We start from the raw sequence: 72,089 nt of genomic DNA on the forward strand, positions 1-72,089 counted from the left end.
TCTTGCTCCATCTCCTAGACTGCAGTATAGTGGTATGGTCATGGCTCACTACAGCCGGGACCTCTCAGGTTCAAGCAGTCCTCTCACTTCAGCCTCCCAAGTAACTGGGACCACAGGCATGTGCCACCATGTCCGGCTAATTTTTGTATTTTTTGTAGAGACAGGGTTTCACCATGTTGCCTAGGCTGGTCTCGAAATCCTGGGCACAAGCAATCTGCCTGCCTCAGCCTCCCAAAGTGCTGAGATTACAGGCATGAGCCACCGCACCCAGCCACTTCTCTTAATTAATAAATTCCTTGCATGTTTAATTCCATCTTGGCTTCTGCTTCTTGGAGGACTCAGAAGAGTGCAGGAGTTTTGGAACAGCATCCGTTCTGAGGCCTCACTGGTCCTCCAGAAACTTTCAAGGGCTTCCAGACCTGTGGGCTTTGAGGGTCCAGGCCTAGGTTTCCAGAGGCTTCAGGCTGATAGAGCCTGGGTAAGACCAGAAGGAATAAGCAGAATCACATATTTAGGGACACATTTTCATGGTCTAAGCAAAAGTCAGAGGTATGAAAGCGTCTGCTTTTCCTTATTTACTCATGACAGTGTGTTAGGAATCATACCTCTTTTACAGATAAGGAAACCAAAGCTCAGAGAAGTTGAGTAACCTGCTCAAAACCACTCAAGTAATAAGTGCCAAGGCCAGGATATTTCTGTTTCAAGACTACTTTCTTTCCATTCTACTACAATAATCCTTATTCACTAGGAAGGCAGCATAACATGGTGGGTAAGAGCATGAAGTTTGGAACCTGATGGCCTCAGCCTTGTCATCTTTAAAGTAAGAATAATGGATGACGCACCAGACAAGGCCAAGGCGGTGGCTACTGCTTCCACATAGTTCAGTGCAGCAAGCATTTATTGGACACTTGCTGTGTGTGTCTGCTCCTGGGCTGGCCTCTGAGAATACAAAGATAAAAAGACAGACGTAGCCGTTACAGGGCTCATAGGCTAGTGAGGAAAGAGAGATGGCTGATACACCAACATGATGCGAGCATCAAGAAAAGTAACATACCATGCATGCTTGACACCCTAGCCCTATTAAACCTCTCCAGTTCCCAGTAGGTCACCCCTCATGTTGCAGTCAGTCATCACATGTACTTCTCTTTATGTCCTGAATCTTCTTTCTCTCCATCTTTGTCTGGCTAAACTTTTCATTAGGTCTCATCTTAAATGCACTTCCTCTGCGAACGTCCATGATCCTTGAAAGTAGGTATCTCTGCTGTCTGCTCTAGGAGCTTAAATTCAAAGTTCCATGGATGTGGGATTGTTTTATTCACCATATATTCCCAGATTCTAGCTCACTGCGGATTGAGTGCCATAGGTATAAGAAAGGGCTCAGTAAATAAGTGTGAATAAATGAAGGAGGAGCTAAAAAGAATTAAGGTTCTCTAGAGGGACAGAACTAATGGGATATATATATATATTTATTAAGGAGTATTAACTCACATAATCACAAGGTCCCAAAATAGGCTGAGCTGAGGAGAAAGCTGAAGAGCAAGGAAGCCAGTTCGAGTCCCAAAGCTGAAGAACTTGGAGTCTAATGTTTGAGGGCAGGAAGCATCCAGCATAGGAGAAAGATGTAGGCTGGGAGGCTAAGTCAGTCTTTTCACGTTCTTCTATCTGCTTTTATTCTGGCTGTGCTGGCAGCTGATTAGATTGTGCCCACCCAGATTGAGGGTGGGTCTGCCTTTCCCAGCCCACTGACTCCAATGTTATTCTCCTTTGGCACCACCCTCACAGACACACCCAAAATCAATACTTTGCTCCCTTCAGTCCAATCAAGTTGACAGTTAGTATTAACCCTCACACTTGGGTTGACTCGGGCCACACTGGTATCCCAAGAGATTAAATCTAGTAGGTAGGGGACTGCAGAAAGAAGTTCCAGAAAACACTAAATTTAAGCTGAAAGAGCAATGATATTTAAGTCTGTAAGTGATGAGTCCATTGGAACAGCAGCAGTACAGAGGATAGAGCCCAACTTCGGGGGTAGAGGGCAGTTAAGGGGAACAAGACGTGGTATCAGGAGCCCAGCCACGCCTGTGGAGGTTCAAGACAGGCATCGGTATCATGGGCAACTAGTCAAAGGATGTAGACTATGTAGGAACAGTTCACAGGTCTCAACTCGGTGCCAACCACATCCAGTTGTTAGGAATTGGTATACTGAGATAGACAGTCTCTGAGGCAGACATGCCTGCACAGGAAAGGGTCCTGAGATTTAATAGTGATGCTTAGCAGTGAGAACCAGAAGCCAAGTAAAGGGAATCTCCAAAGATGTTTGCTATTTCTGCTGGTTGGGAGTTGAGAAGACAAGATCTAGTTAGCTCCCTGCCCTGACAATCTCTGAACACAGGGCTGAGCAGATGGTAGCTCAGTTGGGGTTCGTTCTCACCCTCCATCCTTAGGAACAGGATGGGCCAAACACGCTTGCAGTGGGATGTGTCTGGGAAAACAAAGGACTGAAGATGACAGGAGGCCTGGTTGCCAGCCAGAACTTTTCTCCAAAGATGCTGGCTCTTGCCCCTCACACCCGATCTCACCTCCACTCCGTAAGACTCAGGGATGTAATGTCACCTGTCTGCTCCATCGGACGAGGTAGCTGAACTTCAGCTTCCTCATTAGTAAGGTAGTAATAGCAATACCTTGGCCACTGAACTGTTGTGAAGATCAAATTGGTGTTAGAATACTTGGCCCAATGCCTGCCATCCAGTAGGAGCTCTGTAAACGGCAGTTGAAAGGCAGTATCTAGCTGGTTTTAAAAACACCTTCCTTGTCTTTGGAATTGTCAGTCCTTTCATTCTGGGTCCCTCTTCCACTTCTTGGTGTACTCCCTTTGCTTATCTGCCATATGGCCTCTTCTTTCATGTTGCCAAAAGCTCCCTCTTCTCAGTCCCTGACCAGGTCTGCTATACCCACATCACTCCCTGTCCCCAAATCACCTCCTACCCTTCTCCCTCTTCAGAATTCTGAACACTTGCTGAATTTGATCTTAAGTGCTAGAACTCTAGGGTTTCACATCGAGTGCATTTTAAAGAGGCTACTTGTTAATTGAAACAAATGCCCGTTTAGTGGAATTGCAGGGCTGATGATCTCTGGCAGTAAAATAATATAGAGTGCGCCAACAAGGTCGGGCAGAGGAGTGTTCATGACCCTTTTAATTGCACTGAGCAGACTGCACCATGCTTCTCAACCCTGCTCATGCTGCTCAGTCATCCTGAGAACTCTTAAGAAAATACAGATTCCTTGGGTCCACCCCAGACTTTCTCACTCAGAATCTCTAGGGATGATGAGGAGGACAAAGACCCAGGTGACAACTTCACTTGCTTTAAAGGCTAAGCAGACGCAGGCTGCACAGCCTGGGATGAGAGGTGCTCTCCTTCCCTACCGAGTGCTGGGGTTGTACCCAGCAACTGGGTACCTCGACTTTGAGAGAATCCTTGTCAGCACAAGCCTGGTGTCCCGGAGAACACCTTTCTCTCCCAGCTCCTCCTAGATCTCCAGTGCCACTGCCCTGGTGATGAGGAAACGCCTTCTCCACTCCCACCGGCATCAGCACAGACTCCACTGCAGCGTCTGCTCCAACAAAACACATACAAGCAAGTCTTACTGGATGCATTACGCACTTAAATAAGTGTTCGCGTCCATTATTTTACTGAATCATCGCAATTAAACGAGATAATTGCTATTATTATCCTCATTTTACAGATAAGACACTGAAGCCCAAATTAATTAAGTAATATACCTAAAGGCACACAGCTAGTAAGTGGTAGGATGTGAACCTAGGGTGGTTCAAATCCAGATTCCTAATTCTTAACCCCAGTGCTTGGTTGCCTTTACATTCTTAGCCACAGGGCCGCCACAAATTACTGTGTCTTCTTTGTACCAGAGGCAACTGTTGTGTTGTGTTTTGGAATTCTACACATTCTGCCCTCTGAGGGCTGGAGACGGATCAGCAGCTTGTAATCCATCAACAGCTTGGAGACTCTTTCTCTAGCAATAAAATCATAGCTCCCACTCCCTGTAGGAAGCCTTCAAGACACAGCTCTCGGGTTCTGTCTTCCCTGGCTCTTGAAACAAAGCCATTGAAGTGGCTTCCTCCAGGCTCACAGCCAGGCAGCGGTCCACTTGCTTTCTTAATAGGATGGCTGGGGCCCTAATCCTCCAACACATCAATCAAATGGCAGTCAACTGGAACAGTTCATATAAGTAGACACTTTGTACTGTCCTTCCCTTGGTCTAGCCAAGTTTGAACTCCTAAAAAGATCTCAAAGAGGATGGTGCATATCAACTTACTCAGAATGGTGCTTCTCAACCCTGGAAGCATTTTCAAGTTAACTGGGAAGCTTTTTCGAAAATACCAATGCCTGGGTCCTACTACCCAAGCCTTCTGCCTTAATTAGACTGGAATGGAGCCAAGTATCCAATGATTCTGAGAGCCCAGCTTTAGGATGTTGCTGCGGGTCAGCTGCTAGGAATATCTTCTAAACTTTGCGAGATGGTTTTCTGTCTCCCTTGGGAAATTTAAGTGGCCTTTTCCCAATGAAAGGAAGTAATTGTTCATTTTAAAAGAAGATTCTTTCACTTTCCCTTCCACGTGTAAGACAGAGAACCCCTGTGGACTGGTGTCTCATGAGAATAGAAACACTCCAGCTGAAACCAGAACGGTCTGCCTTGGTGGTCATGGCTGAGAGACCTGTACTGAGGGTGTGAAGCGGAACCCCCTTTATTAGCCAGAAGAATGAGTATAGAAATGGTAGGCTCTGGGGGCTGGATTCTGGTAATTGGTCCTATTGGATGGACTGTCTTCAGATATCCCAGAAACAGAGCTGTCTCCAAAATCTTTAGGAAAAAAAAAAAAGTTGTCACTCTCCCCTGTAATTCATTCCTTGGTCTCACAATACTTGGAGTCCAACAATTTTTTTTTTCCCACACTTAATCCAAATACATCCTATTGCAATTAAACTTCAGTTGTCTTGCTTGTCCTTGTTTGAAACAAAGGACAGCTGTTCTCCCTTGCACAAAGCTCTTGAGGACTGAGCAGAGGATGGTGATAGAGGGTAAATACAGAGTTGTCTGACCTTGGTTTTGAGTAAACCCTCAGGTAAAATTTTTCTCTCCCTCCAGTATCCTGAGGAGCTAAACAAAAGGGCATCTGAGTTGAAGGTCCTAGATTTAATCCCTGGAATGAATAATGGAGACTTGGGGTTGTTATTGTTGTTCATCTCCAGTTTCTTCATTTATAAAGTTGAATAAAATTGTATTAAGGAAAGGCCACATCTAATGAACAAATCATCCTCATTTGCATTCATTTTCACTGCTCCTCCATCCACCTCCCACCACCAATAGCTGCATCTGAATTTCCTGAACCAAAAGGATGGAACGATGAAGCCAGTGTATGAGCTGACTATTTTCTGTAACCTACAGAAACTAGGACAATGTGAGCAGCACGAGGCTGTTGCATATAAGGTCTGGGGATTTTCTCCAAGGGACAAGTTTGCATTGTTTATGGGTTGATAAACTGAACAGAGGTAGTCATCTGAGAATCTTAGGGGACTTACCTCAAGTGTCATATTTCTGTTGGTGTGTGATTGTATAGTCTGTGTTAACTGCTTTGCAGTCATTCCCAGGACTTGGAAGGAAAAAAAAAAAAAATCCAACCTGCTTGGTGACTAATCATTTGAAGAGAAGTCTGCAATCTGTTAGGCAGAATGTCTCACTTCTTTCCCCCTCTGCCCTATTGCCATGCTATTGAGCTGTGTGTCTCTTTCCAGTTTTCCCCATTGGGCTAGCTCTGTTTTCGATGTTGTCTTCGGCAAATTACCAAAATAGAATTTATGATTCATTGACCCAAATTATGTTCCCACTGACAATATCTGCAGAAATTCTGTTCAACAATAGCTTGCTGACTTTACAGAAAACACAACACTCCCTGGAGTTCACCCGCCCCAGGAAGACCAACAAAAAAGCAAATTAAATCCTATCTCCTCGGAAGTCCTTGATGAAGAACATCCTGGTCTTGGCAATTCACTGCATATTTTCAAAAAGCGTTCAGAAAGCAAGATTGTTAGGGTTTTCTGTGAATTGCAGCTAAATCCCGAGGCATATATGAGAGACTGCTCTGTATGAACAGCAACCTTTTTTTCCCCCTAAACCACAGTGCTGACATTGAGATCCTAGGCTTACTTTGTGCTCTGACCACCTTAAGGCGTCACAAACATTTATCTCAGTGGGTAATTGTCAATCGAGACAAATGATGAGACAGTGTTCATCATTTTAGGAAGTTTATTTGCCAGAATTAAGGACTCACACTCGGGAGATGGTCTATGCCTTTTTCTGAAGGTAATTCTGAGGGCTTCAAATTTAAAGGGGAAAGGGTGGGATATTGAGAAATATATAATTTTCATGTAAGAGGTGGGTAGGGGGAAAATAGTCACTCATGCCTTTGGCTCAGTGAATCTGCATTTTTACATAAGATAACATAGATAATAAGGCAGAGGAAACGATCAGATCTGCCTTTGTGTCAGGTGGGCAGAGGGATGACTTGAGTTCTGTCCTCTGTGGCCCTGCACCTGTGAAGATAAGCCATCAATTTGCATCACCCTGGTGAATTTTAACAGAAATGCTTTGCGGTGAAGATCTTTGGGGCCACAAGGAATTTCCTTGTGGGCAAAATATGAAGGAGGTGTGTAGCTTTTCATCTTACAGTCATCTTATTTGGGAACCAAAATGGGAGGCAGGTTTGCATGACCCAGTTCTCCGCTTGAATTTTCCCTTTGGCTTAGTGAGTTTGCGGTCACAAGATTTATTCTCCTTTCACATCCTCCACCCCCAGCTTTTCTTTAAAATCTTTTGGAGAAAGCATTTTAGAAGGAAAATATGTCTTTGGTCTCAGATGGATTTTTCCTTTTTCTTTATTTTTTGAGCTGGTTCCTCATCACTAGGATGGTTTACTCCTAGAAATTCAGGTCCTATGTTGCTAGGAAGGCTCATTCCTGGGAAGTCGTGTCCCACAAAGATAAAAATAGGGGGAGGAAAGATGGAAATGGAAAGAAAAATATAGGGACCTAAGCCAGACATATAGCAACAAAGGGGAAGCAAACCTGGAAGCTGGTTCAGGCTATGCTACTGCCTCCTGAATTAGAGCAATTCTTTGAGCAATCAGGCCTTTTGGTTGCGTGTTGACTTGTTTGCACGCACATACCATAAAACCATTGTAAGTAAAAACAGGACAAAACATAAATTATTCTTATTATAGGCCATAGCTTCTGCCACCAAGTTCCCTAGGACCCAAAGCAGCTAACTTGTCAATCAATAAGTGAGGGTTTTGGATTTGACAGGTTGGTTATCTGGGTTTTTATATCAGTCATAAGTCGGGTTATGTTATTTGATTTGTCTGAAATATAAACACAACATTTGGTTTTTATGATGGTGCAGGTCCCACCTTGGGCTGCAGTGAGTATATCTAAGGCCATACAATTTTGCAGCACAACTTTCCTCATAAGGAATTCATAAGGAACTTTCCTCATAAGACCTCATTTTTTAGCAAAGAGATACTCATGCAGCTGTCATTTAGGGCCTTTTGGGTGTAACTTGTTAGGGCCTTGTATTAGTCCATTCTCAAACTGCCATAAAGAATTATCTGAGACTGGGTAATTTATGAAGAAAAGAGGTTTAATTGACTCACAGTTCTGCGGACTGTACAGGAAACGTGGCTGGGGAAGCCTCAGGAAACTTACAATCATGGCAGAAGGGCGAAGGGGAAGCAAGCACCTTCTTCACATGGTACCAGGAGAGAGACAGCAAAAAGGAGTGAAGCACTATCCATTTTCAAAACAACCAGATCTCATGAGAACTCATTCACTATCTCGAGAATAGCAAATGGGAAATCCTCCCCCATGATTCATTCACCTCCCACCTGGCCCCTCCTCCAACACGCAGGGATTACAATTCAACATGAGATTTGGGTTGGGACACAGAATCAAACCATATTAGGCCTCTATATGCCATATAACATCTTCAATACCTATTTGTGGTACAAAGATTGAAGCTAAGTGATCATACCATTGGAATACCGAATGTGTCCAGCAAGATTGTAAATGAAAAAGATTTGCTGGTTTTGGTAGGGTCTGAATTATTCATCCTTGTGTGCAAGTATAACCACCTAGGGAACATCATCATAACATCCTAGAGGTAACCACAGCCATGTTAGTGCCACATAGCTAATATGTCCCATTTGGAGGTAGCCAGTAAATACCTGGTTGCTGTACCCGATTGGTGGCATGCCAGTCTGTGTCTTGTCTTATAATAATGTGGTCACAACGTTCTCCAGGTATCCACCCCATATCTCTTCTACTGTTTGGCCATTGGTCCTTGCTGTGTTTTCCCTGTTCCCAGCATAAAGGAGCATTTTGGCTAAGCTGGCCTAATGAAGGGGTGAGCCAGATAAACCCAACCCAAATTTTCATTATCCCATTTTGAAAATGAGCCATTGTTTGGGGCATAGTTGTCACCTTCTCTTTTAGTTGGGGAGATGCTAAAGTGAGAGTTAGTGAGCTGATCCTTTCCATTAAAAAACATTTCCCTTGTCCCTTGCTCTTAAGAGTGTTTTTAATGGGTCAATTACATATATTGTCTTTTGTTATGCCAGCACTAGAGATAGCAGACTGTTTCTGTGATGCAATACATTTTTGATACTTTATCCAGTTCTGCCCTTGGAAGAGAGATACCCGCCATGGCAGGCTGCAGCCCCTGGAAAGAGGCATGAATCCGCATATCCAAGAGGCATCCTTTTGTAATCTGTCTGCATAATCCTGAGCCCATTGTAGAAACAGGTTTGTTTCATGGCTGACAGCGGGTGGCAGTGGCAAGAAGGCGTCGGGACATAGGAGAAATAAAAGCAAGGTTGTGAAATTGATTTTAACTACTAAAAGGACATTAAATCAGACAAGGAAAGTGCCCTGTTCTGTGTAAGACAGCAGTTGCCAGTATCTCTAGGACAATAGTTGTAATAGCTATTATAAAATAAAACATAGGTGTTCTTTTGTATACAGGCCTGGCCCTGTGTCTTGGGTTTAAGCAGTCCACAACAGCTGTCATCTGCTTCTAGTGCTGAGTCAAAGTTCAATGTTTAGTGAGTCGAAGGCAAAGATCCTTGGCAGGAGTCACTGTCCACTCAGGAGGTTGTGCCTTTTTTAAGATGAGAGATGTGAATCCATGAGTCTATACCCTCTAATTTTGTACCACATGGATTAGCCAATAAGTACCTGGTATGGCCGTTCTACTGGGGTTGAAGGGAGTTGTAGACAAAGTCTCCAGGCTGCAGATTATACCTGGAACCCTATCTTCAGGGAGTGCGCTGTGAAAGGAATTCTTTACTGAATCTTGTTTTTTTGTTTGTTTGTTTTTTTTGTTTTTGTTTTTTTGTTTTTTTTAAAAAAAGATGATAAATGAAGCACAAAAACTGCAGGAACCCTGCAGGATCCCCCTTCTCCACGTCTTTCAGATGACAGGCTGCCACCAAGGCTACCAGGGAATCAACAGTAAGTAGGGTCTTGGGAGTTAGACTCCCTACTGCCTTCTGTTGAGTGAGTGGCAGACAAGGAAGTGGGGGATGGTGGACTGGAACATGCAGAAGAATGAGGGAACAGATCTGGTTCAAGAAGTTCAGAGAGGTAAGGGTACAGTCGGGGTAGAGGGGGAGGTGGGGAGGGGATGCTCCAAGGCGAAAGGAAGGGATTTAGAGGATTTCTTTAAAAGAGGTAAAACGTTAGAGAGTCCTTAGGTAACGTTTCTGAGTTGTTTGTTGGCCTCCTGTGAGGAGGTGAGGTGATCTTCCCTGTTTTTGCTACTCTCCAGGTGCCACTGAAAGTAGCTCTCCCATTCTGGTTGTTTTTGTGCCTGCGTTTTCCATCCTAGTTCACAAGTATACTAATTTGTGCATCTCAAATGATCCTCATCTAGGCCATTGTAACTTGGAATCTGCTTTGGTTATAAGGGTCCACTTGGTTAAACATTTGCATGACAACTCACCATAAGTCTTTTGCATGTACCCGGCTGGAGTTTCTAAAGATGGAACTTGATGTTCCACAGTTGCTGGGGTTTTAGCCAATCTAGAGGCCTTGTTCCCCATAATTTAATTTCTTTTTCAGATTTACCAAGTCAGGGAGTATGTCAGACCCAGGGTGTTCTGCTTGCAGACCTAGCTTTTCAGGGCTGTTACTCCCTGAACCAGTTCGATCCACCTGTGTCATGGCTATGTGGCACAGTGTGTCAGGAGCTCAAGGTGCGGGAGGGGTCAGCTCCGTATATGCACCTGCCAGCTGAGATTAGACTCTAAGTGTGTTCTTCTGAGGGGGTAACCTACTCAGAGCCATGGCACGTCTTAGGGAGCGTTCCCCTCAGACACTTATATGATTCTCAGTTGCCTGAAAATGCCCTGAAAGGCTGAGGGGAGTGTGGTGCTCTTATTTCTTTGGAGTGGAAAATTCCACAGTCATAAGTGAGAGGGCTTAGAGTTGGTCAAATCTGATAAGAGAAGGATGAAAACATACAGAAAAACCCCCGAACAAGACAGAAACAAACAAACAAAACAGCTAAGCAAAACAACGATCACACAAATTATACATTTCTGAGTGCTCTAAATGTAAGGAGAAATTAAGACCAGCTGGTTGTTAACACTAACTTTAGTCATTAAAGAGAATTTGCAAACCAGAATCCCAACTCAGCTCCTTACCTACTGATGGGGCCTGAGCTGAAGACGGCTCTCTGCCAATGCAGAAGCAGACAAGCCCACCTTCCGTGATAGAAGCAAGTGGAAACTCCCAGCAAAAAGGAGTTTTTCTTAACAGCAAATTAACCTCAGACACCCAATTAAAAATGTTGGGAGGTCAGGAATCCCTGCAGGAAAGGGGCCCTAGACCTCGGCAAATTGTCCTATCGGTTTGAGCTGTAAAGAGCCCAAGCCAGTACCAAGTACTGATAGGAGGGCAGCCACAGGCCTGGGCCACCTTCACTCAGGATCCCTCCATTGTTACCAGATGCCAATTGAGAAATATGCCAAGACAAGTCTCAACTCATTTTAGGTTTATTTGCCAAAGTTAAGGACTCACACTCTGGAGACAGGTCTATGCCTTTCTCTGAAGGTAATTCTGAGGGCTTCAAAGTTAAAGGGGAAAGGGCGGGATATTGAGAAATACAGTTTTCATGTAAGAGGTGTGTAGGGGGAAAATAGTCATTCATGCCTTTGTCTGGCTCAGTGAATCTGCATTTTTACATAAGATGATATAGACAATAGGGCAGAGGAAACAATCAGATCTGCCTTTGTGTCAGGTGGGCAGAGGGATGACTTGAGTTCTGTCCTATGTGGCCCTGCACCTGTGAAGATAAGCCATCAATTTGCATTGCCCTGGTGAATTTTAACAGAAATGCTTTGGGGTAAAGAGTTTGGGGCCCACAAGGAATTTCCTTGTGGTCAAAATATGAGGGAGGGGTGTAGCTTTTCATTTTGTAACCATTGTATTTGGGAACCAAAATGGGAGGCAGGTTTGCATGACCCAGTTCCCAGCTTGACTTTTCCCTTTGGCTTAGTGAGTTTGAGGTCACAAGATTTATTTTCCTTTCACAATATGTATGGTGTACAATAACCAGGCTCTGTCTTGGATTTCTCTTGCCCATGATCTTAAAGAGGAAGCAAAGTAATCTGAAGAGCCAAGAAACCAAACGTATTTTACTTCCCTTGAGAGTTCAACATTTTTCTTAGTGATTTTCGCTTTTGTAAAGTTATCTTAGAATAAAAAAGTGAAATTTAAAAGCCTAGTTCGTCAGTTTTGGAGCTCAGAAAGTAATACACCAAAGACTGACACTTTTACATGCTGAGAGGCCTTTGAAGCTGCCTCAGAATCAAGGTTCCTCTAACCTGGTCTTATTGTCCACTGTTCCCCAAATCCTTCACCAGGTACAGGGAGAGACTCTCTCTCTCTTTGAACTTTCCTTATCCGAATAAGAAAGCAAGAATCTTTCCAGAAGAAATGCAATTTTCTTAAGATCATCTCTCTAGGAATCTCATCAAATGACCAGGAAAGATCAACCACCTAAGTAGAGAAGAGACTGGAGTCATCACTACACCCAGACAAACTTTTCGTAGAATTTTCAGAGAGCACCTCAAAGAGATTACCTGGGGGACTTTATCTGCATAATAAGACAACCTTTGTTTCTGTGTGGTTCTGCCCCTCACCTTCCCAAAGAGAATTGTTTACTAATAATTGTCTGCACTGGGCCTATTCATTCCCCCATTTTCTTCTCCCCTATGGAAGGGGGCATTTATGTCTCAACCATCTGGCCTCTCTTTGGGTTCAGATTTTGTATGACTCTCATGCATACATGTGCATATAATAAATTTGTTATGCTTTTCTCTTGTTGACCTGCTTTTTATTATAGGGATGTAGGCCATAACACTTTATGATGGGGAGGAAAGGGATCACCCCCTTTCTGCCCTACATCAGTTTACAATCTGTTTGGCAGAGGTAGAATTCCTCACAAAGCAAGATAGAAGCATAGATGATGAAGTAACCAGATGCCACCCTGCCTCCTCCAGCTAATGCAGCTACAAAAACTTAAAAGGGCTGGGCTCAATGGCCCTGTAATCCCAGCACTTTGGGAGACTGAGGCACAAGGATTGCTTGAGGCCAGGAGTTTGAGACCAGCCTGGGCAACGTAGGGAGATCCCACAATTACACACACACATACACAAAATAGCCAGATGTGGTGGTGCACACTTTTGGTCTCAGCTACTTGGGAGGCTTGCTTGATCCTGGGTGTTTGAGGCTGCAGGAAGCCGTGGTCATACCACTGTACTCCAGCCTGTGTGACAGAGTAAGACCTGTCTCATAAAAATAAAACATAAAAATAAAGAACCAGAAAAGAATGCATGGAAGTTATTTGAGTATGCTGAAAAGTAAATGATAGCAAGTGGATTGGGAAATAAGACCAAAATGTGAAATATCACAGAACCAGCAGGAAGTTGCTGCCCCCCACCGTTTTTCTCCTTGGTATCCTCTGGCCTGGATTGAAGGTTGCCTGAAAACTGTGAGAACCAGAAAGAGACAGAATTCCGGGAGAGGTCTGCTACTTCTGGCTAGAGGAAACAGAAATGGGACTCTTAACACTTAGGGGAAGTGGGGGCAGCAGTCCAATTTTCTTCTGCTTTTTCCTTCATTTTATTGTGCTCCAGTTCCCATACGATCCCAAGGTAGTTGTAGCAATGGCAGCGGTAGGGCCCATGTGGACTTAAAACTCTGAGGAAGAGGAACCTCCCTCTCTGATTGGGAGAAGCTCTGGTCCCAAGATCATGGATGTACCCCTGTTACTTTTCTTTCTCTCTGTCCTTCTGCCGCTTGGCCCCAGATGCAGGCACACTCATAGAAGTATGCAGTAGAGCAGGGCAACTAAGCCCCAGCTTTCTGACTGGAGGAGCAAAGAGTGGAACCACAGGGATCTGAAAAGTACTGGGGAGATTACAGAGAGGGAAGAATTTGAGAAAGTTGTTTCTGAATTTCTGAGCTCACCCAAAAGGTGCACATGGATGGATCTGACCCGAAACAAAATATCCTAGATGTTGAAAACTGAACTGTGGTCTCAATTCACTGCTCCATCCAGACTGGTCTCTGGGTGGTGTATATGTGGTGACAGATCTGAATAATACTTCAAAGGCTTTCAAAACTGAAGTGACATTGGAACCATATATAGAGAAGTGTGGTTGGAACATATGACTTGAACCCCACCAGGCTGACTGCCTATTAAACAAAAATATAAACACTTTCCATAAGGTTTAAATAAGACTTAGGCTCATAATATAATATTGAAAATGTCTAGAATGTCATCTAAAATTATTTGGCAAACAACAAACAAATCTTGCACAGGAAAAGATAATCAGCAAATGTCAACCATAAGACGACACCAATGTTGAAATAATCGAACACATTAAAGAAGATATAAAAATCCTCCAAGATGTAAGGTTGAACAATTTTGAACCAAATAGGAAAATATTAAGCCTTAGCAAAGAAATAGGATATATTTTTAAAAAATAACCAGATGCAAATTTTACAACTAAATAAAATAATAGTTTAAAACTTTGTAAAAACTTATTAGTTGGGCTTAATAACAGAATGGAGATGACAAAGGAAAGAATCAATAAACTTGAAAATAGATCAATAGAGGCCAGGCATGGTGGCTCATGCCTGTAATCCTAGCACTTTGGGAGACTGAGGTAGGTGGATTGCCTGAGCTCAGGAGTTCAAGGCCAGCCTGGTCAACACAGTGAAATTCTGTCTCTACTAAAATACAAAAAATTTGCCAGGTGTGGCAGCATGTGCCTGTAGTCACTTTGGGAGGCTGAGGCAGGAGAATCGCTTGAACCCAGGAGGTGGAGGTTGCAGTGCACCGAGATTGTGCCACTGCACTCCAGTCTGGGTGACAGAGCAAGACTCTGTCTCAAAAAAAAAAAAAAAAAAAAAAAAAAAAAAAAGATCAATATAAATTATTCAGTTATTCAATATTCAGTTATTCAATCTGAAGAACAAAGAGGGACAAGATGAGGAAAAAATTAACAGAGCCTCAGGAACATATAAGGCAATACCAAAAATCTAAAATTTATGTCACTGGAATCCTGGAAAAGAGTAGAAAGAATGAGGTATAGGAAAAAATGTTTGAAAAAATAATAGCTGAAATGTTCCTAAGTTTGGTAAAAAACATGAATGTATAGATTCAATAAGTTCAGCAAATCCCAGAGAGCATAAATTCAAAGAAATCCATACCAAGATATATTAAAATCAAATTGCTGAAAACTAAAAAAAAAAAAAAAAAAAAAAAAGAAAAACATCTTGGAAGGAGAGAGAGAGAGACAGAGAGAGAGAGAGAGCATCAGGAAATCAGGAAATAACAAAGCTAAGAGCAAAAATCAGCAAAATTGAAAACAGGAAATAGAGAAAATAAAAGCTATTTATTTTAAAAGAGCAATAAAACTGATAAACATCTAACAAGACTGATAAAGAAAAAACAAGGAAGTCTCAGGTTATTCATATCAGGGATTGAAGAGGAGACATCAGTACAGACCCAAACAAAGAGTAAACAGACAATCAGTAAGGGAAGACTATAAACAACACTGTGCACATATATCTAACAAACTGCCAAAGCTTACCCAAAATACCAAGACCAATCCAGGACAAGTGGTATAGTTTAGTTTCTTTAACATAGCAAGGTCCTGACAAAAAGGCAGGGAGAAGAGACTGTTCTAGATTCAAAGATACTTAAAAAGAACAATTGCCAACACAATGATTGAAACTTGATTGGATGCTGATTTAGGGGAAGAAAATCTGTCGTAAAATATTTTGAGGAAAATTTAGGGAGACACTTTGACCATGGACTAGATAGCATATGATATTACAGAATTATTGGTGCTGGGTGTGGTGGTTCACACATGTAATCCCAACACTTTGGGAGGCCAAGGCGGGAGGATTGTTTGAGGCCATGAGTTTGAGGTCAGCCTGAGCAACATCTCTACAAAAAATTTAAAGATTAGCCAGGCATGGATTAAGACGGAGGATAGAAGGCATGACTAGCTTGCAACTCCCACTCGGACAGACAGAGCAGTGTGTGGAGACTCACATCGTGAACTTCTGCTCCAAGAACTATCACAAAAACATACCAGGAAAGCCAAGAGAATTCACAGACCCTTCAAAGGAACCGGATCACCCCTGCAGGCTCCCTAAAACACCGAAAAACTGTGAGTCTGCTTGCTTTCTCAAAGGGGAGGCTCATGGTCTGGGGCAAGTTCTCAGCCCTGGTCACTGGCTGCCTGGAAATAGACTTGGTGCTGTTGGAGCGGCATAGTGGAAGTAAGACTGGCCTTTAGGACTGTGGACTGCATGGGAGTGGAGTGAGGCCTGTGACTGCCAGCTTTCCCCCACTTCCTCGGTGACCTGTATGATTCAGCAGAGGCAGCCATAATCCCCCTGAGAATATAACCCCACTAAACTGAGAGCCACATGCCCATTCCCCACAGCAGCCACAGCAAGCCCTGCCCAAGGAGAGGCTGAGCTCATACAGGCCTATCCCTGCCCCCACCTGGTGGTCTTTTTCTATCCACCCTGGTAGCCAAAGACAAAGGTGATAATCCCTTGGGAGCTCTATGGCCCTGCCCAGTGCCTGAGAGACCTGAATACTTAACCAGGTGTACCTAGGGCAAGTCTGCATCCTCCCTATAGGACTGCAGCTGATGGACTCTTGAAAGTGCCACCTCCTGGCTGGAGGCCAACCAACACAAAACCAGCACACTAAACAAAAACACAACCAAGGACCCTCACAGAGTCCACTTCCCTCCCTTGCTACCTCCAATATAGCAGGTGCTGGTATCCATGGCTGCAAGACCTGAAGACAGATCACAGCACAGGACTCTGCAGATACTCCCCAGTACCAGCCCAAAGCCAACAGCTAACTCTGCTGGGTGGCTAGAACCAGAAGAACAAAAACAGTCACTACAGTTCAGCTCTCAGGAAGCCTCATTCATAGGGGAAGGGAGGGAACACCACCTCAAGGGAGCACCCTGTGAGACAAAAAAAATCTGAACAGCAGCCTTTGAATCCCAGATCTTCCCCCTGACACAGTCTACCCAAATGAGAAGGAACCAGAAAAACAATTCTGGTAATATGACAAAACAAGGTTCTTTAACACCCCCAAAAGATCATACCAACTCACCAGCAATGGATCAAACCAAGACAAAATCTCTGAATTGCCAGAAAAAGAATTCAGAAGGTCGATTATGAAGCTAATCAAGGAGGCACCAGAGAAAGATGAAGTCCAACTTAAAGAAATCAAAAACATGATACAGGCTATGAAAGGAAAATTCTTCATTGAAATAGAGAGCATAAATAAAAAATAATCCCAACTTCCAGAAATCAAGGACACACTTAGAGAAATGCAAAATGCACTGCAAAGTCTCAGCAATAGAATCAAACAAGCAGAAGAAAGAACTTCAGAGCTCAAAGACAAAGCTTTCAAGTTAACCCAATCCATCAAAGACAAAGAAGAAACATTTTTAAAAATGAACAAAGCCTCCAAGAAGTTTGGCACCATGTTAAATGTACAAACTTAAGAATGATTGGTGTTTCAGAGGAAGAAGAGAAATCTAAAAGTTTGGAGAACACATTTGAGGGAATAATTTAGGAAAACTTCTCTGCCCTTGCTAAACATCTAGATATCCAAATAAAAGAAGCTCAAAGAGCACCTGGGAAACTCATTGCAAAAAGATTATTGTCTAGGCACATAGTCATCAGATTATCGAAAGTCAAGACAAAGGAAAGAATCTTAAGAGCTGTGAGGCAAAGGCATCAGGTAACCTATAAAGGAAAACCTATCAGATTAACAGCAGATTTCTTAGCAGAAACCCTACAAGCTAGAAGGGATTTGGGTCCTATTTTTAACCTCCTTAAACAGAACAATTATCAGCCAAGAATTTTGTATCCAGTGAAACTAAACTTCACAAATGAAGGAAAGAAAGTATTTTCCAGATAAACAAATGCTGAGAGAATTCGCCACTACTAAGCCAGCATTACAAGATCTGCTAAACAGAGCACTAAATCTTGAAACAAATCCTTGAAACACACCAAAATAGAACCTAATTAATGCATAAATCTCACCGGACCTATATAACAATAACACAATTTTTAAAAACCCACGGTATTCAGGCAACAAATAACATGAAGAATAGTACCTCACATCTCAATACTAACATTTAATGTAAATGGCCTAAATGCTCCACTTAAAAGATACAAAATGGCAGAATGGATAAGAATTCACTGACCAAGTTTCTGCTGTCTTCAGGAGACTGACCTAATATGTAAGGACTCACATAAATTTAGGGTAAAGAGGTGGAAAAAGATATTCCATGCAAATGGACACCAAAAGTGAGCAGGAGTAGCCATTCTTACATCAGACAAAACCCACTTGAAAGCAATAGCAGTTATAAAAGAGAAAGAGAGACATTATATAATGATAAAAGGACTAGTCCAACAGGAAAATATCATAATTCTAAATATATATGCCTCTAACACTGGAACTTCCAAATGTATAAGACAATTATTGCTAGACGTAAGAAATGAGAGAGATGGCAACACAATAATAGTGCAGTACTTTAATGCTCCACTGATAGCACTGGACAGGTCTTCAAGACAGAAAGTCAACAAAGAAACAGTGGACTAAATTACACCCTACAACAAATGGATGGGTATTTACAGAACATTCTACCCAACAACTGCAGAATATACATTCTTCTTTGTTTGTTTGTTTATGAGATGGAGTCTCACTCTGTCACCCACGGTGGAGTGCAGTGGCACAATCTCAGCTCACTACAACCTCTGCCTCCTGGGTTCAAGCAATTCTCCTGTCTCAGCCTCCCGAGTAGCTGGGACTACAGATGCCTGCCACCACACCCAGCTAATGTTTATATTTTTAGTAGAGATGGGGTTTCACCTTGTTGGTCAGGCTGGTCTCAAACTACTGACCTCAGGTCATCCAACCGCCTCAGACTCCAAATTGTGGGAATTACAGGTGTAAGCCACCATGCCTGGCCCAGAGTATGCATTCTATTCTTCAGCACATGAAACATTCTCCACGACAGACCATATAATAGACCACAAAACAAGTCTCAGTAAATTTAAGAAAATTGAAATTATATCAAGTACTCTCTCAGACCACAGTAGAATAAAATCGGATATCAACTCCAAAAGGAATCCTCAAAGCCATGCAAATACATGGAAATTAAGTAACTTGCTCCTGAATGATTGTTGGGTCAACAATGAAATCAAGATGGAAATTTAAAAATTCTTGAGCTGAATGATAATAGTGACACAAACTATCAAAACCTCTAGAATACAGCAAAAGTGTGCTAACAGGGAAGTTCATAGCATTAAACGTCTACATCAAAAAGTATGAAAGAGCACAAACAGACAATCTAAGGTCACACCTCATAAAACTGGAAAAAGAAGAATAATCCAAACCCAAACCCAGCAGAAGAAAAGAAATAACAAAGATCAGAACTAAATGAAATTGAAATAAAAAACAAATGCAAAAGATAAGTGAAACGAAAAGCTGGTTATTTGAAAAGACAAATAAAATTGACAGATCATTAGCAAGATTAACCAAGAAAAGAAAAGAGAAGATCCAGATAAGCTCAATTAGAAATGAAATGGGAGATATTACAACTAATACCACAGAAATACAAAAGATAATTCAAGGCTACTACGAACACCTTTATGTGCGTGAACTAGAAAACCTAGAGGAGATAGATAAATTCCTGGAAATATACAACCCTCTAGATTAAACCAGGATGATGCAAAATCTCTGAAGAGATCACTAACAAGCAGTGAGATTGAGAGAGTAATAAAAAAAAATTGACAACAACAAAAAAAGTCCAGAACGAGATGGATTCTCAGCTGAATTCTATCAGACATTCAAGGAAGAATTGGTACCAATCCTATTGACACTATTCCAAAAGGTAGAGAAAGAGGGAATCTTCCCTAAATCATTCTATGAAGCCAGTATCATCCTAATACCAAAACCAGGAAAGGACATAACAACAAAAAAAGAAAACTACAGACCAATATCCCTGATGAACATAAATGCAAAAATCCTCAACAAAATACTAGCAAACAAAATCCAACAGCATATCAAAAAGATAATCCACCATGATCAAGTGGGTTTCATATCAGGGATGCGGGAATGGTTTACCATAGGTAAGTCAATAAATGTGATACACCACATAAACAGAATTTTAAAAGTCACATGATCATCTTAATAGAAGCAGAAAAAGCATTTGACAAAATCTAACATCGTTTTATGATTAAAACCCTCAGCAAAAGTGGCATAGAAGGGACATACCTTAAAGTAATAAAAACCATCTATGACAAACCCATAGCCGACACTGTACTGAATGGGGAAAAGTTGAAAGTATTCCCTGTGAGAACTGAAACAAGAGAAAGGATACCCACTCTCACCACTTCTGTTCAATATAGTACTGAAAGTCCTAGCCAGAGCTGTCAGACAAGAGAAAGAAATCAAGGGCATCCAAATTGGTAAAGAAGAAGTCAAACTGTTGCTCTTTGCAGATGATATGATCGTATACCTAGAAAACCCTAAAGACTCATCCAAAAAGCTCCTAGAACTGGTAAATGAATTCAGCAAAGTTTCAGGATACAAAAATAATGCACATAAATCAGTAGCTCTGCTATACACTGTCAATTGAGAAAAATGATGAGACAAGGCTTACTCATTTTAGGAGGTTTATTTGCCAAAGTTAAGGACACGCACCTGGGAGACAAGTCTATGCCTTTCTCTGAAGAAGATTTTGAGGGCTCCAAATTTAAAGGAGGAAAGAGCAGTATATTGAGAAGTATGCAATTTTCATGTAAGAGGCGTGTAGGGAAAAATAGTCATTCATATCTTTGGCCCAGTGAATGTGCTTTTTTTTTTTTTTTGGTTTGTTTTTTTTTTTAACATAAGATGACATAGGCAAACAGGGCAGAGGAAAAATTCAGAGAATCTGCATTTTACATAAGATAATATACACAAAAATGCAGTAGGGGAACAATCAGATATGCATTTATGTCTGGTGGGCCAGAGGTGACTGCACTTGTAAAGACAAGCTATCCGTTTACATTGCCATGGTGAAATTTTAACAGAAACACATTAAAAAATCTTGCAGCTCACTAGGAATTTCTTTTTGGACAAAATACGGGGGAGGCATGTAGCTTTTCTTCTTGTAGCCATCTTATTTAGGAACCAAAATGGGGAGGCAGGTTTGCGTGACCCAGTTCCGAGTTTGACTTATCCCTTTCCGGCTTAATGAGTTTGGAGTCCCAAGATTTAATTTCCTTTCACAACACCAACAGCAACCAAACTTAGAATCAAATGAAGAACTCAATCCCTTTCACAATAGCTGCAACAAAATAAAATACTTAGGGAATGTATCTAACAAAGGACATGAAAGATCTCTACAAGGAAAACTACAAGATGCTACTGAAAGAAATCATAGATGACCCAAACAAATGGAAACACATCCCATGCTCATGGATGAGTAGAATCAGTATTGTGAAAATGACCATACTGCCAAAAGCAAACAAATACAGTGCAATTCTCATCAAAATATCACCATCATTATTCATAGAACTAGATAAAACAATCCTAAAGTTAATATGGAACCAAAAAGCTTGCATAGCTAAAGCAAGACAAAGCAAAAAGAACAAATCTGGAGGTATCACATTACCCAACTTCAACCTATACTATAAGGCTATCGACACCAAAACAGCATGGTAATGGTATAAAAATAGTCACATAGACTGCTGGAACAGAATAGAGAACCCAGAAATAAAGCCAAATACTTACAGCCAACTGATTTTCAACAAAGCAAACAAAAACATAAAAGTGGAGGAAAGACACCCTATTCAGCAAATGGTGCTGGGAAACTGGCAAGCCACGTGTAGAAGAATGAAACTGGATCCTTATCTCTCACCCTATACAAAAATCAACTCAAGATGGATCAAAGACTTAAATCTAAGACCTGAAACCATAAAGATTCTAGAAGATAACATTGGAAAAATTCTAGACATTGACTTGGGCAAAGACTTCATGACCAAGAATCCAAAAGCAAATGCAACAAAAACAAAGATAAATAGCTGGGATTTAAACTAAAAAGCTTCTGAACAGCAAAAGAAGTAATCAGCAGAGTTTACAGACAACCCATAGAGGGGAGAAAATTTTCACAATCTATACATCTGACAAAGGACTAATATCCAGAATCTACAAAAAACTCAAACAAATCAGCAAGAAAAAACAAAACAAAACAAAACAAAAAAAAACCAAACAATCCTGTCAACAATGGGCTAAGGGCATGAATAGACAATTCTGAAAAGAAGATATACAAATGGCCAAGAATCATATGGAAAAATGCTCAACATCATTAATTATCAGGAAATGGAAATCAAAACCACAATGCAATACCACCTCACTCCTGCAAGAACGGCCATTATAAAAAAAAAATGAAAAATAATAGATGTTGGCATGGATGCAGTGAACAGGGAACACTTTTACACTGTTGGTGGGAATGTGAACTAGTACACCCACTATGGAAAACGGTGTGGAGCTTCCTGAAAAAACTAAAAGTAGATCTACCATTTGATCCAGTAAACCCGCTACTAGGTATCTACTCAGAGGAAAAGAAGTTGTTATACAAAAAAGACACTTGGACATGCATGTTTGTAGGAGCACAATTTGCAATTGCAAAAGTATGGAACCAGCCCAAATACCCATCAATCAATGAGTGAATAAAGAAAATGTGATATGTATGTTTCCATTCATTCACTATTGTATAATTAAATCTAGAGAGGAGAGGATTTGTAACACAGTGATGAATTCCAAAACTTGGCCTTATAAGTGGATTGATGATAATGACCACTCTATTGTCTCCTGATTGGAGTCTTTGTCTTAGTGTGTCACCTTGAGACATTAAAAACAAACAAAATTCCATGAAGACCTTGGTTTTGGCATGTACCCCGCATTTTTGGAACTTTATGTTCTAAATGGCCTCTAGAGGAAGCCATATGGGATAGTGGAGAGATGGGAAGGGAGCAGAGTGATATGAATAAAAATATAATCAGCTGGCCAGGTGCAGTGGCTCATGCTTGCAATCCCAACACGCTGGGAGGCCAAGGCGGGAGGATTGCTTTAAGGCCAGGAGTTCAAGACCAGCAACATAGCGAGATCTCATCTCTTCAATATATTGCCTGAGCCCAAGAGGTCAAGGCTGTAGTGAGCCATGGCCATGCCACTGCACTCCAGCCTGGGCACAGAGCAAATCTCTGTCCCCTCCTCCACCTCCTACTCCCTCCCCAGCCCTTCAAAGCTCCCTTCCCTAGAGCAGGTACTACATTCTTCTCTCTCCCTATGTGAGGGATCTCTCTTCCCTCCAGGCTGCCTTTGTCTTTTCTCATTTCTCCTGCTCTTCCACATCTCCCAAAATCCTGTTCCCATTCGTTCCCAACTAAATAAGACAAAAGCTTGTTAGTCGGCTCGGGCCTGTGCTTGGGAGCCTTGGTTCACCTGGCCCCAGACTACATGGAGCTGTGGGGAACCGTGGCTTCCTGTAGCGTGGGGTTTAACCATATGTCATATATATGATGTGTATGTGTGTGTATGGAATACTACTCAGCCATAAAAAGGAATCAACCTGGAAGGAATTGGAGACTGTTATTCTAAGTGAAGTGACTCAGGAATGGAAAATCAAACATGATATGTTCTCACTCACATATGGGAGCTAACCAATGAGGACACAAAGGCGTAAGAATGATACATTGGACTTTGAGGACTCAGGGGAAAGGGTGAGGGGGGTGATGAGGGATAAAAGACTACACATGGGGTACAGTGTACACTGCTTGGTGATGGGTGTGCCAAAATCTCGGAAAGAATTTATTCATGTAACCAAACACCACCTGTTCCTCAAAAACCTATTGAAATAAAAAATTGAAAAAATAAACAAAACTAAAAATAAATTTTGTCAGTAAAAAAAAAAAAAAATTAGCCAGGTGTGGTGGTATGCACCTGTAGTCCCAGCTACTTGGAAAACTGAAGGCAGGAGGATTGCCTGAGCCCAAGAGGTCAAGGCTGTAGCGAACCATGGTCATGCCACTGCACTCCAGCCTGGGCATAGAGCAAAAAGAAGAATTACTGTTAATTTTTTGTTAGGCATGATAATGGCATTGGAGTAATGGAGAAAAAAATGTTATTGCTTATTTTGAAGATGCAGACTGAAGTGCTTAATGATAAAATGTTAGGATGATTGTAATTAAAAAATATATTAGCAAAAGTAAAGTGTTTGAATAGACACTTCTCCAAAGATATAAAATGGCCAACACACATATGAAAAGGCATTCGACTACTTGTTACAGAAATACACATCAAACCCACACAATACTATCTTATATCCATTAAGGTGGCCACTATTAAAAAAATCTTGAACTAAATAATAGAAAATAACAAGAAAAAAAAAAAACCCAGAAGATAACAAGGATTGAGGATGTGGAGAAATTCAAACCCTTGTGCACTGTTGGTGGGAATGTACAATAGTGTAGCCACTAGAGAAAATAATATGGAGGTTCCTGAAAACATTAATAATAGAATTACCATAGGATCCATCAAGCCTGCTTCTGGGTATCAAAGAATTGAGATCAGTATTTTAAAGAGGTATTTGCAAACCAATGTTCATAGCAGCAGTATTCACCATAGCCAAAACGTAGAAACAGCGAAAATGTCCATCAGTAGATTAACACACTGTGGTATCTATGTACAATGGAATATTATTTAGCCTTAAAAAGAAAGGAATTCTGTCACGTGCTACAATATGGAATGACCTGGAGGATATTACGCTAAGTGACATGAGCCAGTCACAAAACGTCAAATACCATATGATTACCTTATATGAGGTACCTAGAGTAGTCAAATTCAAAGGCAGAAATTAGAAGGGTGGCTGACATGAGCCTGTGGGAAGGGGAGAAAGGAAGTTGTTGGATGGGTGTGGAGTTTTAGTTTGGAAGATGAGAGCAATCTAGAGATCAGTTTCACAACAATTTAAGTATACATGACAACACTGAGCTGTACACTTAAAAATCGTTACGATGGTAGATTTCATATGCCTTTTTACTACAATTAAACATTTTAAATACTCAGCAAAAACAAAACAAAACAAAAAACCCACAGCAATTATGGGAAAATATTAGCGATATGGTTTGGCTCTGTGTCCCCACCCAAATGTCCTCTTGTAGCTCCCATAATTCCCACATGTGGTGGGAGGGACCCAGTGGGAGATGACTGAATTATGGGGGCAGCTCTTTCCTGTGCTGTTCTTGTGATAGTGAATGGATCTCACGAGATCTGACGCTTTAAAAACAGGAGTTTCTCTGCACAAACTCTCTCTGCCGCTGCCATCCACCTAAGATGTGACTTGCTCCTCCTTGCCTTCCATCATGATTGTGAGGCTTCCCCAGCCACGTGGAACTGTGAGTTCTCCATTAAACCTCTTTCCTTTGTAAATTGCCCAGTCTCGGTTATGTCTTTATTAGCAGTGTGAAAATGGACTAATACAATTAGCAATTGTTCCACCTACATGATGGATATAGGGGTGTTCATTATATCTGTCTTTCTATTTTCTTTGATTTTTACAACACTTTTTAGAGTTAAAAGGATAAGCATATAGTAATGTCTAATATATTCTGAATGGAACGATCTTCTTGGGCCAATTCTTCTCTTACCCTTCTTTTTACCTAGAGGTCTCATATTGAAAACGCATCTCTCACTCTCCCAGTGAAAACACAAATTCAACTCTGACAGCACTGATGACTGACAGAAATATTACAGCAGGTTTTGTATGGAGACAGAGAAAGCAATGATATCACACCAAAAACTCCCTAAAATCTATCTGTCCCTCCCTCCACCTCCTACTCCCTCCCCCTCCTACTCCCTCCCCAGCGCTTCAAAGCTCCCTTCCCTAGAGCAGATACTACATCCTTCTCTCTCCCCACGGAAGGATCTGTCTTCCCTCCAGGCTGCCTTTGTCTTTTCTCATTTCTCCCGCTCTTCCACATCTCCCAGAATCCTGTTCCCATTCATTTCCAACTCAATAAGACAAAAGCTTGTTAGTCTGCTTAGGCCTCTGCTTGGGACCCTTGGTTCACCTGGTCCCAGACTACATGGAGCTGTGGGGAACAGTGGCTCCCTATTATGTGGGGTTTAACCAAGGATTGATATTTACGGAAAGAGTGTTCACAGCAGTGTTCTTTTGTTCTCTCTGAAGTATTTATCTAACATTCCTTAATCCATGAAGACATTTTCATGTGAATCTTTTTTTTTTTTTTTTTTGAGGCAGAGTTTTGCTCTTGTCACCCAGACTGGAGTGCAGTGGCGCGATCTCGGCTCACTGCATCCTCTGCCTCCTGGGTTCAAGCGATTCTCCTGCCTCAGCCTCCAGAGTAGCTGGGATTACAGGTGCTCGCCATCACTCCCGGCTAATTTTTTTTTTTTTTTTTTTGTATTTTTAGTAGAGACGGGGTTTCACCATGTTGGGCAGGCTGGTCTCGAGCTCCCAACCTCAGGTGATCCACCTGCCTCATCCTCCCAAAGTGCTGGGATTACAGGCGTGAGCCACCGTGCCTGGCTCATATGAATCTTTTATCCATTTATTCCTCCACAGAAGTAGTGTGCTTTCAAAGCACAAAGGATTACTGCAAGTCGTTGTGGGCAGGTAGTTTAGTGTTGATTCAAGACACTAGAAAATACATGATATTAGCATGCCTCACATCATAGGAGAGGCTACCTTTTTATATGCAGATATCACTTACTTTCAGGGTGAGAGAACTGACCTATTGTCATTAATTTGCCATACATTTATTGACAACCAACTATATGCAGAACACTATTAGGACTTTGAGAAACTGCTTTTGACTTTTAAAAGGAGATTTATTTGCACAGCTACATCCCAAAATAGCAAAGTGTTATCGCCTGCTTCTCTAGAATCCCAGTTGGAGCTTGGAAATTAAACCTTCAGTGCATTTACATAGAAGTAGGAAAATTTCTCTTCCCTCTATGAAGGGGCAGGTTAGGTCTAGGAGAGGGTGGCCACCCTTGATGATCCACCTCCAGGGCCAACATCTCCATTTACAGTCTGGACGCAGGCCTACCTTAGCCTCAGCTCACTTTGATCAAGTGAAGAGAACTAGTTTCTCCCAGAGAAAGCAGAGCTCCTAAAATTGATTCTGAGCTTTAAGACCAGACAGTTCTCCCTGAATCTCCATACCTCCTGTCTCCCGCTACTACCCAATGGCCTAAGTCTGTACAAATTCCTTGAGAAAGCAGCGGCTCTTCCTTGGGCAGGGCCACCTCATACTAGCACCATGGCCCAGCCTTAGACCTAGTACCTGTCTTCACACCAGTTTTCTAGCCAGTTGAACCAATCCCAGTGTCTAATTTAACATCCTCCCTACCATCAATTGCTCCCCAAAAGGGCTTTTGTCTGTTATCATAAGGCCAAAGAAGGAGATTTAGGCTGGTTCTTTGGTCAGCACTGTCCCACCACATCCCTCATACATCAGTGTTTCAGAGTCTCATCCAGGGCTCCAGTCAGAAACCTGACTAACAAGAAGCTGGGAGGAGACACAGCCTCACATTTGAACCTTTTGAAGCCAGAGAGAATGCTAAGACTTTTCCATGCTTGAGCATCAGGCTGGTAGAGCTCAGAACATTTGGTGTCTTCCATATATAGAGTCTGTAAGGTCTGAGCTTCCTGGTTTCTAAATGCAGTCATGTTTATCTGCACTGTTACTTTGGTAGAGTTCCCAGTCCTGACGATGCTTCCGAGTCACCTAGCGAGCTTATTTTAGATTCCAGAGAGGCTGATTCCACGAGTCTGATAAGTTGGGGCCCTACAAAAGATCTGGGGTGATTTTGAGGCGGCAGGTGCACGAGCTGGCATTTGGAAACAATTGGTGTACACTGTGGTGCTGGATAAATGAAGAGCCCAGTGGCCTCCTAGGATCTTAGGTGGTGACTGTGTCATTTAGGCCAGTGTTCCCCACTTCTTTTTGGTGCCAGGGATCGGTTTTGTGGAAGACAATTTTTCCACGGATATGGGGTGGGGGAGGTGGGAGGGAATGGTTCTGGGATGAAACCGTTCCATCTTAGATCAGCAGGCATTAGAATCTCATAAGGAGTGCACAAAATCTCCCACACGCTCAGTTCACAATAGGGTTTGCGCTCCTATGAGAATCTGACAGGAGACGGAGCTCAGACTGTAATGCTTGCTGGCCCGCCGCGCACCTCCTGCTGTGTGGCCCGGTTCCTAACAGGCCATGGAAGGGTACTGGACAGTGGCTGGGGGTTGAGGACCTCTGATTTAGGCTATTCCGAGTTTTTCTAAGATTCCTAAGAATCCAGTTATCACGGCCACATCACAGTTTTTTCAGGAGGCCAGTTCTGCACATCTCCATTTCACCCTCTGGAACAGAAAGCACCACAGCAGCAAAGCAGAGCTAGCTGACATGGTGAAGCCCTAAGCATGAAAAGACACTTGACAAACTGCATTTCCCCTAAACAGTTCTCAACAGCCCTTTGAAAATGCAGCATAGCTTATTTTATATAATATAAAATCAGCCTCTAAATCATGGGCTCAAGGGATCCTTCAGCTTCAGCCTCCTGAATAGCTAGGACTACAGGTGCACACCATCATGCCCAGCTAACTTTTAAAAAAAGTTGTAGAGATGAGATCTCACTGTGTTGCTGGTCTTGAACTCCTGGCCTCAAGCAATCCTCCCGCCTTGGCCTCCCAATGTACTGGGATTACAGGCATGAGCCCCTGCACCTGGCCTGATGATTATATTTTTAATCATATCACTCTGCTCCCTTCCCATCTCTCCACTATCCCATATGTCTTCCTTCCTCTAGAGGCCCTTTAGAACATAAAGTTCCAAAAATGCGGGGTACATGCCAAAACCAAGGTCTTCATGGAATTTTCTGTTTGTTTTTAATATCACAAGGTGACAAACTAAGACGAAGACTCCAATCAGGAGACAATAGAGCAGTCATTGTCATCAATCCACTTATAAGGCCAAGTTTTGGAATTCGTCACTGTGTTACAAGCCCTCTTCTCTCTAGATTTAATTATACTATAGCAAAAGAATGGAAATAAATTAAATAACTATCAATGGGGTACTGATTAAATGAGTTATGATACTTCTATACAGTGGAAAAGTATGCAGACCTACAAAAGAATGAGAAAGTATTTATGCCTTGGTTTGGAAAGATCTTTATGGATAAGATGTTAATTGAAAAAATAAAAGCAAAACACAGAATCAAAGAGAGAACATATGTATGTATTTGTTTATAGCTAATTATATGTGCATTTCTGAAATACCCTTAACAATAACATTATTTGCCTCTGAAGAGAGCTAAGTGACTAAGGGAGAGGATACGAAGGAAGATTCACATGCAATCATTTAAACTTTAATGTATTACGTATTCAAAATATTAAATTAAAAATACATGTACACGTGAACAACTCAAGTATCTACATTGATTTTGGGAACAGAGGTAATATGAATGGAGCTAACTTAAAAGTATTTAAATTTAGTTTTAGTTTGGTTTTACTTTTTTTTCCAACAGATTTGCCTCTCTAATCATGTTTTGCTCACCCTAATTTTAGACCAAGTCTGAATTAAATGAACACACACCAGCTGGACAGTAGGAGGAAGCAGCTAAGAAGACAGTCTAGAAAAGAACATTTGCTTTGGGTGACTGATGTGCAAATAATGAAGAGTGGCCCTGGTTTGCAGCCCAGCAGCCTCCTGAAGGTGACAGCATTAAAGTTAAGACCCATTGCAACAGTGCCCTGGCATTTGCACAGAGTCGAAATCAATGTAAAACTATGGCAGTTGATTGCAAAACTGGTCCTGATTATTGTCGTCCTTGTAGCCTCCTTGTTACAATTCGGCTTGTAGCTCTTCTTATCAGGAGGTAGAGTCTACTTCGCTGCCTCTTGACTTGGGCTGGCCTTTTGGATTGCTGGGCCAATACAGTGAAGCAAAAGTAATGTGTGAGATGTGCCTGTCCAAGCCTAGGCATTAAACGGTCATGGAAACTTTACTCCCTTTCTTGAAATCTGCCTTGACCATGAGTCAAAACCTGGACTAGTCTGTCGGGATGAGAGACTACGTGGACCCAGGCTGGGGTCCTGGACATGTGAGACAGCCCAGACAAGATGTGCAAAGCTAAACTGAAGCTGACCTGCAAACTGAGCACAAAGATACAAGAGAGTCTATCTGGGATCAGAACTGCCCAGCTGACCCACACACTCATGAGTTAAATAAAAGCTTATTGTTTGAAGCCACTGGATTACATGGCCATTTTTCACATAGCATTACTGTGGAAGCAGATGACAGGTATGGAACTCTGTGGCTGTCCTAGCTTCTTTCCTTTCCACCTCTAGTACTATACTGTTACCTTCTCAATATCTGTAATATGTTTCTCTGATATACTGACTATGTTAAATTAAAGGGACATTAAAAACAGCAGGTGCGGCTGGGCGCAGTGGCTCATGCATGTAATCCCAGCACTTTGGGAGGCCAAGGCGGGTGGATCATGAGGTCGAGAGATCAAGACCATCCTGGCTAACATGGTGAAACCCCGACTGCACTAAAAATACAAAAATTAGCCGGGTGTGGTGGTGTGCGCCTGTAGTCCCAGCTACTCGGGAGGCTGAGGCAGGAGAATCACTTGAACCTAGGAGGCGGAGGCTGCAGTGAGTCAAGATCACACCACTGCACTCCAGCCTGGCCACAGAGCAAGACTCCATCTTAAAAAACAAAAACAAAAACCAGCAGGTGCGAGAAGATCACTCTGACCTTGCTTCTGTTTCTTAAAAGAAGGAGAGGAAATTCCCATGTGAAAGATGTCCTCCCTATAACAGAAGGAAAGTATCATTCTCATCATCAAGGACAAAAAGTGGAGGTGGAAGGGAATCTGTATAAACAAATCTTGTTAAACTAAACCTACATGCCTAGCCACTTCTCCAACCAACAACTACTCTAGCCCAAGCTCCTCTGCCTTGTCACATTTTCATAATCTGCTCTTTGTCTAGGTCAGCATGCAAATGTTCAACTCTGTGTCTTTGGCTCTTTGTTCCCTTATGAAGTCTCCTGTGCCATAGAAAACTCGTATTAAATAAATTTGTTTGCTTTTCTCCTGTTGATGTGTCTTATGTCAATTTAATTCTTAGGCCTAGCTGAAAAACCCTAAGAGGGTAGAGGTAAATTGTTGACTCCTCTATACAACTTCTCAGTCCCTGTCGTAAGCTCAGCTTGCTAAAGAGCACCCATCATGTGTCCGATCATTCATCCATGATTATACATCGTCCCTGACCACAAGGAATGGATAGTCATGTGGAGAGGCAGGTGGACAACTTACTACTGCAAGAATGGCCATAATCAAAAAATCAAAAAATAATAGATGTTGGCATGGATGCGATAAAAGGGAGCACTTCTACATTGCTGGTGGGAATGTAAACTAGTACAACCACTATGGAAAACAGTGTGGAAATTCCTTAAAGAGCTAAAAGTAGAACTACCATTTGATCCAGCAATCTCACTACTGGGTATCTACCCAGAGGTAAAGAAGTCATTATATGAGAGAGATACTTACTTGCACATGCATGTTTATGGCAGCACAATTCACAATTGCAAAAACGTGGAACCAACCCCAATGCCCACCAATCAACAAGTGGATAAAGAAACTCTGAGATAGATATATATATATATATAATTTATATATATTTTTATATATAATACATATATAATATATAAAAATATATGTATATAAATTAATGGCATTTGCAGTGACCTGAATGACATTGGAGACTATTATTCTAAATGAAGTAACTCAGGAATGGAAAACCAAACATCGTATGTTCTCATTCATAAGTGGGAGCTAAGCTATGAGGATGTCAAGGGATAAGACTGACATAATGGACTTTGAGGACTCAGGGTGAAACATTCCAGGTTGTCCCAATAATATAGTTTATAGTACAGTCTCTTATATCCTTGCTACTCAAAGTATGGCCAGCAGACCAGCAGCTAAGCTGCTGGGAGCTAAGTGGGAGCTAAGCTATGAGGATGTCAAGGGATAAGACTGACATAATGGACTTTGAGGACTCAGGGTGAAACATTCCAGGTTGTCCCAATAATATAGTTTATAGTACAGTCTCTTATATCCTTGCTACTCAAAGTATGGCCAGCAGACCAGCAGCTGCAACATCACCTGGGAGCTTGTTAGAAATGTCCATCCTTGAGTCCCACTCCAGCGTTTTAGTAAGATGCTGAGGTGGTTCAAATGCATATTAAAGTTTGAGACATGCTTAATTATGGCACCGGTATTAGTGGTGGGGGCTAACGACTTGCCTTATAACCTCATCAGAGTATACGAACCTTTTAATAGCAACTTTTGTAGAAAGTTCGCCTGCAGAAGGTATACGCTTATAGCAATTATACATCTAGACTACCAACTAATATAGCTATTTTTCTTGAAGACATGTCTTATTACCCTAATTAGATTATAATCACGGATTCTGTTTCCTTGATTCATTACTCTTGAACACCTAAGGGCAGAAAGAAAATGCTGAGATGACAGAGACAGAATCTGTCCTTTAGGAGCCACAATCTGATAAAAGGAGAGGAGAACTGTAACTCAGAGCTCTCAGCCTTGCTCTACTTCTTGCCAAAGAGTATCTTGGACAAGTTTCTCAATGTCACTGAGCCTCAGTTTTCTCATCTACAAAATGGGGTAACACCTTGGTTGTAGGTTCATTGTGAGGATTAGAGATAACACGTAAAAAGTGCTCGGCACGGCTCCTGGGAGAGCCAGCACTCCACAAGGGGTAGCTGTAATGGTAAATAATCACAAACATACTTTGGTATTGCAGGAGAGAATGAGGTTACTTTTAATTGAGGGAGTAAAAACAGGTCCTGTGAAAGAGCTAGACTAGCAATGGCAGTTTAGCATTAGACAGGCAGAAATTGCAGGGAAAGAGTTTTGTAAGTGAAGGAAATTAAATAAGTAAACACGTTCTCAGAGATGAGATCACATAAGGGCATATTTGGGAAACTAAAAACTCATCTGATTTTCTTCCTCTGATTTGTGAATTTATTGATAGGAATGCTCTTTTCAAAGGTAAAACAATTTGATCACTTAGAAAATATTTATGCATTTTATGCACTTAGCAAGTTGCCCTTACTGTAAAGATTCAAATGGCAGGAAATAAGATCTCCCAGCAAATCTGGGCCATATGTTGCTTCCCATTGTGGTTGTACATGCAGAGTCAGCCATTGTGTTGGTTGCCTGCTGCCCAGACATAGCGGGGTGAGCTCAGGACAGAGCCCTGCTTCAGCATGAATGCCTCTGCCTTCTCTTGCTAACACATTCCCTCCGCCGCTTAAGAATGCACAGAGCATTTGCCAGGTCGGGAATGCCTGGGTATGACAGCACCATTTGCAAAGTAAAGAGTCTATTTATGAAGATAATGGCAATATCCAGGCCAAGCCCACCGTGGGAGAACCTTGGCTCCTAATTAGCAAGAGCAGTGCATTTTAATGAGGACGCCTCGGCAGGCAGTTGGCTCCTGCCTTGACTGCCAACGAATCTGGGGCAGAGGGAGTGTTGGCAGAGAGAACACAGAGCAGGTGAGGAGAACAAAACAAAGAAATATGCTCATCTCTTGGAAACCGTAAGCCTCAGAATTATTCGATTTTCTCATTATCCTGGCTGTCATCCCATAGGCTATTTCTCTGAGAACAAATACTCTTGGAAGTGGTGGGTCTTGGGTGAGCTAAGGTAAGCAGAAGCATCAGTTTTAGCAATCCTGAAACTATTGCTAGCATGGGGAGCAGAGGCCTAAAGGGCATGGAGGCTCAGAAACAGGGGCATTTGAACTCTCTAGGAAGGCAATTAGACAATTGCTAAGAGGCCTGTAGAGAAATCGGAATCCCTTGCATTTTTCTGGATGGGCAAGAAAGAACAGCAATGGCTCCCACTTCCATCAGTCCTGTGGAGGTGAGGTGATACTATCAAAGGTAATTTAAGCTAGAACTTCAAAGTCTGTTGCTGGATGCTGATGGGTGACATAAAGAAAGCCGAACTCCTCAGCATCTATGTAGTTTCTGAATTCTGTCTCAGAAAAAGATCTTTTGACTGAAAATGATGAACAACCATTCACAGGTGGGAATAGATGTTCCAAGATGCATGAGTGAACTGTGAAACACCTTAATCCTTTAATGGCTTCAAGTTTTGAGTCCATGCAAATTACACCTCCAAATACCAAGACAATGTGTAACTAAGATGGTTGGACTCTAGTTGGTTATCTCTGATGCATCAGGAACAATAAAAGAAGTACTGGCAAACAATTGTTTCAGAAATAGAGAAGATTCCTGGGGCTACAAACCTGTTTTTGTTTTGGTTTGTTTTGTTTGTTTGTTTCCAGCAATGCACCCAAGCAAGATAAACCATGGGACGTTTTGTTGTTGTTGTTATTGTTGTTGTTTTCTGAGACAGAGTCTTGCTCTGTCGCCCAAGCTGGAGTGCAGTGGCGTGATCTCAGCTTACTGCTACCTCTGTCTCCCGGGTTCAAGCAATTCTCCTGCCTCAGCCTCCAGAGTAGCTAGGATTACAGGCATGCACCACCTGCCTGGCTAATTTTTGTATTTTTAGTAGAGAAAGGGTTTTGCCATGTTGGCCAGGCTGGTCTCGAACTCCTGACCTCGTGATCTAACCACCTCAGCCTCCCAAAGTACTGGTGGTATGAGCCACCGTGCCCAGCCCATGGGATTTTTAAAAAGAATGTGTGAGCCACTTAAAGTGAAAGAGGTGATCTTCAGGAATAGGCATGAGATCACCACACACACACACACACACAAAGTCATGGTAGAGACTGCTAATTATCCCTCAGTATCTATTCTCCGTCTTTTCCATAAAACAGAGAATGCAAAGGGGCCACCTGCATTCTTTGGCTTGTGGCCGCTCCTTCCATCTTCAAAGTCGGCAACATAGCATCTTCAGATTGCTTTCACTCTCTCCCCTCTGCTTCCTTCCTCTGTCTTCTCTCACCTGAATCTCCTGCCTCCCTCTTAGAAGGACCCTCCTGACTACATTGAGTCCATCAAGACAATCCAGGGTAACCTCTTCATCTGAAAATGTTTAATATAATTGCATCTACAAAGTCCCTTTGCCATGCAAAGTAATATATTTGCAGCTTCCAGGGATTAGGAAATGAGCATTTGGGGGTGGGGGGCACTTTTCGGCCTACTTCAGCTGCCAAGATAAAAACTCAATTTCCCAGCCTCACTTGTAGCTGCGTTTAGAACACATGACCAAGTCCTGGCAATGGATGTGAGCCAAAGGAAGTGTTGTCCTTCTGAGTCATGCTCGTAGATGAAAGTACCTGATCTTTGTTGAAACATGAATAAGTGAACCCTTTGGACTTGGCAGATGAGGCCAGTACCTGGGTGTGGCCCAGCAACAAGGGCCTACGCCCCTGCAGATTTCTTGGAGCAAGGCCGCCATAGCAGCTTGGACTTTTACATGATAAAAAGATAAACTTCTGTCTTGTTTAAGATATGCAGACAGAATTATATCCTACTTAATATATTACTCAGGGAAGACCAGGGAACTGTAATTGACAAAATGTTTTGGGACTTCAACAGTGTTTATTAAAATCTCTTATGGTATCCTTGTGCTCAAGATAGAGAAAGATGAGTTAAAGCCAAGAATAATTAGGTGGGTTTATAACTGCTTGAGTGACCATAAGGGTGCAGATTAATGGGTTGGTTTTAATCTCTACGGAGAGGTTTTAATGTTATGGCCTTGTTATAGTCCATGATCTGGACAGGTCAGATTACAGCTGAAATATTTAATTTTCTTCCAAGGGCCTCATCTGAAGAAGGCTGCAGACATAGATGAGCATGCCAGGGATAGCAAAGAAATGATGAGGGGACTGGAAGACATGTCATATAAAGACATGTCACTATAGATACGAGAATAAATTCAGATATTTAGAAAGCATGCATTAGGTGTAAGTTACAATGCTATGTGAGAAAGGGTAGACTATATGAGGACATATTTCCTTGCCCTCATAAGAGATAAGAAGCATTTATATCAATGTATGTGAATATACACAAGGTGACTCACCAGACTTAGCTTGCAGAGTAGTTGATTAAGGATCTATCTGTGGGCCAGGCATGGTGGAGCATGCCTGTAGTTCCAGCTACACGGGAGGATTGCTCCAGCCCAGGAGTTCAAGGCCAGCCTGGGCAACATAGCGAGATGCCTTATCTCTTTAAAAAAAAAAAAAAAAAAAAGGGAATCTGTTTGTGGGCATTTTCTTGTTTTGTTTCTATTTGGTTTATGTTGTGTTGCTCTAGAAAAAAAAGTTCTTTTGTCCATCCTTGGGGGATGATGACAATTTAGAAAGAGTTGGAAATATTGTTTTACTCTGGCAAGAGATCTGATTTTCTAGGAATTGTGGGGGCCAACAAGTTTTAGGGTGTTGCTAAGGGTTTACAAACTTTCTAGCCCACCATCAACCATCAAGCTCGTTTAGGGATCCATCAAGCCCTTTTATGGCTAAAAAAACAAAAAACAAGTGAATGAGAAGAATAAGGGCTTTTGAGAGTGCGGCCAAAAAAGGGAATGGGTAGGAAACCAAGAAGCAGATAGGAAAAAAGGACCCTGAGTCTGGGGGTGTCTATTCCTGAGAGATGGACTCTGGTTGAACCATAGCTCCATAAGTGCCAGGGGCAGCAGACCTCAAGAAGCAGCATGGTGCAGGGGTGATACATGAGTGTGCTGTGCCTGTCCAGAAACTGTGGGTTCCAGCACCTAGGGCTTTAGAGCCATTCACCAGGCATGAGTGGGCTGCTGGCCCTGTCTGTGCTTCAAGCACTCATCTCCCCTCTGGCCACAATGCCCGAGGACCTTCTTGCACACTTGTGGGCCACCATAACTGTTCTTGGCGCTGGCCTAGGATGTGTGTGTGTACTCCGAGCTAGGGATGAAAGGGAGTAAGCATCCCCTTTACCCAAATGATTATAGCTTAGGATAACATGGGCTTTCCAGCTGCAGGGGCATTTGCACTGGCCTTGAAAGCTGCCACAAGTTAGATAAGCTGACATGGTGTTCAAGTTTCCCTTTAGGGACAGGCTCTGGGGAAATGTCTGGTTTCTTTTTCTTTCCATGTCCAATTCTCAGGAAAGTTCAAAACAGTTTCCATTTTACATAGTGGTTGAACAGCAACTTCCTTTGTCCTGTAGTCCTTCCTGTATCTCCTCTGCGCGCAGAACCACCTGCATTTCTCTCCCGGGCTGAGAAGTCCTCGGGTCTTTTGCCTGCCTGCTGGCTGTTGTTTCTCCCTCCCATGATGGGGCTGGGCTGCAGCCTGCGTGAAAGATGGGTGTAAACGATGCTGTACACCCATCTGATTTCAGATAAATGCCACTTAGAGACCAGCGAAAAGTAGCTCACAGGTAGGAAGGCCTCTTGGTTCCCAGCTCATGGAGGCGTTCACTTGTTTAATCGATAGAACTCTGGGGACAGATGGAACATGATCTCTGATTGGCAATGGCTACTCAGAGGCCCCTGTCAGAAATCTGGGCTAAGTTTGCAAGTTGTAGAGGAGCGAGAGCACACCAAGAGTTAGAAAAATTATCACTTCTTCAGGAAAAAAAAAAAAAAGCTCAAGTGTTCTTGATGACATTTTTCCCTGTCTATAAGTTTTATACTGAATCCTGCTGGTGTTCCACATACACAACTTAATATCTCCCATTGATTGGATGCTTGCTGTGCTTCAAAGCTTTGCATACAACACATGAGGTGGACAGAATCTCTGTTTCACAGAGGGGAAACTGCAGCTCAGAGCCCTTCAGTGATCTGTGCAGTGTCATTTGGGTTAAGGTTGGAAGCTGGGATTTGAACCCAGATTTGTCTGGTTTCAAAGTGTGTGTTCTTTCCGCAGTGCTTCGCTAGTAACATGATAATAGCAGCAAAAAGAACGTGATCTAAAAAGGAGTTATTTTGAATTTTCCACATTATCCAATGCATTATTGTCCATATAACCATTTTTGCCCCCTTTCACCACTCCATACTGGAATGCCTGGGAGAGCTTTTACCCCAGGCAGCTGGCCCTGGCCCATTTACGTGCACACCTAGAGACCTGCAGAGATCCCAAGGGCACACATGTACCTTCCTGTGTCTAGTGCTTTGTGCAAAACCCCACCCCTCCCACACAAACTCTGGTAACCTTGGTTTGACAAAGAAGAGTCCATTTGGGGGGCAATTGTCCATTGTTCTTCTGAAGAATTACTCTCCTCCTCAGGGGCAGGAGGGCAAGTACAGATTGCTGGGAACACCTCAATCTTTTCCTGGCCATGTGGAGTATTTATATACCCAGCACAGGGCAACAAAGGAGTGAAGAGTCCCAGGTCTCATGTAAACTCCTATGTTCTTTTTCTCAAAATGGAGAATTGGGCTTACCATTCAATCCACTGTCTTGTACACATGACAGAAACCAAGTAAATATTTGCAGAATGAGGGAATATTAACTAGGCACCCATAGCACGTGGTGTAAGACAGCATTTAGGCCGTCTTACAACCTGAACCAAAATCCAAAGCACCAAAATAGGATAGGTAGCTAGAAAATTGGGTCATTGAGAGAGCTGGTTACTTTAGCTGTAGCATCGTTATAATACTGATGTAATTCTAACTTTCCTTGCTGCATTGGTTCACTTTGTTGCCAAATAGAGTCTGTATTGGGTGATTACTAAGGATTCTTTTGCCTAAATTTTATAATAAGTGGAGAAATAAATAGCGTAAATAAAAAGTGTAAATAAGAAAATAGAAATCAAAAGTGTAAATAAAAAATAGAAATAAAAAGTGTAAATAAGTGGAGAAATAAATGACAATTTTTTAGGAGAAGTAAATGACAAATTTTGTCACCAAGAAAAGTTTTTTTTTCTCCTGAACCAAAGCAATTTAGGGAATTCGATCTGAACTTCTCATTTGAATTCCTGATTTTTTTAAGGCAAACTGGAATAAATATGATTTTAAAACCCAGAACAAAAATTAAGTCATTTCACAAAATTAGAGCCTTATTATGAGTGACACATTAATAATGAAACAAGAGTGCTGAATAAATTGCATTAACTTTGTCACTTCATAACAATAGGACACCAAAGGGGTGATTAAATTTATCTCCCTGACACAAATGATAACTCCATCACCAAATGCAGTGTTAAATTGTATAGAAAATGCTTCTTCCCCCTTCCTGTATTAAGATGTTAGGTAATGACACATAAAACTGATTAATAGATTCCTAAACTAGGGCTTATTGAGCAGCTCAAATTAAACTGAATTTCTTTTTTAAATTAATGTTTATTTTTACAAAGTAATAAATGCACATAGCAAAAAGAGAAAAAAAAGTGAAATGGTAGCGAAAGGACAGACGGAAAATCAGCTGTCACCTGCCTGCATGCCTTCTGTCCCCATCCCACTCCCAGACCTCTTACTTTCCATTTTTAAGCTATTTCTTCTGGTATTTATTTCTGTACTTGTAAATAATTTGCTTATACAAATTATATCTTGGTTCATCCATTTTAGATATCTATTCATCTTTCTATTTTGGAAGATGAGAATTTCATGCTCTTATCTCTTCTCATTTCATCTTTTTATTATTCATCTCAGCTTTTGCTAATTTATACTCAGTACTTTACTATTATAGCTGTATAAATGACGTTCATTACTATTCATTAATAGTAGTATACTAGTGGTACACTATCAGTGAATAAAAGTAGGATACTTTTAATTAAGTAGTATAGCTAATAGTATTAGCAGTAGTAGTATTAAGTAGGATACTTTTAAGTAAGTAGTATAGCTAATAGTATTAGCAGTAGTAGTATTAAGTAGGATACTCTTAAGGAAACTAAAAAGAGTAGTACGCTTTATTGTTTCCTTTGTTGTACAACTTTTTGTCTTTTCTAGAGTTGATCATTATTTTGGTTCTTAAAAATGTTCTTACTTCTTTAAATATATGCTCAAAGTTATAAGTAATAGATTAGGTCATAAAACCCTATTGACATCCTGGAACCTTAAGTTAAAAGTAATAAGGTAAGAAGTAATACACCTGGACACAGTGGTGCACGCCTGTAGTTCCCGATACTCAAGAGGTGGAGATGAGAAGATTGCTTGAGCCCAATGGTATGAGACCGACCTGAGCAACATTAGCAAAACCCCATCTCCTAAAAAGTAGTAGGGATAACTGCACAGATGCTGGCTTTAACCTTATAAAATGAATTGCATAAATACCAGCTGGAGTTCTAACTTGAACTAGGTGTGAGAGAGACAGCTGTTCTTTCATTGATCTCAAACTCCACATGGGTGAATAGTATAATTCAAGCATTAACACAGAATATTAGGTTATTTTAATTTACGAACTCTCTCTGGACCAGAAAAGAAGATAGTCCTATTTTACTCATGTTGCCTAATGCACCATATTCTGGTTCCACTTTTTAAGAAAGATAGAACAAATCAGAGTTTAAAGAATACATCAGGCCAGGTGCAGTGAATCACATCTGTAATCCCAGCACTTTGGGAGGCCAAGGCAGGAGGATTGCTTGAGATCAGGAGTTCGAGACCAGCCTGGGCAACATGGCAAGACCCCATCTCTACAAAAAATACAGAAATTAGCTGGCGTGGTGGTGTGTGTGCCTGTAGTCCCAACTACTCAGGAGGCTGAGGTGGGAGGATGGCTTGAGCTTGGGAAGCAGAGGTTGCAATTAGCCGAGATCGTGCCACTGCATGGCCAACTTGGGCAAAAGAGTGAGAGCCAGTTTCAAAATATAAAAATAAAAGAAAATAACAAAAATAAAAATAAAATTTAAAAAATATATCAGCCTTTAATCCCAGCACTTTGGGAGGCCAAGGCGGGTGGACCCACGGGGTCAGGAGATTGAGATCATCCTGGCTAACATGGTGAAACCCCGTCCCAACTAAAAATACAAAAAAAAAAAAAAAAAAAAAAAATAGCCAGGCGTGGTGGCACTCACCTGTAATCCAAGCTACTCGGGAGGCTGAGGCAGGAGAATCGCTTGAACCTGGGAGGTGGAGGTTGCAGTGAGCCGAGATCGGGTCACTGCACTCCAGCCTGGGCAACAAAGGGAGACTTCATCTCAATAAATAAATAAATAAATAAATAAATAAATAAATAAATAAAATATCAGCCTGGATCATGAGAGTCTGAAAAACATGTCATATGATAAATAATTGAAGGAAATGGAAATGTCTAGCCTGGAAAAGTCTTAGGGGGAACTTAAAATTGTCTTCAAATATTTCAAGGGCTGTCCTGTAGAACATGAAATGGATTTATGCTGTTTGAAAGTGCTGATGTAGGGTCAATCACCGAGTGTCAGGGAGGCAGACAGTTCTTTGAACACAGAACTTTTTAACAACTGGATCCATAACAGTTGTGGTCAGCACTGCTCTTGTCTCTCCAGCGTCCATTCTCCCATTGATCTTTTGGTAGTAGAAGTTTAAGCTGGGCCCCTGGCTGTCCAACTAACAATTGTCTTTTCTGCTTCTCCTTATTATGGTTGTGGATTTGGGTTCAGGTCAATGAGATAAACACAGCAACGATGTATGCCACCTCTTGCTCAAGCAAGAGGGATCAGTCAAAAGCTGAAAGGGGTCTTTCCTTAAAAGGAATGGGGTGTGCCCTCTTCCTCTCTCTCTCCCTGGACTCTGGCCTTGAATGTTGTCATGATGGATCTTCTTCGATCATGGAGACAAACCAAGAAATTGCAGAGCAATGAAGTAGAAGGAGCCTGAGTTCCCAATACCATGGACCCATCTTCTCTTCTCAGCCTTGGAAACATTGCACTAAGAGAACATTTCTATCTGGTTAAACTTTCTACCAGGTTAAAATGCCCATCTTGTTAAGCCATGTTTGGATCTTTGTTAGACTTGTTTTCATCTACGTATTAAATAACAGAGACACCTCCAAATAGTGGTCTTCAGGAGGTCACCACTGAGCCCTCCCTGTCCCTTATGTTCAATCACTTGCTGCCTTAATGCTTCTCACCTGGCCACCTCTCTCCATTCTCACTGCCACTACCTTGGCTCAGGCTGCCATGCTTTCTTGCTTGGGTTGTTGCAGAAACTTTCTAAGTGGTACTCTGCCTGCAGTCTTGTCACACATTCTCTCCATCTCATCTACCACTTCCAAAAGAATATTTTGTAAACCCAAATCTTATCATGTACCGTCTCTTCTTAAAATCTTTCCATTACTTCCCATTACATTTAAGGTAATGAGTAAATTCTTAAGATGGTGTGGTAGACAAAATGATGCCCTCCCCACTAACCATGTCTACATCCTGATTCCAGGACCTGATAATATGTGACCTTACTTGACAAAAGGGACCTTGCAAATGTTGACTAAATTAAGGATCCAGAGATGGAAAGATTATCCTGGATCATCCTGATGGGCTCAATGTGATCACAAGGGTCCTTCATAAGAGGGGAGCAAGATGGTGGGAGTTGAAAAAAGAGATAAAGCAGAGTTTGGGGTTATGTGCTTTAAAGACGGAGAAGAGTGCCACAAGCCAAGGCATGCAGACAGCCTCTGAAACTTGAAAGAGGTAAGGAAAGGGCTTTTCCTCTGGAGCCTCTAAAACGAACATGGTCTTGGCAACATTTTCATTTTAGCCTCATAAGTCTCATTTTGGGCCTTTGATCTTCAGGACAATAAGATAACAAATTTGTATTATTTTAAGCCACTAAATTTGTGGTACTTTGTGACGGCAGCAATAGGAAACAAATATAGATGGCTTTCATCATCTTGCCTTTGTTCGTTTCTCTTGCCCCTTCTCTCCTCAATTCCTTGCTTCCACGCTCTGCATTCCAGCCCTTTTCAATGATGTGTAGTTCCCAGCAAGCAGGGACCTTTGTTTATACTTTTTCTCTGTGAAATTTTTCTCGTTTCCTTGCCTCCTTTGCTGTGACTAGTTTTTAAGCCAAGGCTTTTATCTGAGTTCCTCCAAGATGCCTTCACTGATCACTTAGTGGGTTTCATGCCCTTCCCTTGGACAGACTCCCTTGGCACTTGTACATGTCGCTATCACAGCACCTAGCTCACTGGATTCCTGAATTGCTTTGTTTACAGTTATTTCAGAGCCTAGCTATCTATGCCAATGAATATAGAATGATCATTCGTTGGAAGTAGTCAAGAAGAGGTTAAGATAACTAGTAGAGATACTATAAAATGGGCTTCCATAGTGGTTGGGGAAATACACCTTCCCATTTGAAATGCTTTCTATGGAACACTACGGCTGTAGTTTGGATGTTTGTCCCCTCCAACTCTCATGTTGAAATTTGACCCCTCGTGTTGGAGGTGGGGCCTAATGGGAGGTGTTTGGGTCACAGGGATGGACCTCTCATGAATAGATTAATGCCCACCCTTCCCAGGCAGGGGCAAGAGGTGGGAGAGGGGTGAGTGAGTGAGTTCTCATTCTATTAGTTCCCCAGATAACTAACTGTTGAAAAATATCTGGAACCTTTCCCCTCTCTCTCTTGCTTCCTCTTGCTCCATGAGTGGAAGCAACTTGAGACCCTCACCAGAAGCTGAGGAGATGCTGGCACAATGCTTCTTGTGTAGCCTGCAGAACGGTGAGCCAAATAAACCTCTTTACTTTATAAATTACCCAGTCTCAGGTATTCCTTTATAGCAACACAAATGGACTAAGACAACTACCCATTTCTTCCTCGCAGCCACCATGGCCTAGTCAACTCCTACTCATCCTCCAAGTGTTAAACATATAACATCTTTATTGAGACATAATTCACATGCCATCATAACTCACCCACAATTTAAAATTGTGCAATTACATGGTTTTGACTATATTCATAGAGTTGTGCAACCATCACCACAATAAATTTTAGATCATTTTTATCACTTCCAAAAGAAATCCTGTACCTATTAGCAGTCATTTCTCATATTTTCCCAAGTCCCCCAGCCCCATAAAACCACTAACCTTCCTTCTGTCTCTATAGATTTTTCTATATTGGACATTTCATATAAATGGAATCAGCCTGGTGCAGTGGCTCATGCCTGTAATCCCAGCACTTTGGCAGGTTGAGGGAGGAGGATTGTTGAGCCCAGGAGTCCAAGACCAGCCTGGGAAAGATGGCAAGACCCCCCTCTCTATGAAAAATTTAAAAATTAGCTGGGCTAGGTGGCATGTATCTATAGTCTCAGCTACTCAGGAGGCTGAGGCAGAAGGATTGCTTGAGCTCAGGAATTTGAGGTGGAAATGAGCTATGATTTTGCCACTGCACTCCAGTCTGGGCAACAAAACAAGACCCCAGCTTTACAATAAAATGAAAATAAAAGAAATCATATAATCTATGGTCTTTTGTGACTGGCTGCTTTCATTTAGTATAATGTGTTCAAGATTTAACAATGGTATAGTGTATATTAGTACTTCATTCCATTTTATGGCTGCATAATATTCCATTGTATGCCAGACTTTTAAATCCATTTATTAGTTGATAGACATTAAGGTTGTTTGCACTTTTTGGCCTTATGAATAATGCTGCTATAAGCATTTTATACATATTTTTGTGTGGATAGGTTTTCATACCTCTTGAGTATATGCCAAGGAGTAGGATTGCTGGGTCATATGGTGACTGTAGGTTTAACATTTTGTGGAATGTCCAGACTGTTTTCCAAACTTACTGCACCATTTTACCTTCCCACCAACAGGTCATAAGTGTTCCCATTTCTTCACATCCTCATCAACACTTATTGTTATCAGTCAATTTTATTTCAGCCATTCTAGCAGGTATGAAGTGGTATCTCATTGTGTGTGTGTGTTTTTCTATAATTCCCTGATGGGTAACAACATGAATATCTTTTCATGTGTTTATGTGTCATTTGTATATCCTTTTGTGGAGAAATATCTATCCAGATCCTTTGCCCATTTTGTAATCATGTTATTAATCTTTTTATTATTGATATGTACAATTTTAAAAATATATTCTACATACAAGTCCCTTATCAGATATGCCATTTGCAGGTGTTCTACCTATTTTGTGGGTTGCTTTTCACTTAGTTGATGCTATCCTTTGAAAAAATTTTTCATTTTGAGGAAGTCCAATTTATCTATTTTTTTTTCTTTGGTTGCTTGTGCATTTGATGTCATGTCTAAAAAAGGCTTTGCCTGATCCAAAGTCATAAAATTTATGCCTATATTTTTTTCTAAGAGATTTATAGTCTTATCTCTTACGATTAACTATATAATCCCTTTTCAGTTAACTTTTGTGTATGATGTGAGGTAGGGTGCCAACTTCATTCTTTTTTTTTTTCTATTTTTATTTCAATAGTTTTTGGGGGCACAGGTGGCTTTTTGTTACATGGATAAATTCTTCAGTGGTGATTTCTGAGATTTTAGTTGCATCCAGATTATCCTCCTCCCAACCACAGTTCCTTTCCCCAAATCCCCCAAAGTCCATTATATCATTCGTATGCCTTTTCATCCTTGTAGCTACAACTTCATTCTTTTACATGTGGTTATATAGCTTTCTTAGCACCATTTGTTGAAAAGATTATTCTTCCCTAGTTGAAATGTGTAAGGGTTTATTTAAGAACTCTCAATTCTGTTCCATTGAACTATATGACAACCCTTATTTCAGCACCACACTGTTTTGATTATTGTAGCTTTGTGATAAGTTTTTGAAATTGGAAAGTGTGAGTCCCCAACTTTGTTCTTTCTAAAGACCATATTGGCTATTATTACTCCCTTGCATTTCCACATGAATTTTAGGTTCAGCTTGTCAATTTCTGCAAATAAGCCAGCTGGGATTATGATAGGGAATTGTGTTGAATCTGTAGATCAATTAGGGGAATGTTTTCATTTTAATAAGATTAAGTCTTTCAATTCATAAAACAGAATGTTTTTTCATTTATTAAGGTCTTTAATTTTTCAATGATATTTTGTAATTTCAGTATACAAGTCTTCCATTTCTTCTGTTTACTTTTTGTCTGTTTTAAAATCTGAGAAAGGAGATCTAGTATATATTCATAGAATTTGTCATATTAGCCTTGTTTCCAATTTCTGGTTCTCTTTATTTGTTCCTGCAAATCTGGATACCATCTGCTGTCATTTCCTCACTCCAGTACAGCTTTGCTCCCACCTACCTCCTTTATGTTATTGTCAAATATATTACATTTCTATACACTATAAGCCCAAGACAATTATATACATATCACTTTGTACAACTGCTTTTTAAATCAGTTAAGAGCAGAAAGAAGACAGAGATAGTTATACTGTCTTTTAAAATTACATATCTTTACTCTTGCACTTGTATGTGTGTGTGTTGACTTGCATTATGGTTCGGGGTCACTTGCTTTCAGCCTAAAGAAGTTCCATTACTATTTCTTGAATCCAAAGGGAAAGGAAACCTGGAAAAAATAAGCGATTTCCTGCAATAGTGAACAGCAAAAAGAAAAATGGAGAAATGGTGTGAAATCAAACAGGACAATGACCAGCCACTTACTCGATAGTGCTTGTATGGTTACTTTAGAAATTTGAGTAGGCCTGATTTACTGATTTATTGAATTTCTACTACTTTCCAGACTTGTGTCTTGGTGTTTTTCAAAGGTAAATTTATTTAGCCTTTACAGGATGAAACTATTATATAATGCTTAAGAGCTTGGGATCGTCAGACAGATAGAGATGAATGCAAGCCTTAAATATTTCAACCACAGAATCTGTGACCTTGGGAAAATTACTTAACATCTCTAAGTCTCATTTACCCATAGGTAACAGGAAGGTAAATATAGTATATGTCTTAAAGGGTTATATGACAGTTATATGAGAAAAATTCATGTAAAATGTTGTCTCTTACACAAATGCTCAGTAAATGGCAGGCATAAAAAAATTCGTAATATTGGACTTCTGACTTTGACCATGATAAGATAACTGATAATAAACTTATGCTTAATATATAATTACAAAACTGAACAAAATAGATGAAACATCACTTTTCATGCCTTAGACAACAAATACAGGAGGGGTTTGATCCTTTCGAGAATAAAAACACACGAGGTTGGCTCTGCATTTAGCACAGCTTTCCACCGGTGTGTGCTTCCCAAACTAAGGCACAAGAAAGAGAAAAGAAAGATGCAGGAAACTGAGACTGAAGGCGGGGGACCCTAAGGTGACTAGGCTTTTCAGGGCAGAGCCCTGGAGGGTAGTAAGCCATGCAGAGAAGGAGCTCCAGAAATTGACCTAGGGAGCTTGAGTCTTTGACGAAAATACCAAATAAGAAATGTACAATGCAAAACTGATATAGACCTAACAGAAAACAGCCAAGGTGGCCCAGTAAGATCCTCAGAGATTCTGGAGATCACACCGTGTTGGGAGACATTGAAATTCTGACCAGCTAGAGACAGAGACCTTGTTGAACATCCTTGGCATTCACTTGTAATCACACGAAAGCCGCACCTACAGAGTGAGACTTTAGTAACTTGTAGTAATTTAGTAGTCCTTACCTTAGGGCAAGATTTAGCAATCTTGATATCATAATTTAGATTAGTAATAGTAATAGTAAAAAAGAATCTTGCCCTAAGGTAAGGACTACCCTAGACTCATTCTAAGAAAACCTAAAAGTAAGTCTCAACAAGACAAGGTGACTTCAACAGATGAATACCTGGCAGTACGTATTTCAAGCATATTTACAACATGAGAGCAAAATCTAACTTCTAAAAAATGTAGCATTCACAGTGCCCAACAGACCATCAAAAGCTGCTAGATATATGAAAAGAAGAAAAACACAAATCGTAGTTGTAAGGGGGGAAAACGTTTATAGAAAGAGACTCAGATGTTGGAATTAGCAAAGGCTTTAAAAGTTATTATGAATATGTTAGACATTGTAGATGAAAACAATAAAATAATGAGTATGATAGACCACAATATGGTTTCTCAAAAGATATGTGCTTTCTAATCCTGAAACCTGTGAATGATACTTTACATGGCAAAACCTTTGTGGATTTGATTAAGGGTCTTGAGAAGGGAAGATTATCTCGGACTGAGTGGGCCCCAAATGCAGTCAGATGTATCCATAAGAGAGGCAGGTTACATGCACACAAGTCCACATGAAGACAGAGCAGAGAGAGATTTAAAGATGCTGGCCTTGGCTGGGTGTGGTAGCTCATGCCTGTAATCCTAGCACTTTGGGAGGCTGACGTGGGCAGATCGCTTGAACTCAAGAGTTCAAGACCAGCCTGGGCAACATAGCAAAACCCTGTTTCTCCAACAGATAAAAAAAAATTAGGCCAGCTGCGGTAATCCCAGCACTTTGGGAGGCTGAGTAGGGTGGATCACTTGAGGTCAGGAGTTCCAGATCAGCCTGGCCAACATGGTGAAACACTGTCTCTACTAAAAATACAAAAATTAGCCAGGCATGATGGCGGGTGCCTGTAATCCCAGCTACTCAGGAGGCTGTGGCACAAGAATCGCTTGAACCTGGGAGGCGGAGGTTGCAGTGAGCAGAGATTGCACCACTGCCCTCCAGCCTGGGTGATACAGCCAGACTGACCCTCAAAAAAAAAAAAAAAAAAGAAAAAGAAAATTAACTGGGCACAGTGGTGCACATCTGTATTCTTAGCTACTTGTGAGGCTGAGGCAGGAAGATCACTTGAACTTGGGAGGCTGAGGCTGCAGTGAGCCAAGATTACACCACTGGACTCCAATTTGGGTGACAAAGTGATACCCTGTCTCAAAAAAATGAAATAAAGTAACGATGCTGGCCTTGAAGATTGGAGTGATGCAGCCACAAGCCAAGAAATTCTGGCAGGCATCAGAAGCTAAAAGAGGCATGGAACAGATTCTCCCCTAGAGCCTCTGAAGCAAGCACAACCCTGCTGACACCTTGATTTCAGCCCAGTGATACTGATTTCAAACATCCAACATCCAGAACAAGGAAAGAATAATTTTCTGTTGTTTTTAGCCTCCCAATTTGTGTTATAGCAGTTTCAGGAAACAAATACAAAAAGGAAACAAAAAGGGAAGCTCAGATTTTAAAACAGACAAAAAATAATACAAAAAGAGAACAGAAAGAGAAGTGAGAACAATTTTTTTTTTTAAAGAAACACAAAAAGGAAATAATAGCCAGCATCATAGGACTGGACTGGATGCTTGTTGAAGGACTGGAAGCTTCCCCCTAAGATTGGAATCAAAGCACGGATGTCTGTCCTTATGTTTCTACTATTACCAGCAAATGAAATAAGACAAAGTAAAGAACAAAATGGCTAACAGATTAGAAAGGAAGACGTAAAAGTACTTTATTCGTAGACAACATGAGAGTGTATTTAGAGAATGATATCTCAAAATTCTACCCAAAAAACCCAAACTTACTAGAAATTAATCAATTTAGCAAAGGATAGGGGAGAAAAAAAAGCTTCTGCTTTGCCTTTGGAAGGTTTGCTGAAAAGTCAAGTCATAAAAGGCACAGAAATAGGAGAAAAGGCATACAAATAAATCTTTTTGACCATAGTTTCATGTGACACAAGAGCCTTCAGAATGGACCCAATCCCTCAATGGGGTGCAAAAGCCTATATACCGTCTTGAGGTTACAGAAAGAATTTAGGCTCAGAGTATAGCCCAAAACAGGTTATGGTAGTAAATCAGGTTATGGTGGCAAGACAGGTCCTGGGAGAGAAAGAAGAGGAGACCTGGCCAGCAAAGGTGGTCTTGTTATGTAGATGAAACTTCACAGGTAGCAATCTTCAGAGAGAATGCATGGTCAATGCTTCTTTTCAGGCCTTTACAGGTATCAGACTCTTAGTCTTTCCTAGATTCAGGCAAGGGAAGTTCTGGCTGCATCAATGCAGGTTCTCTGCAGATGCAAATCTCACCCCAAAAGACAGCTTTGCAGGGCCACTTCTGTTTGCTGGCTCTCTGACAGCCGTCTCAAAATATGTCAAAGAAATATATGTGGAGATAAAATATTTTTATTTCCTCTAGTTCCTACTTTGAAACTTAAAAAATCTTTACATATTAAGAGCCAAAGCTGATAGCTTTGGAGAGTTTTGGGTTAGAGGTTGTTAGATGGAGATAGACAAAAGAGTGAAAAGGCAAATTGGGATAAGCAGAAAAGAACAAATTTAAATATAACGTCCCATTTCTTCTTTAGTTGGTCTCTCAGTCCTGAGAATAGATCAGTTCAGTTAAACAGCTGTGCCCCATTCCAGGAGGTGGCATTGCAGATGGGTTAGGCCTCTGTATCTGATCCAGGCAAGCAGATCTTTAATGAAAGACGTTTGTATGGAAACAGAAGAAAAACAAAAGGCAGTGTCTGGAGTAGCCTATAGCCTAGTTTTTCTGGTCTCTGAAGCATCTTCAGATTGCTATGATAATCAGACAAATTTTTTTGAATTGTAGTTTGAATCAGGTATTCAAGTGAACTTTCTGAGTGGTGCATACCTCAGCGGGCATGAAGTCTGTTTATATATAAGTTGATGTTATTTCTCCCAAAGTTTATTAAAGTTGTCTAGCTTCGATTTTAAGAACTTTAAGAAAAACACAGTTTTAATTTTTAAATTGAAAATAATATCCGAAGCTGCCCAACCAACTGAACAGATGCCCTCTTGGCCAGGGGGATCCCAAAGAAACCTGTAAAACTAAATTTCAGGCCCTGATGGGAAGGGAGGTCAGACATGCCTCATTATGCCCCTTCCCTTTTTGAGTTTAGGCAAGACTGACCAGCATTAACATTAAAATAGAGATCACAGGACTGACAAAATAGACTCTTTGTGGCAAGAAGATAACCAAATTCCAACCTGACTCAAACATAGCATCAATTGACAGCCGATCCTGAAAGAAATCAAAATATTTTACCCCAAAATATATTTCTTTGACATAGTTTTAAATGACCCTGCAAAGCCAGCTTTTGTGGGGGAAATTTACATCTGTAGAGAATCTCTGTTAATAGTCAGGACTTTCCTGGACCTAGAAAAGATTAATTAACTTTCTGATACCTTTTAAGTTCTCAAAAGAGAGATTTATCATCTATTCTCGCTAAAGACTGTTATATGGAGACTTCATCTATATAACAAAACCTTGGCTTCCACAACCCTCCTTATCTGAACTCAAGCATGTCTTTCAAGTGACTTCGAATCTTTAGACAAAGCTGAACTCTTTCAACAAATTGCCAATCAGAAAATCTTTGAATCCACCTGTGACCTGTAAGCACTTGCTTTGAGATGTTCCACCTTACCAGGACACCTCCAATGTACACCTTATATATACTGACTTATGTCTTTGCCTGTAACTTCTGTCTCCCTAAAATGTATAAAACAAAACTATAACCTGACAGTCTTGGGCACACTTTCTCAGAATTTCTTGAGACTGTTCTCTGAGTTGTGGCCACTCATATTGGGTGAGGATAAGCCTCTTTAAATATTTTATAAAGTTTTGTTGTTGTTGTTGTTTCTTGTCAGCGCATTTCTAGTAATTCCAAGTCAGAAAAAAATGAAATAAAAATTTGAAAAAGTTAGTTTGGAGACTTGTAGCCAGGAAAGAATTCAGGATCCAGTACAAATTGCAGGCAAATGATAAAAACTCAAAAACAATGAACAAGGCTAGAATCTAATAATAGACGTTCTACAGTTTTCCTTTGAAACATAATTTTCTCTCTCCATTTCCCTAAATTTCTTTCTTTCTTTTTTTTCTTTTTTTTTTTTTTTTGAGACGGAGTTTCACTCTTGTTGCCCAGGCTGGAGTGCAATGGTGCAATCTCAGCTCACTGCAACCTCCACCTCCCAGGTTTAAATGATTCTCCTGCCTCAGCCTCCCAAGTAGTTGGGATTACAGGCACATGCCAACATGCCCAGCTAATTTTTGTATTTTTAGTAGTGATGGGGTTTCACCATGTTGACCAGGCTGGTCTTGAACTCCTCACCTCAGGTGATCCGCCCACCTTGGCCTCCCAAAGTGCTGGGATTACAGGTGTGAGCCATCACACCTGGCCCAGTCCCCCAATTTCTACCAAAGGCAAATCATAGCAGGACCAATTTATTTGTAAAAATAAGTTTTTATCTTATTATACTTGGCCTGTTTATTTGCATAAAGTGCAGCAAGAATAGTGATTGACCATATAGGCTTTTCTCAAATTGGCTTTGCAGAAACATTTTCATAAGAAATCTCAGATTAGACTTTTAAAAGCCTTGAGGCTAAAAAACCAAGGCAAGGATTTGTCATTTGTCATTGACTGTCTGCAATACCTGTATGAATTGGGTGAATTCTTCTCTTCTTGAGGTTCCAAAATAACTTGAGGTTCCTGGGCCTGTCAGAAAGTAACACTCTTCACTTACCACAGGTCAGGAACCTTGTAAAGAAATTGTGTACCAAGGAGTTTTTTGTTAGCTCTATAAAGTCAACTTCAATTCCTCAAAGCAATCTGGTCATATTTGAAAATATGCCATTCCAGTCAAATCCTCCAAAAGGATACAGATTCATATTGAACGTATACGAATAGCTATCTTGTCCTAAATTAAGAATAATCACAAAAGTTTCCAAATGCTGGAGATATCAGGTAGCAAGATAGATAAATGCTTCAAATTTTGCTCACAATGTATACTTTACCCAATTAGTTGTAAGCTATAAATAGCTCAAAAGAAAAGGGTTTTTTTTTTGTTTGTTTTTTGTTTTGTTTTGACTCTGGAAAAGAAAACATAAAACAAATTAGCTATGTATCCAACAAAAAGTTCATGAAAAAGTCTTTTTAGTCCTCTCTTAGTTCAGCCCCATGTAATTAGCTCTTGTTCTGCTTGATGTTGGGTTAGCAATCCTCATGAGCACATCAGCTTTTAACTAGAATCCTGGAAGGTTTTTTTTTACCTAGTCCAATGGTATGATATCCAAAGTTAGAAACCTGTATTCAGGAGACCTTCCCTGAATTTCCTTATAGAGAAAGCAAATTGTGGACTGTAGTTGATTATAAACTGCTTTTTTAAAGAAGAATCAAAGTAAAAGAATAACTGTCTATGAATGACAAAAGTCTTAGCTGGCCATAAATACAGATACAATTGACAAGAACATTTTGTTGTTTTATGGCATGCAACAATTGAACATAATAATTACAATTATTACTGATAATTGATACCAAGACACATCAGAATTTTAGGAAATCATACAATTTTGAAATACATATTAACATATTTATACAAACATAACCCCCCAAAAGTTAAGCACCATTTCTCATTTAACAATGCTTTTCATACAATTTTAACAGACCAAATAAGCCTAATATGTCTCTCTTGGACGTCTAGGAGCCCTAACATTCAAAAAGTTAGTTTGATGTCAAAAAGAATGAATTTAGAATTTGAAATTTTGATTTTGGAAAGTTTGCCAGATATAAAAGGTTTAAAATACTTGCTCAAAATAGGATCACAGCTCACTGTGAAATAATATTGATTCATTTAGCCAAAGTGATGATTCAAAGACTTCAAAAAGCAAAAACCTTTATTCTTTGATGGGAAAGAATACAGTTTTCAAAACAATCATAAGACCTAATAGACACCATCAGGCAAACAAAATCTCTCTCTCCCTCTCTTCCCCTTACTCCACTTTTTTTTTTTCAGTTTACTCAAAAGTACAACAAAAAATATTTTACTATCTCTTAATACTACACAAAAATCTTGTTCAAAAGAGAAAACCTAATTCTACCTTTGTATCAGTGTATTATTAATGCTACAGCTAATTTTAATAAAACTTTATAGGTTGGGCACAGTGGCTCATGCCTGTAATCCCAGGACTTTGGGATGTGAGGCAAGAGGATTGCTTGAGCCCAGGAGTTTGAGGCAAACCTAGGGAAAACTCTCCCTTTACCCTCAGAAGTTTCACTGAAAAATCAACTCATAAAAGGCTAGTATTGCAGTAGGAAAAAAGGCATGCAGATGTATTTGATCACAGTTTTATGTGACATAGGAGCCTTCAGAATGAAGACCTCATCCTCCAATGGAGTGCAGAAGCTTCTAGAAGCTTCTATACTATCTTGAGGTTACAGAGAGAATGCAGCTCAGAGCATGACCCAAAGCAGGTTATGATGGTAAATTAGGTGATGGTGGCCAGGCACGGTGGCTCACGCCTGTAATCCCAGCAGTTTGGGAGAAGTGGGTGGATCACCTGAGATCAGGAGTTCAAGACCTGCCTGGCCAACATGGCAAAACCTCGTCTCTACTAAAAATACAAAAATTAGCCGGGCATGGTGGTACGTGACTATAATCCCAGCTACTAGGGGAACTGAGGCAGGAGGATCACTTGAACCTGGGAGGCAGAGGTTGCAGTGAGTCAAGATTGTGCCACTGCACTCCAGCCTGGGCAACAAAGCGAGACTCCGTCTTGGAAAAAAAAAAAAAAAAAAAAATTTAGGTGATGGTGGCAAGAGAGGTCCTGGGAAGGAAAGAAGAAAAGGCCTGGCCAGCAAAGGTTGTCTTGTATGTAGATGAAACCTCACAGGTAGCAGCCTTCAGAGAGAATAGATGGTCCATGCTTCTTTTCAGACCTTTAAAGATGTCAGCCTCTCAGTGAATCTTTCCTAGATCTGGGCAAAGGAAAGCCTGACTGTATCAATGCAGATTCTTCATAGATGCAAATCTCCCCCAAAAGACAGCTTTACAGGGCCATTTCTGTTTGCTGGCCTTCTGACAGCCATCTCAAAATATGTCAAAGAAATATATTTGGGGGTAAAGTATTTTTATTTCTTTCAAAGTTTGTAGGATAGAATTTTAACATAAAAATCAATTATATTTCTATGTATTTATAATGAAAAATTGAAAATGATTTTTAAAGTAATATATGTAACACTGCAAAAAAAACCCATGGGGATGAATTTAGTGAATGATGAGCAAGACCTCCACACTGAGGAATTAAGAAAGGCCTGACTAAATGGAGGGACAGACAAGAAGAGCTGAAAATGTTCCACTTTGAGGACGCTGTAGGAAAATGGCATTGATGTATATTGTTCTTGGTTACTTTTTCTAAATAAACAAATGTTCTAACAATTACATAATTATATGATAATAATAGCTACCACTTTTAATGCTGGATGTGACAAATTAACTTCCTATAAGGGCAGCTCTGAACGTGGCATTTCTCTGCTCAAAAAATCCTTTTTATTCATGGGGTCAAGGACTAACTATTATGGCATTCACAAGCCTCCACTCTTGGCTCCAAACTCCCTTGCCATATTCACCTCCCACATTTTGCCTCATATACACCTTGTACTCTAGCCACCCTGGATTCCTTGCCATTTCCCAGTTTAAGATTTTGACCTTAATGCCTTGGCTCATGATATTCCCTGCCTTTAGCCGACTCTTCCCCTTCCCTAACCAGTCATCCTTGACTGGGGCCTGGCTGCCAGTGCCTTACAGAACTTCTCACACTGTGGGGCACTTAACATATTTCCAGTGTGGTAAATAGTTGCTAAACGAATAAGAGAAGTGTGGTTCATCGACCCCCATCCCAGAGGAAAGGGTAAATGGATGTGTGTGATTCTGAATAAAGACAAATGGGGATAAAATGTATGTTTAAAAAGTGCAGGCAGCTCAGTGTGGTAGCTCACGCCTGTAGTCCCAGCCCTTTGGGAGGCTGAATCAGGCGGATCACTTGAGATCAGGAGTTTGAGACCAGTCTGACCAACAGGGTGAAACTCTCTCTTTATTAAAACTATAAAAATTAGCCAGGTGTGGTGGTGGGCGCCTGTAATCCCAGCTACTTGGGAGTCTGAGGCAGAAGAATCACTTGAACCTGGGAGGCGGAGGTTGCAGTGAGCCGAGATATCGCCACCGTACTCCAGCCTAGGTGACAGAGCAAGACCCTATCTCAAAAAAAGAAAGAAGAAGAAAAAGAAGTGCAGCAAATCTCCTTATTTGGTAGGCCTCTTTGAAACAGATTGTGATAATGAGTCAAAGCCACAATCATCCCAGAATCCCCCCCAGTTCTGGGGGATTCAGAGATATTTAGTAATTGTGCATTTATTTGTTTTTTTTTTCTGTTACTTACTCATAGAATTACAACAGTTTTTAAATATATAGATGATCAGCAAAGCTTTTAATTGATTTATTGATTGAAGTATCCTCTATTATAGTCAAAGGAGAGTTTTGAAATCATCTAGACCAGGAGCCTCAAATCAGTTGTTTTAAATTGGTGCAGTTGATACAGGGTGTTGTCATATACCTGAGATGGGTTAGGGATGGAGCTCGGCTTCAGGTCACCTCCACTACGGCATTCTTTCATGCATTCCACCATATTAGTCAGTGTTCTCCAGAGGGGCAGAACCAATAGGATACGTGAATCTATATAAGGGGGAGTTTATTAGGGAGAATTGGCTCACACAATTACAAGGTGAAAACCCATGATAGGCCGTTTGCGAGCTGGGGAAGAGAGAAGCTGGTAGTGGCTCAGTCTGAGTCCGAAAGCCTCAAACCCAGGAAGCCAACAATGTAGCCTTCAGTCTGTGGTCAAAGGCCAAGAGACCCCGGAAAGCCACTGGTGCAAGTCCCAGAGTCCAAAGGCTGAAGAACCTGGAGTCTGATGTCCAAGGGCAGGAGGAGTGGAAGGCAGCATCCAGCATGGGAGAAAGAAGGACGCCAGAAGACTCAGCAAGCAAGGTTATCCCACCTTCCTTTTTTTTTGTTTATCTTTTTTATTTTATTTTTATTGTTTTTTTTGTTTTTGTTTTTGTTTTTTTTTGAGACAGGGTCTTGCTCTGTCACCCAGGCTGGTGTGCAGTGGCACGATCTTGGTGCAGTGGCATTTATAAGCCTTGCATGTAGAACACCAGAGGTTGCATCTTCTCACCTCCCCATCTTTTCAGATTACTTCTCAGTTTTTACTAGGAAAGCCTGGAGACTTCCGAGATAGTCCAAGTTCCCCATTTTACACATAAGAATACCAAGATCTAGAGATGCAAGGTCCTCCAGCAACCACTTAAATTATTTAGGTATCTTTTTCCGGGTATCTTACACTTCTATTATACCAAATAAAAATTATAACAGGCAACATTGCAAGTGATAAAACCCATTTGGGACTTGCTTAAACAAATAACAGAATATCTTTACCTGAGAGCAAAAAGCCCTCTCCCCTTCAGTTCCAGTTGGAAAGGGGCTCTGATTAGTCAAATTGGGTCATTGCCAATTCCTGGGCAGGGAAGTCATAGTTGGGTAAGAAGAGGAAAGAGTCACCCAGATCACATGGACAGAGGAGGGAGCAGAGTATCACTAGGAGAGAGGTGAAGGTTGTGGGCATGGGCAAACAAACATAAAGGTGCCCTTCAGAGAGTGAGCCACAAAGTCAAAGACAAACACTAAATATTTTATGTAGTGATTGCGTATTTATTTCTTTAGATGGGGTCTCGCTATGTTGCCCAGGTTGGTCTCAAATTCCTGGCCTCAAGCAATCTTCCCACTTCAGCTTCCCAAAGTGCTGAGATATCACAGCCATGAGCCACTGTGCTTGGGCTTCTAAGGATTATTATTATTTATTTATTTATTTATTTTTTTGAGACGGAGACTCGCTCTGTTGCCCAGGGTGGAGTGCAGTGGCGCAATCTCGGCTCATTGCAAGCTCCGCCTCCCGGGTTCACGCCATTCTCCTGCCTCAGCCTCCTGAGTAGCTGGGACTACAGGCGCCTGCCACCACGCCCAGCTAATTTCCTTTTTTTGTATTTTTAGTAGAGACGGGGTTTCACTGTGTTAGCCAGGATGGTCTCGATCTCCTGACCTTGTGATCTGCCTGCCTTGGCCTCCCAAAGTGCTGGGATTACAGGCGTGAGCCACCACGCCCTGCCCTAAGGATGATTACTTAAAAAAAAAAGTGTAGAGAGCACTCCAATATTCTAAGAATAGAGTTGTGAAGACAGCAGCAAAGCTAGAAAAAAGTTTTAAATGGCTAATGAGTAATATATATAATATATAATTTTTTTAAAATTTTTTGAGATGTAGTCTTGCTCTGTTGCCCAGGCTGGAGTGCCAAGGCGTGATCTTGGCTCACTGCAACCTCTGCCTCCTGGGTTCGAGCGATTCTCGTGCCTCAGCCTCCCAAATAGCTGGAATTACAGGCATGTGCCACTACGCCTGGCTAATTTTTGTATTTTTGGTAGAGACAGGGTTTCACCATATCGGCCAGGCTGGTCTCGAACTCCTGACCTCAGGTGATCTGCCCGCCTCGGCCTCCCAAAGTGCTGAGATTACAGGCATGAGTCACCGCGCCCAGCCTGATAGTTTTTTTTAAGGGAGATTAAAAAGTAATGAAGAAACAAGAAAATGTTGAGTGCATTTATTTTTTACTTTGTATCTACTAAGAATGCAATTTAATATTTTGTGATGGAAAATAATTATATAAATACATTTTAAATGTTATAAAATCTGTACTAATAGTGAGTTGATATCTATTTGAAAAAGTGCTTTGAAAATTGAAACAGAATCAACTTATGATTACATGACAATGGAAAACTATTGAGGCACTGAACACCCGGATGAAGGGTTCTCCTGTGCTGGGGGCTGTGGTCCTACTGCCTGGGCAGCCACTCTAAGGAAGAGGCACACAAGAGCTCATGCTGTGGGCGGACATGCTGGCTACATTTCTCATACACTGTTTTCTTGAGCACTGGGGAAACCCAGAGGAGGACACTTCATTTGTCCAATTAAAGATGGGATTTCATTGAGTGCTGCCTCAGAGCCCACAGACCACAGGCCCAGATGCATTCACAGCTGCCCAGAGCCAACAAGGTGGCTAGAATGTCAGCAAGAGGGGACCGGGTGGTTCTAGTTTCCTTGTGGTTGGAGTCTGTTGAATTAACAGCCCAAATCTGACCACATAGGTTTGGAACAGTGTGCAAGGGAGCAACTGAGAGGAAGTTAGCCAATGTTGGATCCGGGCCAATCGACTTCTAAGAAAATGTGCCAGCAAGGGACAGGGCCCTTGCCTAGAAGAGCTGGGCTCCTCTGGCTATTTCTCATGGAGGCATAATTCAGCAGTGAAATCAATGCTCCCACAGGCCCCACACAAACGCTTCCTGCCCCTCCAAGCCTACAGAGCAGTTGCTTTGCCTGAGGCCTCTCGAGTTGAAGGAAGATCAATAAGACTGCCTGATAGATAATTGTGACTTGGGGCTCTTTGGACAGCTTGTCATGTTCTCTCCCAGGGCTTTGGCTTTGTTTATACAAAACGGGAAAAGGTTGTTAAACACTGAAACTTTTGATATTTTACTTTCCAAGAGGAACCACTATGAGCATTTAAAAACTCAGTCAGCAAATATGTATCAAGCAGCTTCTACCTGCAAAATACTGTGCTAAACTGTTGTAGCTTCACAGGCGTGCTGTACTTAAGGTGCACACATGAGATTAACTATTTACAAACAATACACCTACGTTTATGTATCAAATGAATATCGCATCTTTAGAACAATTATTTCAGAAGATAATATTCTTTTTTTTTTTTCTCTAAGACAGAGTCTTGCTCTGTCACCCAGGTTGTAATGCAGTGGCGCCATCTCAGCTCACTGCAACCTCCTCCTCCCGGGTTCAAGCGATTCTCCCAGCTGGGATTACAGGTGCGCACCACCATGCCCAGCTAATTTTTGTATTTTTAGTAGAGATGGGGTTTCACCATGTTGGTCAAGCTGGTCTCAAACTCCTGACCTCATGATCCTCCCACCTCGGCCTCCCAAAGTGCTGGGATTACAGGTGTGAGCCACCACGCCCAGCCTTCAGGAGGTCATATTCTTAATCCAATGGTGTTATCTGCGTAGAAAGTATTTTTAGGGCATCTTTTCTTTGGGCATCACCTCAGAGCCTATGGTTCATTCTTTTGAATATGTTCAATGTCGCGAAGCCACTGAGAGTAGAGGCAAGATAAAATTGAGGAATACATTTTCTGATTTAAAAAAAGAAGTCTATACAAAAACATATGTGAATATTCAGAGTAGTTTTATTCATAATAACCATGAACTGGAAACAATCCCGATGTCCATGGCTATGCAAAATGTGGTAATATCCATACAATGGAATATTATTCAGCCCTAAAAAGAAATGAAGTACTCATACATGCTACTGAGGTAGATGGACTTGTTTTCCAATCAGACCCTTCTGATCAAAACAAGATGTAGCAGAGGAACTGGAGGAAACCAGCAGATGGTGATGAAAGCAACCTCTAGTTGTCCTCACCGCTAATTAGCATAAAGACATTCCCACTAGCGCCATAACAGTTTACAAATGCCATGGTAACGAGTGGGAAGTTGCTTTACATGGTTCCAGGAATTCCCCCGCCCCTTTTCTAGAAAATTCTGAATAATCCCATAATTAGCACTTAGTTAGGAGTAGGCAAAAATATAGCTGGCCAGCAGTCCGTGATGGCTGTGGCAGCTGCTGCTCCTGCTTGGGACTGCAGTTGCTGCTGCTGCTCGAGGCTGCTCTGCTTATGAGACAGCGCCGCTCTGCCCACGGAGTGGCCACCTTGCTGTACACTGCTGCTCTGGACCACTCTGTCTATGGGTTAGCCCTGCTCTATGGAGCAGCCATTGTGATGTACACTGTTGCTCTAATAAACTTGTTTTCTTTCACTGTCAGCTGATTCTTGAATTCTTTTCTGAATGAAACCAAGAACCCACCAAGCTAAGCTCCAATTTTGGGGTGCATCTGCATCACTACAACCTTGAAAACATTATGCTAAGCAAAATAAGCAAGTCACAAAAGATCATCTATGATAGGATTCCACTTATACAAGGTATCCAGAAAAGGCAAATCTATGTAGACAGAGTAGACTAGTGGTTGCCTGGGGCTAGGGATGGGAATAGGTGATGGAGGTGCTCTAAAATTGGATTGTGGTGATGGTTGCATAATTGTGACTTGACTAAAAATCATCTAATTGTACACTTAAAGTGAGTGCATTTTATTAAATGTAAATTATACCTCAGTAAAGTTTTTTTGAAAAACGAAATATGGCTGCCCACGGTGGCTCACTCGTGTAATTCCAGCATTTTGGGAGGTCAAGGCGGGCAGATCACTTGAGATCAGGAGTTTGAGATCAGCTTGGCCAACATAGTGAAACCCAGTCTCTACTAAAAATACAAAAATTGGCCGGGCGGGGTGGCTCAAGCCTGTAATCCCAGCCCTTTGGGAGGCTGAGACGGGTGGATCACGAGGTCAGGAGATCGAGACCATCCTGGCTAACACAGTGAAACCCCGTCTCTACTAAAAAATACAGAAAAACTAGCCAGGCGAGGTGGCAGGTGCCTGTAGTCCCAGCTACTCGGGAGGCTGAGGCAGGAGAATGGCGTGAACCTGGGAGGCGGAGCTTGCAGTGAGCTGAGATCCGGCCACTGCACTCCAGCCTGGGCGACAGAGCGAGACTCTGTCTCAAAACAAAAACAAAAACAAAAACAAAAATTAGCCAGGCATGGTGGTGCATGCCTGTAATCCTAGCTACTTGGGAGACTGAGGCAGGCGAATCACTTGAACCCAGGAGGTGGAGGTTGCAGTGAGCCCACATCGCACCACTGCACTCCAGCCTGGGCAGTAAGGCAAGACTCTATCTCAAAAAAAAAAAAAAAAAAAAAAGGAATGTGATGACTATAAAGTATAAAAAATTGATTTGGGAGTGACTTATGAACCAATTCTAAAGGTAAATTTAGTAAATGGAAAGGGTTAGAAAATTCTTCCCTCTCAAAGTTCTAAAAATCAGTTGAGCAATAGCAGCATCCTGAGAATGAATGTGCATTGCCTCTCAGGGTGACTGATGGCCAATTCTCATTTACACACAGTCTGATGGGCACTACTCCAGGAGTGCTGTAACTGTTACAGAGCTATTGCCTTTCCCGAAGCTTACAGTCCACTGGGGAGATAAGAAACATATAAAGATATTGACATCTGTCGATAAACAAAGTAAAATAAATTAGCTCCGGTCAGATTGGCTTTTAAAACGCTTTTTGCTCCTTTTATAGTGTGAGTTGATGGCACCGTAAGAGATAGTGAGGCTTTCTTTTTCAGAGTCAGTTTGCAAGATCCCTACATAAAGGATTTTAAAAGACCAGTTACGAGGAGAGAAAATCCCCAGATGAGGGACATATTGTTCTTCCTCCCTCCCAACTTCCTCGCTCCCTCAAATACTGCTGTGGTAATGGGAACCTTCCACTTGAGTCCTTTCACCCCCAAGTCCAAGAGAAATAACATCATGATTGATACTGCATTTTCAAAGTCACTGATACATCAAAATAACTCCCTAGCTATTGTCCAAATGACTGACTGCATTTTAGATTTCAGCTGACACAGGTTGGAAATCCCTCTCTTTGGCTTCAGTCCCCATTTCTCTGTAGAGCTGACGTTGGCCGCTTGAGGTTTTTCTTCAGCGATGCACCAATGACATCTCTCTCCTGCTACCTCTGTTTCTTGTCTTGGATTTTCTTCTCTAAAATCCAGAACGATTTTCCTCTTGCACTCTGCAGGATAAACCCATGCAATGTGGCTATGACATCAAGCGCCATGCCAGGATGTGGAAGTGGGATTAGGAACATACAGGTGAAGCTTTGTATGATTTTGAAAGGTTTAGCACAGCAGAAAACTGGCCTTGTTACTCAGATAAATGCTAGTTGACCTATCAAATGCAGGATTAAGTTATTAAAATCTGCTCCCAAAGGCAATATGGAAAGATGGAGGGACTCAGGCTGTAGTTATAGTTCTCCTGAGGAATGGACAGATGTGTGCAGATACGTGCTGCAAAACCAGATTGCCTTTCCCTGCCATTGAGGGGCCTCTTAAGGGATGTCCGATGAATATTAAGAGAGAGCTCAATAAATACGCATTGTGAAAAAGACAGAGTTACTTAACACATTATAGCCAGCTGAAGCCTAATATTGAATTCAAACTCCAAGTTACCAGTCACTAAAGAGGGGAGTCCAGAGTACAACAGTTGGAAAACTAAGCCAAAGACTTAGGAAGGTGCTACTGAATGTTCTCACTGTTATTGTGATCCATGGCTGAGCACCTGGCAATTCCAGGGTATGCAAATAGGTCTGCAAAGAGGGGAGGCTTCGTGCTTAGTTTCTAGAACTTACCTGGGAAGCAATTGTGAATTAATCAGTCATTATAACCCATGAGCATACAATATTTCATGGCATTGTGTTGAACTGTTTTGTGACTGTATCAGCTTTGGGATGTAAATATTTAAAGAACACCAACTGTATCCACTTCATCTCAATTGCCAGTATTTAGTGTAGATTCTACAAGGATGCTTACACAAAATTACCTGATTTTGCTGACTTTATACAGGTCAGTAAGCTCAACTGAAAAGTTAGAAAAAACACAACCTCTTACTTCAATAAAATAAATTATACTAGCCAACAGTGCTTCACAGATTTGTCATATGAGTTAGCAGTAAAAAATCTCTCTCCCTGATGATTAAGCCACGGACTCAAATCCCCATGTCGGTCACCTCTTTTCTAATTATCATTAAGCATGACTTAGCTGGATGAACCACAGCTCAGGAGGAAGCATTAAAGCTCAGACATTGACCATGACAACTAGAGTGGAAATGTCTCTGAAATTGGGCAGTGGCCTGAATACATTGTAGGTCTTCTTTGAGAATTATCAGAGACAAGAGGAATTGAAGCAGCACCCAAAAGGAAATGAAGGGTTAGCCTGCAGCCTACTAAGGATGGTAGCAAGGAAAAATGACACTCAAGAAAAGCAAATGGTTCTACCAACAACCAGCCAATATCAATTTTCCAGGTCTCAGAGGCTCAGAGAAAGATGGACCGAGACTGTATGAGCAAAGAAACCGTATCTTAGGCATGGCAAAGAGAAAATTAGGTAAAGATCAAAGGGAAGGAAGAGATTTTTGACTCAGAGAGAGGGAGAGAGAGGGGAGAGAGAAGTTTTGGTGGGTGTCTTATGTCTGTATATGTCCATGGTACCTAGCATATGGCTAAAAATGTAGTCAACGGTCAAGACATACTGTTTGGTTTAATGGATGGATAGGATTTTTGGTAGTTGAGAAACTTTGAAATAATGATGGATGCTTTCCCATTTTTCCTAAATTGTGTCCCCGATAGCAGAATTTACCACCTGCAGATACTATATTTCAAGCTGCTTAGTGGTGAAATGGCTTAGGTAAGAGATACTTGATATTTTTTGGCTTAGGCAGTTTTTGTTAATATGTACATACACTTATGTCATTATTTTATTCTTGATCTTTTTTTTTTTCTAACAAAGTAGTGTGGGTTACATGCTATTAATCTTGATTTAAACAAGTCATTAGTTTCCAAAGTTTTTTTAATGGTGCTGAAATATACATAATATAAAATTTACCATCTTAACGCCATTTAAGTGTAGAGTTCAGCAGTGTTAAGTATATTCACATTGTGCAAACAGTCTCCAAAATGTTTTCATCTTGCAAAACTGAAACTATACCCACTAAACAACAACTCTATTCCTTCTGCCTCCAGCTTCTGGCAACCATCATACTACTTTCTGTCTCTGGATTTAGTTACTTTAGATATCTCATATAAGTGAAATAATATGGTATTTGTTCTTTTGTGACTGGCTTATTTCACTTAGCACAATGTCCTCAAGATTCATTCACGCTGCAGCATGTGACAGGATTTCCTTTCTTTTTTTAGAGACAGGGTCTTGCTCGGTTGCTCAGGCTGGGTGCAGTGGCATGATCACAGGTCACTGCAGCTTCCAACTCTTGGGCTCAACTCTTGGACAGCTGAGTGGCTTCCACCTATTAGCTATTTTGAATAATGCTACTATGAACATGGGGGAACTAATCTCTCTTCAAGACTATGCTTTCAATTCTTTTGGAATATATACTCGGAAGTGGGATTGCTGGATTATATGGTAATCTGATTTTTAGTTTTTTGAAGAACCTCCGTATTGTTTTCCATTACTGCTGCACCATTTTACATTCCCACCAAGATTGCACAAAGGTTCCAGTTTTTCCACATCTTCACCAACACTTATTTTCTATTTTTCTTGACAGTAGACATCCTAATAGTGTGTGATATTGATCTATTTCTTATGCTTCACTGCAAACTAGCCAAGGTCAAAACCTCTCTTCATTTAATAGGAACAAGGGATACTTTTAGTTAATTTATTATCTATAGAAACAATGCTAATGACTTGTTTGCTGTTAATAAATACATGGGTAAATCTCTGTTCGGGGCTGTCAGCTCTGAAGGCTGTGAGACCCCTGATTTCCCACTTCACACCCCTATACTTCTGTGTGTGTGTCTTTAATTCCTCTAGTGCCATTGGGTTAGGGTCTCCCCGACCGAGCTTGCCTCGGCAGATAAAGCACACATTCCCTTTTGTTCTCAATCTTGCTTTTCTCTCAGTTCATCCCCAGAATTCCCCCCTGGATAGGAGAAACTGGCCACTGAAAGACACACAAACCTGTTCTGCAAAAAGTTACACACCCCTGCCCCCAATGGGTCTCCTCCTGAGAACTTTCATCTGAGTCAATGGCACCATCATCTGGAAGTGTGGAGTCACCTCTTCTCTCTCCTCCTGATGCCCTACTCGCAGCGCATCAGCAAGTCCTACAGTGTCAACCTCCAGAACATACATGACTGTCCCTTTTTCCAGACTATTCTCTCAGCCACTATTCCCTCTCATTTAGTCTCTTAATTGGTCTCCTCTCTTCTATTCTTGACCCACTCCTACCCAGTTTGCACACAGTTGCCAGAGAGGGATTTTAATATTTGTCCCCGCCAAATCTCATGTTGAGATGTAATCCCCAATGTTGGAGGTGGGGCCTGGCAGCAGGTGTTTGGGTCATAGGGGCGGATCCCTCTGGCTTGGTGCTGTCCTCACTACAATGAGTGAGTTCTTGTGAGATTTGGTTGTTTAAAAGTGTGTGGCGTCTGGGCACGGTGGCTCATGCCTGTAATCCCAGCACTTTGGGAGGCTGAGGCAGGAAGATGACTTGAGACCAGGAGTTCAGGACCAGACTGTGCAACATGGCAAGACCTTGTCTCTACCAAAAAAATCAAGAAAATTAGCTGGGCACGGTGGCATCCACCTGTAATTCTAGCTACTCGGGAGGCTGAACGGGGGGAGTTGCTTGAGCGCGGGAGGTCAAGGCTACAGTAAGCCAAGACCATGGCACTGCACTTCAGCCTGGGTGACAGAGGGAGACCCTGTCTCAAAAACAAACAAACAAACAAAAAATGTATGTGGCATCTTGTCCATACCTTCTCTCTTGCTCTCATTCTTACTGTATGACATGCCTGCTACCGCTTCACCTTCCACCGTGATTGGAAGCTTCCTGAAGCCCTTGCTAGAAGCAGATGCTGGCACCATGTTTCTTGTACTGTCTGCAGAACTGTGAGTCAATTAAGTCTCTTTTCTTTATAAATTTCCAAGCCTCAGATACTTCTTTATAGCAACACAAGAATGGCCTAATACAACTACCCTGCCTAAAAGCACTTCAATGTCTACCCAAATTTCCTATTATAGGTCCCAGAATTCTGTGGGCTGCAGTTCTGTTCACCTCTTCAAATTCATCCTTTGTCACTATATTAGGCCATTTAATTGGTCAAGAGGCTTACTTGGCTCAAGGTTCTGTAGGCTGTACAGGAAGCACGGTGCTGGCATCTGCTCAGCTTCTAGGGAGGCCTCAGGAAGCTTCCAATCACAGCAGAAGGCAAAGGGGGAGCAGGCAGGTCACATGACAAAAGCAGGAACAAGTGAGAGAGAAGAGAGACAGAGACAATTGGAGGGGGCGAGGTGTCACACACTTTTTTTTTTTTTTTTTTTGAGATGGAGTCTTGCTCTGTCACCAAGCTGGAGTGCAGTGGCACAATCTCGGCTCACTGAAACCTCCTGAACCACCTCCTGGGTTCAAGAGATTCTCCTGCCTTAGCCTCCCGAGTAGCTGGGACTACAGGCATGTGCCACCATGCCCAACTAATTTTTGTATTTTAGTAGAGACAGGGTTTCACCGTGTTGGCCAGGATGGTCTCAATGTCTTGCCCTTGTGATCCACCTGCCTCAGACTCCCAAAGTGCTGCGACTACAGGCGTGAGCCACCAAGCCCAGCCACACACACTTTTAAACAATCAAATCTCCTGTGAACTCAGAGCCAGAGTTCACTCATCACCAAGAGGATGGCCCAAGCCATTCATGCAGGATCTGCCCTCAGGATCCAAACACCTCCCAGCAGGCCCCACCTCCCACAGTGGAGATTACATCTCAACAGGAGATCTGGGTGAGGACAAACATTCAAACTATATCAGTCACTTTTTCCAGCTTCCTTTGCTCCAGCCTTACTGGGTTTTGTTTAACTTCTTAGGCGCTTAATTCCTTCTGGCCTGAACCTTTTCTACTTGCTTCCTCTTGCCCATTTGTGTGGCTGGTTCCTAAAGAGCGTTCTTTAGATGTCAGCCCACATGTCACCTTCTTAGAGAGGCCTTGTGCATTCCCATCTGTCCAAAGGAGGTTGCTCATGTTTTTCCTTCTTCGTGTGGGTGTGTGTACCAAAATCTCTTTAATTCCCTGTCATTAGACATTTTTTTTTGTTTTACTAATATTCAGACATTGTAAACAATGCTTTAAGCAATATCTTTGTACCTCTATCTCTGATAAAATGATTTCCTTAGGAGAAAGTACTAGAAATGGAATTGCAAGGTATAAGAGATTATCAACATTGTTAAGGCTTTACGATGTCTTCGAGTAGGATCTGTAACATCTTGTATCCCTACAAATTCCCCTAAGTTTCCGTGTTCCTGGCAGGGACAAGCTGGCCAGGAGGTGGCCTTGCCTGGTCTGTGGCCTTCAGGCGATTCAGGGCCCGCTGCAGGACCTGGAATTCAAACATTCTCTTGGCAACATAGAGGCAGTCTGGAATACCCTTTTCTTGAAAGATATTTTCACCAGGAGTCCAAATGGCAGCAAGCCCTCGGCCATTATCTGAGAATCTGTTCTGGTTCAAGGGGTAGTTGAGTGTTAAACTTCTGGGAAATTGTGTCTATCCCGGATTCGCGCTTCACCATGGAATCCAGTTCCTTCTCAAGGGCTTCGCCCACGCTCCCTGTGGTCTCTGAGTCGCCCTCCTTTCCCACAATTTCATGTGTAATCTCATTTTCTGTTTCTGCTGCAATGTCAAATTCTGGCGGGAAAAAAAAGACCTGCATCGTGCAAACTCCGATTGTGTCCGAGCCTGCTCCTGTCAATCTCCAGTGTGGCACATGCTCCTTACTGCAGTAATGCATCTGTGACATCGGGTGCAGGTTTGGGTCCCTCAACACCCACAAACCCTGCAGAGATGGGACCACACTGGAGAGCCACACATTCTCCTGTTTCTGGAGGAGGTTTCTCTGAAGGCAGCTCACATGAGTAAAAGTCACATTTTCAGGTCGCAGTCCCGCGCAAGGGGCGGAAGGAGCGGCGGCGACTGCAAGCGCCGCGGGAGGGCAAGCGCGCGGCCGCAGAGCTCCAAGACCAGGTCCCGGCTCAGCAGCGCGGCCCAGCCTGGCCCGCCCACCTCCCGCGGGAACTGCGAGCTGTGCAGCTGCGGGGCCGGTGCCTCCCCGGCAAAGCTCCACTACGTGCGGCCGGCCGGGGAGTGGGGCGCTGCGCACCGGACCGTTTTCTATCATACCACCCTGTTTGTTTCCTCAGGAACTTCACAATTAGTAATTATTTTATTTGTCACCTCACTTGCTTATTGTCTACCTGCAATAAACTGTAGCTCCCTAAGGTGGTGATGACATCTGATTAGTTTATTATTGCATCCCAGTGTCCCGACATATTATTTACATATGAATAATGTGTAGAATGGATATATGAATAGAATAATGTATGTATGTATAGAATGAATGAAAATGATGGATGGATGGATGGACTGGTGAATTGATGGATGGATGAAGAGTGATGTGTGAGGTATTCACATCTGACTCTTCTTCTTGGCACTACCCTACTGTGAGAAGAGCTTCTCTTGAATCAGATGACAATTGGTGAAAACAAAGGGCAGGCAAAACTGTATTAGCTCCTGGACTCTTTCCCACAGCTAGGGAGCCCTGGAATGTCTCCCCACAGAGCCCATCCATGGTCCATCCATTCTTTGCAGAGCCTTGGGGTCTGTTTCTCCACAGTAGTTCAGCCCCCCTCGCTGATCAGAGCAGAAAACCAAGGTTCAGAAAAGGGGCTTGATAAGCTTGTAAACACACAGTTCATTTGTAGGAGAGATAATTATACTCAACAGTCATTAACTTCAGCCACCCCTAAGTCACTTTGAGTTGACCTCAATGTATTTGGCTGTCACTCCGTGGATGGCCTTGTCCAGGCTGGTGAGGATTAAGGCAACATAACGAGGCGCACCATTTTAGTCTACAGCTCGTCCCACCACTGGTCAGACTCTGTCCGGTGGCGGAAGCCTGTGGGGTCAGGGTGTGGAGAGGGCTCCCAGGGCTTGCTCATCATCAGCTGGTTACTGGGAATCTGCCGGTGGAAGTGTCAATCCAGAAGGGAAAGCTGAGTGGAGAATGGACCCTGAAGTCAGCAACATGGAGCACAGGGTCTGGACTTGGAGTATACCTCAGACATAACCCAACCCCTATGTCCTCTCAGAACCGAGGGAGTTATACGTGGGGGACTTTGGAACGGAGAACTGGGTCAGCGTTGACAACGAAGAAGTAAAGACAGCAAAGATGTGAAAATGAGGAGCTAGGTCAAGAAGCAGCGTGTTCATGGGCCAAACCTTTCACTTGGGCCCTGAGCAATGCCTATCTGGGTCATGGTGACATGTGAGAAAACTTATCAGGCTAGAGAAATTGTACCTTCTCTCCTGGTGCCCTTTGTCACTGCCACATCCAGCAATGGTTGCTCTTTTGTCCCTTCCTTTAATCTTCCCCTCATCCTCTAAGCAAACCCTGCTCCTCAGAGATTAACAGTGTCAATGACGTATGTCTTAGCACGACTGGACCCTCCCAAACTTTAATTGATCAGTAGTGTCTGTCTAGAGAGCCTTGTGTTGAGAGTTCTGAGGCATGCCATGGGCTGAGTGGGACCTCTACTCCGACGAATTTATGGTGTCAATCACGGGTAGGGGAAGGATCAGTGAAGGGATGTATGGCCAGGTGTTTAGCATGCCTGGCAGAGTGAATGTATTTAAGTTCATTGTTACTTACCCCAAGATTATTTGCAATTTCAACCTTATTTCTTTTTCTTTTTTCTTGAGACAAGGTCTCACTCTGTCATCCAGGCTAGAGTGCAGTGGCATGATCTTGGCTTACTGCAACCTTCGCCTCCTGGGATCAAGCAATCCTCCCACCCCAAGTAGCTGGGACCACAGGCTACAGCTGGCTGATTTTTGTACTTTTTTTTTTTTTTTTTTTTTGGTAGAGACGGGGCTTTACCATGTTGCCCATGGTGGTCTCCAACTCCTGGGCTCAAGTCATCGACCTGCCTCAGCCTCCCAAAGTGTTGAGATTATAGGTGTGAGCCACTGTGCCTGGCCTCAACCTTATTTCTAATTTGGCATAAAAGGCTTTTGTCTTCTGGAAAAGAATTTCAGATGCCAACAACAGATGAAAAAGATATGTCATGGACTCGGCAGCTTCTGCAATCATATCACTAAGGAAACAAATACTTTTGAAAAGATCTACAAGCATCCTTAAGTGCTTTTGAACACACATCTTATTGAATTATCACACGAGCCCTAAAGAATTTATCTTTTTTTCATGTAAGAAAATTAAGCTTTAAAAAAGTTAACCTTTCTTCCATACCGCTAGTGTCAGCAGAGCTCAAATTTCACCTCAGATCTGGCAATTTGCAGGGCCCAGGATCTTTTATTAGACCAGTAAATAAGTTTCTCTTTCGTCTTTGCTTAAAGCAGTCCTGGGGATGAGGGCAGAGGGAAGGAATGGCGACACAGAGACAGAAGACATCCCTGCCCAAGAACACATTCACATCCCAAGACTCAGGAAACTTGAAATCCATATATGAATGAGAGAAGGTGAACCTAACCGGAACTATATCCACAGTTATTGTTTATATAATAAAGAAATACATAATTAGAGTTGGGAGTGATTAATCAAGGATGACTTCCTGGAGGGAATAATTTCAGATTAGAGTTTTGAAAGATGCCAGGAGGGAGAGGATACTGAGAATAGAAAAATGAGAATCTCATTCATAATTTCATTAGTTCTAGCTTTTCAGGTGGGCCATGTATGCAAATGTGTTTGAATGTGAGAAGCTGTATAAAGTAATCACCTTTTATTTCTTTGGAAATTTCTATTGTATTCTGTTTAAATGGCTAAAACTCTGGGGGGCCTGCTAAGGTTATTAAAAAGAAATTGGTCATTAAATTTAAACTGTCTAGTAGATAAATTTAAAAAGCCAGCTGTCAGAAAACTCCCTCACTGAAAAATAAAGGGCATCACGGAGTTATCACAGAGGAATTATGAATGATATGGCTGTGGTCCCTCTACTTTCTGTCTTTTTGGTTTTTACCCCAATGAAGAGAAAAGGAAATTAGGGAACTGAGAGTACAAAAGAATAAGCATGGCTGATGTAATTACACAATCTGCGCCAAGAGACTTTCTTTTTCCGTCTCACAGGTGTGTCTCTCGTTACTAGCTGGGGAGGTAAGGAGGGCAAGTTGGGGAGGTGGTACAGTTGAGTGACCCTCTGATTTAAAAAATCTACATTGCAATGTCTGTGTAGATTGTCTTCATCATCTAGTGGTCCACCATGAAGTGCAAAGAGTCCTGAGAGGATGACCCCTGCCTGACCCTTGACCCCTGTCCTCAATGTCCACCACGGCATCAAACCCACATTGTTCCTTTCCCCTACTAAATGTACACCAAACACCATGGCTTTTTTTTTTTTTTTTTTTTTTTTTTCCTGAGACGGATTCTCGCTCTGTCACCCAAGCTGGGGTAGAGTGGTGCGATCTCGGCTCACTGCAACCTCCACCTCTCAGGTTCAAGCAATTCTCATGCCTCAGCCTATAGAGCAGCTGGGATTACAGGTGCTCACCACCTAGCCTGGCTAATTTTTATATTTTTCATAAAGATTGGGTTTCACCATGTTGCCCAGGTCAGTCTCGAACTCCTGGCCTGAGGTGATCCACCTGCCTTGGCCTCCCAAAGTGCTGGGATTACAGATGTGAGCCACCAGGCCTGGCATGAGCCACTGTGCCTGGCCATGGATGTTAAAACAGCCTCATATTGAAGAGTTTAGAAAAGTATTCTAGCCAAATGGAGTTCGGGGCTGTTTGGGATGGCTGTGCTTCAAGCCTTCCTTCTGGGAAATGTACTTTCACCACATCTGCTGATTACTGTGGGTACATGTCTCCAGTTGACCGACCAAAATA

The sequence above is a fragment of the Macaca mulatta genome, chromosome 14 (assembly GCF_049350105.2).
Source record: "Macaca mulatta isolate MMU2019108-1 chromosome 14, T2T-MMU8v2.0, whole genome shotgun sequence".
NCBI classification, from domain to species: domain Eukaryota; kingdom Metazoa; phylum Chordata; class Mammalia; order Primates; family Cercopithecidae; genus Macaca; species Macaca mulatta.